The sequence below is a fragment of the Salvia hispanica genome, chromosome 1 (genome assembly GCF_023119035.1).
Source record: "Salvia hispanica cultivar TCC Black 2014 chromosome 1, UniMelb_Shisp_WGS_1.0, whole genome shotgun sequence".
NCBI lineage: Eukaryota > Viridiplantae > Streptophyta > Magnoliopsida > Lamiales > Lamiaceae > Salvia > Salvia hispanica.
Window position 1 is genome coordinate 12517455 of NC_062965.1, and position 70391 is coordinate 12587845.

General features: G+C 35.6%; 7 protein-coding genes, 1 long non-coding RNA gene and 2 pseudogenes across 12 annotated transcripts; 4 read left to right on the forward strand and 6 right to left on the reverse strand.

The window, feature by feature from the left end:
- LOC125187228 overlaps positions 1 to 365 on the reverse strand; it is an 831-nt pseudogene extending 466 nt beyond the window's left edge.
- A 1664-nt stretch (positions 366 to 2029) lies between these two features.
- Positions 2030 to 3097, reverse strand: LOC125187237 (annotated as a pseudogene).
- Positions 3098 to 12079: 8982 nt separating this feature from the next.
- Positions 12080 to 12950, forward strand: LOC125195983. The gene has a single exon (XM_048094341.1). It carries the CDS (start codon positions 12165 to 12167, stop codon positions 12852 to 12854), a length of 690 nt encoding a protein of 229 aa, XP_047950298.1. The 5' UTR covers positions 12080 to 12164; the 3' UTR covers positions 12855 to 12950.
- Positions 12951 to 16697: 3747 nt separating this feature from the next.
- LOC125187245 lies at positions 16698 to 17542 on the reverse strand. Its single transcript, XM_048083804.1, has 2 exons — positions 16841 to 17542; positions 16698 to 16757 (listed from the first exon to the last, which is right to left on the reverse strand). Exons 1-2 carry the CDS (start codon positions 17540 to 17542, stop codon positions 16698 to 16700), a joined length of 762 nt encoding a protein of 253 aa, XP_047939761.1.
- Positions 17543 to 21281: 3739 nt separating this feature from the next.
- Positions 21282 to 27719, forward strand: LOC125201473 (plastidic glucose transporter 4-like). Its single transcript, XM_048099601.1, has 14 exons — positions 21282 to 21442; positions 21642 to 21899; positions 22086 to 22200; positions 22367 to 22434; positions 23247 to 23379; positions 23472 to 23571; positions 23650 to 23762; positions 24705 to 24798; positions 24900 to 25053; positions 25256 to 25402; positions 25487 to 25560; positions 26233 to 26321; positions 26415 to 26529; positions 27372 to 27719. Exons 2-14 carry the CDS (start codon positions 21668 to 21670, stop codon positions 27552 to 27554), a joined length of 1617 nt encoding a protein of 538 aa, XP_047955558.1. The 5' UTR covers positions 21282 to 21442; positions 21642 to 21667; the 3' UTR covers positions 27555 to 27719.
- Positions 27720 to 28099: 380 nt separating this feature from the next.
- Positions 28100 to 30078, reverse strand: LOC125212837. Of its 3 annotated transcripts, none has more exons than XR_007174781.1 (5): positions 29946 to 30078; positions 29443 to 29503; positions 29183 to 29378; positions 28731 to 29007; positions 28100 to 28231 (listed from the first exon to the last, which is right to left on the reverse strand). XR_007174781.1 is itself a non-coding variant. In XM_048113111.1 (4 exons), the coding sequence occupies exons 1-4, from the start codon at positions 30069 to 30071 to the stop codon at positions 28965 to 28967; spliced, it is 426 nt and encodes a 141-aa protein (XP_047969068.1). In that variant the 5' UTR covers positions 30072 to 30078; the 3' UTR covers positions 28519 to 28964. The 3 variants fall into 3 exon arrangements, 1 of the variants encoding a protein (XP_047969068.1); XR_007174782.1 differs by having other exon boundaries at positions 28115 to 28231; positions 28864 to 29007; XM_048113111.1 differs by lacking the exon at positions 28100 to 28231 and having other exon boundaries at positions 28519 to 29007.
- A 19660-nt stretch (positions 30079 to 49738) lies between these two features.
- LOC125187276 lies at positions 49739 to 51008 on the forward strand. Its single transcript, XM_048083835.1, has 3 exons — positions 49739 to 49897; positions 49969 to 50086; positions 50806 to 51008. The coding sequence occupies exons 1-3, from the start codon at positions 49739 to 49741 to the stop codon at positions 50841 to 50843; spliced, it is 315 nt and encodes a 104-aa protein (XP_047939792.1). The 3' UTR covers positions 50844 to 51008.
- Positions 51009 to 57750: 6742 nt separating this feature from the next.
- On the reverse strand, positions 57751 to 58629 carry LOC125211113. 2 transcript variants are annotated; one of them, XM_048110821.1, is made up of 5 exons: positions 58572 to 58629; positions 58421 to 58504; positions 58146 to 58304; positions 57906 to 58055; positions 57751 to 57813 (listed from the first exon to the last, which is right to left on the reverse strand). In XM_048110821.1, the coding sequence occupies exons 1-5, from the start codon at positions 58611 to 58613 to the stop codon at positions 57808 to 57810; spliced, it is 441 nt and encodes a 146-aa protein (XP_047966778.1). In that variant the 5' UTR covers positions 58614 to 58629; the 3' UTR covers positions 57751 to 57807. The 2 variants fall into 2 exon arrangements, with proteins under 2 accessions (XP_047966778.1, XP_047966770.1); XM_048110813.1 differs by having other exon boundaries at positions 57751 to 57825.
- A 3562-nt stretch (positions 58630 to 62191) lies between these two features.
- On the reverse strand, positions 62192 to 62924 carry LOC125212166. The gene is made up of 4 exons (XR_007174624.1): positions 62695 to 62924; positions 62554 to 62610; positions 62404 to 62469; positions 62192 to 62252 (listed from the first exon to the last, which is right to left on the reverse strand). It is a non-coding gene; the product is annotated as an uncharacterized LOC125212166 (long non-coding RNA).
- A 3249-nt stretch (positions 62925 to 66173) lies between these two features.
- On the forward strand, positions 66174 to 68196 carry LOC125220352. 2 transcript variants are annotated; one of them, XR_007176345.1, is made up of 4 exons: positions 66174 to 66318; positions 66559 to 67359; positions 67550 to 67625; positions 67862 to 68196. XR_007176345.1 is itself a non-coding variant. In XM_048122544.1 (3 exons), the coding sequence occupies exon 2, from the start codon at positions 66613 to 66615 to the stop codon at positions 67351 to 67353; it is 741 nt and encodes a 246-aa protein (XP_047978501.1). In that variant the 5' UTR covers positions 66174 to 66318; positions 66559 to 66612; the 3' UTR covers positions 67354 to 67359; positions 67862 to 68196. The 2 variants fall into 2 exon arrangements, 1 of the variants encoding a protein (XP_047978501.1); XM_048122544.1 differs by lacking the exon at positions 67550 to 67625.
- Positions 68197 to 70391: the final 2195 nt, after the last annotated feature.

Consider the following 70391-nt stretch of genomic DNA (forward strand, 5'->3'; position numbering starts at 1 on the left):
TAAGACTCGAGCAACGCATTCAATTTCCCGACGTGGCCTTGCTCTTGTTCTTGTTCATCAGCTCTTCTTCCCCCCTCCGACCCCTTCTCTTTTAGAGAGGCCACGAGATCGGGATCGAACAGCGGCTCTAGGCTTCTCCTCCTCGACGACGCAAGGGACACCTGAATCAATTCGAGCTATCGGATTTTTTTTGATCGAAGCCCACAGCTTGGGAGAGGGCTTCTTCACGCTGTGATTGTTGTTAGCATTGTTCTCCTTCAAAATGGGTTTTTTGGGGCTATTTTAAATTGCCCAAATTTCCCCCGCCCCCCTTTCCCCCGCGGCCCCTTTTTTCCCCTTTCCCTCGGAGAACCCAGGAACTTCATAGGGCTCTTTGGGAATCCCAAAAAGCTTCGATTTGGGGCTTTTTTTGTTTGGGACCGACGGCTTTTCCTCCCCCAAACCCCCCCCAAAAACCCACGCGTTGATTATCTCCGCCGGCTTTTCCCCGGACCGGCGAGGGCGATGTTTTTCCTCGGCGCATTCTTTCTCCCCCCGCAACCGGAATTTAAACCCTTTTGCTTTGTCTAAGGAGGGGCGCCGTAGGTGGTTGAAGTGAGGGGCGACGTGGTGTGCGTAGTCGGCATTTCTGAGCGATTTTCTTTTCCCCCTGAATTTGTTTGCTTCCCCGCTTTGACGAGAGCAGCCCAAATTTTGGGGGGGAGTGATTTTTTCAGAATGTTGCTCTGTTTTTTTTTTTAAGACAGTAAAAAAAAACCGTTACTACACTGTCTGTTGGGCAACGGTCAAAAATTTTAAAAAAAAGGTGGTAATATTTTTGGGGGATGCCCTCGTATCTTTTTTTTTTGGGAAAAGGACCCCCCCAAATTTTTATTTGTGAGTAGGGTGGGGGCCGAGACAAATGGTAATGGTTAAAAAAAAATACAAATTTGGAATTTGGGAAAAAACATATTGTCCAAACTTGATTTTTTGAATTTTTTAAATGGTGTCAACAAAAAATAAAATCATACTACTACGATTTGATTATTTAACGAATATATTCATCAATAATTTGAATTTTTTCTATATTTGTTGTAGTTTTGTTTTAACTGACAGAATTAGAATGACAACTAACGTCTAACAAGGGAGAACATTACCTCTTTGAAACTAAGCTATGATTATAAATCCAGCATGGATATTATAAGTTTGATTTTTTTTACAAGGCCAAGTTTCTGTTTATTCTGGCTATTAATTGGGATCTACATGAGGCCCCTATCCCCCTTAGTTATTTTTATAAAGGCTATTTTAGAGCAAATGGTTAAACCCGTGGATGGACAGGGGGGAAATTCTGTAGCCTCCCCTTTTTGATGGTAAATAACTTGAAAAGGGGGAGAATTCGATGACGTTAAACTTTGAAAGATTAAAAAGGGTTTCAGCCAACCCCAAAGGGGGGAAATTTGCCCGAGCAAAAGGGTCCTTCCATTTGATGATTCTTATTGACATTCCCTTATTAGCTTTAACTTGTTAAAACTAAAGGAGGTTTCTCTTGATCTGCTCTTTGGGGTTGGATTTTTCTTCACACAATCATCTTAACCTTTTTTTTCCAAAACAATGGCTCAAAATATGATGGTCGGAAACCTCTCAATAGACAAATTCGGGTTTTTATCTTCTTACAAGTTAATAAAATGTGATTAGTTTCTATCATTTAGGCTTTTTTTACGGGTTGTAGTGTACTCTCAGATTAGGCTAAATAGAGCCTTAAATTCTTTTTTTACTTTTATAACGATAGTTGAATTTGTAAACACACTTATTAAAACAAATGCTGTATCCAGCTTTGGTTTTAATCATATACTATAAAATTTGAATATTACAATCTGGAAATGATTTCTAAAATTATAACCATTCGACAGAATTGGAACCAAAACAATTCAATTTTTGTTAGAATCTAAGCTCGAGGATCAATTGATCCTGCAGCCAAATAAATGAATTTGATTGCTATGGAGATATATGTATGGATAATGTTTTGCAACCCTTAATAGGCCAACTCTTCTTTATTTTCAACCCTGAAGAAATGAACACTGAAATTGTCAAATAAGGACAACACAAATCCAACAAGAAACTAAGCTATTTTCTGAGTTGAAGATTTCATAAAGCTTTGCATCATTTCTCAGTGGTCATCATATGTTTTGGCGAATATATTACAGCATGGTAACGTACCTCAGGACAAGATGACAAGTCCAAGATATATCGATGCAGAGAGAAACAGTAAGGATATCATTCCCCTACAAGAAGGGGGTTTCATCAATCATTAGTAAATTCTTTTAAAAGAGAAAAACATTGAGCTTCATAAGCATAAGAGATTTTAAGGCCTAATAAGTTGAAATTTTACATGTATACGTACTACCAGATTACTCCCAACCAACTCCCGTGCAGCAGGGGCAAAGCTCTGCAATTTCTCAGCGTCACTTGAGTGAACCCTTCGAGATATCAAATCCTTATATATCTGCATCATAAAACACGGTTATTTTATGTCCCACCAAGTGATGAGTTTAATTTACTGATAGCGACAAGTTGAGTTTCTACCGTAGATGGAAAACAGGCTATTCATAACACCTGCCATCAGAGAAGAATGTGTGAGAAACACGAGAAAAAACTATTGAAAGCCCGGGTTTAAGAGACAGCAAATATAATGGGTAAGCCTATACCAATGAAGAGAATAATGTAGTGAAGGATACGAACTTTGGTTGTTTCTTGAAGAACCCAGACGACAGCAAGAAAAACAATAAATCCTGGTAAATTAAACCACTTATTCAAGAAATTAATATCTTGAATTTGTAAAAATTTACAACATCTCAAGAACAAGAATGTTTCACTGGCTTACCAAACAAACCCCCTTAGAGTCCACTGTGCAACTTTTTGAATGAGTCAGTCAATCATAAATATCATAATAGTGTAGTATAATTGGGACGATTTCCTAAAAATTTACTTTTTGTGCAATGAAGAGCACAATAAAGAGGGAAAGAATAAGACAACCAGAGCGATTCTTGAGGAGGAGATTTGTGGGGGGCATGAACCATCCCCCAAAAACGATGATCCAAGGTCTGTAATGGGAAGCCATATAAATGATTAGATGGCTTTAATGATAAAAATTTAAACCCAAAAAAACAGAAACATAATATAGAAAAAAGGTCACACCCAGCCGGTAAATCCCAATATACACCACCAGTGTTTGAGTCATGCCATTGTTAGCATGAACTTGAATCCCCTCGACCTATAAAGAATGGGATATCAGATCCCTCGGACTCAACAAAGGGAATGCATTTAGGCGGTAGGAACACACAAAAGAGAAATATTAGTAACATATTTAAAGTCATTGCTTCCTAAGTCTATAAAAAAGCCCTTAAAAAAAATACTGCGTTTAAAGAAAGATTCTACCCCCCAAAAGTAAGTTTGCAAATGCGTGGTTGCTTCATGAAGAAACACAGTGATGAGCTTAAAATGTCCCAAAAAAGTCCTCCAGAACTGCCATCATCACCACAGGAAGATCAAACTGGAAAGTTATTTCACCAAAAAAGGCTTCTCAAAGGCGAAAAAAACGAGAAAGATCCGAATTCCCCAATTCACTAGCTATCATATAGCATAAAATTACAAAACACACAAAAAATTCCCCATGAAATGTTTAAGCTTAGAAACCCAGCATTCATTCAAGCAAAGATCTCTAAATGTGACCTAACTTCAACAAAAACTTCAACCTTTACAGCGTAATCGACACCGGATCAAGCCAAATACAGGTAAAAGAGAGCCAGTTGTGAATCCTACTTAATTCCCTTTTACTTTTTTTTTTTAATACAACCACAATAACAAAACTCAATACACGACAAAGCTTCAAATCAAAAAGATTTCACAATGAATTTAATAGTTTTGCAATAAACTAAATGCCTATGTTCGTTAGCTAATTAATAATTAAAGCTCTCCAATTTCAATAATACCCAAATCTAAACCCAACAACAATGGGGTTTAATAAAACCAGAGAAATAAATATACAGAAGACTTACAGCAAGAATAACAACGGGGAAAAAAGCCAAAGGAGCTGAAATCGGACTTGTTCATGTTGACAGCAATTCGTCAGCTCCCAGTTAGGCTTCATGCAGATTAGAGGGAAAAAAAAAAAGGGCCCTCGAATATCCCGACAAGGATCAAAAATCCAATTGCAGAAGAATAGAAGATAAGGAGAAATTTTCAAAAAAAAAAATTGAAAATAAGGAGTCTTGATATTTGAGAAATTTTGAAATCTTCGAACTGAAATCGTTATTTTGGGGAGTATTTAATTCAATTTCTGTCTGGACGAATCAAGGGGGACGTTTGTTGTTGTCGGTTGACTATTGACTCAATTTAGAAGGGAAAAAAAAACCTTAAACTCAATTATATGAACACTTTATCGGAGATTAAATGATTCGTTTTGTCATTTTCAAATGTTTATAATTAAATGCTTCATTTATTAGTGTCCGCTATAATAAGTGTAACTAAATCATTTTTCATATTTACAAAAAATTTATGTAAACTGAATTTCACATTCTATAAATTATTTATTTTTATTTACAAGTTTTTTTAAACCATGTTCTAAATGAATCATTTTGTCAAATGAAGTTTGTCTGTTACTTCGAAAGTGTATTTCATTTAAATCTTGATTTGTTCTAAAATTTTTTTAAAAAAATTGTCGTTTATAGTCATTTTGGGCCCAAATTTGAAAATTAGGGGAAAATTGGGAAAATTGGAGAAAATCAATAACAAAAATAGGTAAAATTTCAAAAATCCATTGTTCCCAAACCCTTTTGAAAATGAACCTTATTTTAAACTTTTGGGGGATTATCACATATATAAAATTTTGGGGAAAACATTTATTTTTTTAAAAAAAAAAATTTTGTGAATGGAAAGAGTATTATTTTGGATTATATTTAATTTTTTTTTTTTTTTATCTTAAATTCCTCCCTTTTTAGGGTTGTGGGGGAAATTGAAAGTTGTAACCCCGTGAATTTGATTATTTTAGTTACTACTACTATTCATTAGAACTTTGTAAGATTTGGAATAACTAAATAAGGGTCTTAATATATTTTTTCAAAAGGAGTAATATAGGAACTATAGTTTATCTCAAATTGACTCTTTCCTTTTTTTCAAATTTAAAGAATACCTTTTTTTTAATTTTGGGTTTTTTTCTCTATTTAAAGGGACTATTCTCCCCTTAAAAAAACTTTAATTATTTTTTTTATCTTTTTCCCCCTTTCTAATTTTTTATTAAAACTTATTTAACCCCCAAATTTTTTTTTTTGGGAAAAAGGGGGTAACATGGCAAAAAAAACAAATGACACCAAGTTAGAGGTATGAAGCTATTTTCTCTTAAAATTTCAAGCTTTATATGCAAAAAGGGTATTGGGCTTTAAGTAATACCCAAATTTTGTTCCACAAACCACTGGGCTGAGCCCAGTGATAAAAACTTGTTGAGCAGATTTGAGAAGTAGCAGTACAAGAATTTTTTTTTTTCTCTTTTTTGAACTGAATTAGGAGTAGTAAAACATTGAATATATTTATAATATTCACTTGCACACATAGGTATGCAATATAAAATGTTCAGCATGTTGGTGTTTTCCAATTATCACTTATCAACCAATTTTTTGTTGAATGTTATCATAATATGATAATAAATTTATTCACAATTTCGGAAAAGCTATTACAATAACTCGTATAATAAGATTACATAATGGGATTTAAATATTCTCTTTGGTTTTACATGCGCATATTAATAAACAAGTTCCGACAAGAAATAATACAAAACAAATGTGGGCCTCAAAATTTTAAAAAAAAGTTTTTTTTACTGTACTAGCTTTTTTCCATTAAATTATCTACAACTTTTATCGATTTTTAGATTATCTATTTATTTATTTGGAAATCTTGATACTTTTGCTTTTGCTTTTCCCCTAATTAATATTTATTGGGGAAATTTTTTAGCGTGGGGGTGGAGAGATTAAGGTATAAGATAACAAACGGTTTGTCTTTTAGTCACATTAATTAATATTTTGAAAACTTGAAAATGGTAATTGGTTCTTTTGGGAAAAAACGAATTAAATTCATATATCATTTTAGAGTAAAAGTCAAAATTAGTGGGGAACTATCCCATTTATTTTTTTGGCCCAAAACTTATCTTTTTGATTTTTTTCAACATAGGAATTTGATCATTTTGGCCTCTTGTTAATTTTTCCTTAAAAAAACTACCTTTTAAAATTTTAAATTCGATTTTGACCAAATTTTTTTTAATTTTTTTTTTTTAAATTTTAATTAAAAACTCTAACTATTATTAAAAACATTCTTTTAATTTTAATTAAAAATTAGATTAAAACTCAAATATCTTTTTTTCCAACCAAAATGCTTTAGATAATCATGTTGTGGTGTGGGGATAACCCCATAAACTCCTTCCTTTCCAAAAAAATGGATTTTGGGGTGCTGAGCCACAAGCAAAATGCGGAAGCTCTCTGCCTTGAGATGAAAACGCCCGATGGATGCGTGAACCAAACATCTCGGGCGTGCTGGAAATCGCACAAATTACTCAAATCTTCTAGGCCCGTTTCTCCCCAAGATGGCCTGCGCTCTTCCCGGGAGATCAATCTACGGCCTCCGCTGCGGCAATGACGTCAGAAGATGCTCTCCTTCTTGTCTTGGCTTGCCTTTGATCTGCTTAGCCTCACTTGAGAATACCATCCTTCGATTTGCGAGGATCAGGTAATCTTTAAGAATGGTATGCCCATTTTTGTTTTCTTAAGAAGATGCTAAATTTGTTAACTTTATTAATGGGGTTTAGTTGAGTATTTTGATTTAGTGTTTTATTAGTTTCTTATTTAATGCTGAGATTTGGGTTTTAGGGTATAATTTTGGCATTACGCCTAAATCGTGTTTGTGTTCTGACAATTTTCTCATAATTTCTAATTATAATTAAAAGAATATTTTTAATACAGTAATAGTTAGGGTTTTTAATTAAGGATTTAAAAAAGCGAAATTAAACTTAAATTTGGTCAAAATCGTTGAAATCCGTTGACGATTAGTTTTTTAGCAGGAGAAAAGTTATGAGAAGGACGAAAATGATCAAATTAACGCATATGTTGGATAAAAATCAAAGATAATGTTTATGACCAAGGTAAAATGGCCAAGTATATCGGAATGATTTTGTGGTGCTAATCATTATAACAAAAAATATCATACGGCGAATCAACTCTTAATCGTTAGTTTTCCTTCTCTTTTAAAATCGTAATGTGTATCTTGCTTAAATTTGCATGTATGGTAAATCCGTTTTGTCGTTTTGGAGAATACGTTTTTATAGTAGTGAAGTCGTTTCTTTTTTAGTAAATTCAATACATTCTTCCCACTTGCTTTCCTCTTACTTTCTTCTCTCTACTTTTTCCTCTCTCATACTTTATTATCATTTTATTTAATACATTACACATCTTTTTCTTAATTTTTTATAACTAGTAAATAAATTTGTCACAATTATTAAAACTAGTGTAACTTATCAAGTTAAAAACCGTCAAATCAATTGAACAACTACCAACAAGCAAACAAATTTACTCGTGTATTTATTGAACTATTAGTCAATAACCAAGGAAGTCTGTAAAACTTTGTTTTGTAAACATATACTGTTGGTCACGTAGGCCTACTAGTAGTGGGCATAGGGTTATAGAAAAGTAGGTTTGGGCCACTTTGCCAATGGGTCAACCAAAATAAGTGTTGTCTTAACCCTGAATCTGAACCCATTTAAGAAACTTTTATTGTCTCCATCGACCAAGGTAATTTCTTTTATAAAAACCATATTTGTGATATAGCTTGCTCTACCATCACCACTTATAAGATATTAATTACAATAATTTGAAGTGTGAGGACTTGGAAGATGAAACCATTATTTGAGTGGGTTAAAGCGCAAAAACGCGGGATATTATTGTCTGCGATTCTGCAGCTACGTGATGTCGGGCAGATGAGGGCCATAAAGCTGGCAGAATATCGCCTTTTACTGCAATAATACTACAATAATTACAAAGACGGAACCACTAGATGCATCATTTTTACAAAGGTCTTGGATGAACTAAACTTATGAGATTGAACTCAATATCTCTCGTTAAGGAAAGTCTTGCGGTGCCTCAACATTGTCACTTGGCATAGATCATGGCAAATACGTATCCTATTTTCGAAAAAAATGAGTATGAATTATATCAATGTGTACATATATGTAAGTCCAAATGCACAAATTAATACTATTATAAATGTAGTACTAGTACTATATATAATGGGACCAGGGGTGAACATATAAACAACAAATTAAGTTAGATTACTAAATAAAGCGCACAAAAGATTAAATAAATGAAGATGTGAAATATGTAGAGCAGTAGGAGTGGGCTATGTATGTACCACATACTATAATTGGTTATTTATGTTCTTGTTGGAAGAAGCACATGTGTGTCTTCATTATGTCCCAATTTCTGCTATAAACACAAAGCATCAATCCTCTTTACTCCCTACCCTAACACAACCACCATCATATACAACCTTCATATTCACTCCTTCATAGATCATACTCATCACAGTTGGAAGCTATAATTGCAGTAAATCCACAGTTATTATTTTTCAAAAATATTATCAGATGATATATTATCATGAAAGGACTTTACAATTTTAACACTTTTAGATATAAAAGCTATGATTATATATTTGTTTTTTTCATAGAAAGAACCGCCACTTTCGACAACATTTAGTTCATTTGTTTCTGTTTGTACTCCTCAAAAGAAGTCACCAAATATGTGGCAAATAATTGCTGTCAAGTCTTCAAACACATACTTGAAGGAAATGAATGAATCAAAGTAGCAGGACTGACAATTATCTCTTCTCATGAAAAATACATAAATAACCCTTCTAACTGAAAGTTGTTTGGTCCAAAAAATGTAAAAGTTTTTTCAACGATATTATATCAATATCTAGAAGAAATCGGATGATATATAAACATAAATGATGTTATCAGTGGAAAATGTAGTTCCTCTTTTTTTAAATATTTTATCTTAGAAACATATTTATTTTAAAATTTTTAATTTGCATTTTCTAACCGAAAAAATCACCTTTATTAGCTTATGGTCCTCCTCAACTTAAAAAACAATATAGAAATTAAAAGCATAACACAATAATGTACTGTAGTTATTTCATTAGCCGACATATCCTACAATCAGCTAGGCAGTTAGTTAGTTCTGCGTGTCTTCAAGATTTAAATTGTATTGTAAACTATTTCTCAATTTCTTCGTATTAGTTATTTTTCTTTGGAACCCTATAGTTGAATCATTTCCAATATATAGTAACTTTATTCTCTTTTTTTACTTTGCTCTCTTACTTTATTTTTTCTATTTTATTTATTTTCTATTTTTTTCCCTCTCTTACTTTTTTATCTATTTATTTAACACACTTAATATTCCTTTCTTAAAAGTTTCCGCCCAACTATATGGGAACGAATGAAGTAATTTACTTTATTTTTGATATACCTCTCTTCCGACTCTTATTACTTTGATACTCCCTCTATTTTTTAAAAATATCAACTCTTTCTATTTTAGTCCATTCTTTAAAAATAACAACTTTTAAATTTTCTTTCTTAGAAAATCTTACACCCCTATACATCAATTTATTTACCACTTATACCACTACAATTAACAACTTAAAGTGGACCACATGATCCACTAACATTAATTTCATTACTTTTTTCTCTTCCTCTTTACTTTACCAATTTTTCTCCCCTCTCTCTTACTTCTCAAATTATGTATTAAATTGTTGTTTCAAACCTCCTTATTTTTAAAAGCGGAGGAAGTAATATAGACCCAAAATTTCCTAAAAAATCATAAAATTGGTCAAATTTTGTTTAATCTTTTAAATTCGAAATCAGCCAATTATATATTACTATAACTTTGATAGTTTTCTTACTTAATTATCACTATTTGATTGATATATGAAAATTATTATCCGGACAAAATATTCGGTGACGTAATTGATGTCGTTTTAAAATCATTTGGCATCATGTCTTTAATTTTCACACATGTACATGTTATATCGATAAATTAAAAACGTAGTACAATGAAAGTTTTTGCCATGAGACAATGGAGAAAAATATCAAAGTTATGGTATATTTGATTATTTTTAAGACTATGAAATTGACCAAAATTTGACCAATATAAATTTTTTTGGCAATTTACCTTAATATAAAATACACAAAACATTTTTTTATTTTAATAAAAGACAAATTGAATATTTATATGCTCAAACAATGCACAAGTAAGGTTATTTTCAGATAATACATATTCACACGCTTGCAACACATCTGCGTAAAGATAAAAAAGTAAAAACAATTGAATTCGGATTTCGAAAATTCATTAACGAGAAGGGAAATGATAAGGAAGGTGCGGGAACACAATCGGGCATGGAATGGGGCCATTGGGATGACTGTGGAGTGACAATATAAAGATGATAGAAGTGAAGATGTGAGAGGTTGAAAAGACGAGGAGAGGGTTGGGGTGGCATCGATTTTATAGCATCGTCGATTATTCAAAACTTTTATTACTCCATCCAATCTACAAAATTGATATTTTTTGGGATGTCAAGATTAAATACACAATTGATAAAGTGTAAGAATGAAACGAAAAAGGCCAAAGGAAGTAGTACAAATGTCCAAACATATTCCCTAGTTTTTTCTACAATTCTAGTTTATTTTCCCAATTTGTAAATTCTTACCTATTTAGATATTTAATGGAATGTAGTTTTATACTCCATAATACTAATTATTACTCCTTATGTTCTACAGTAATAATTGGCTCATTTAATAAAAATAGATGTAGACTATTTTATGAAATATATCAAAATAAAAAGAATGTTTATTTTTATATAGTATGCATGATAGAAGGAGTATTATTTTTATTAAATGAATCGCTAGCCGACCATTGTGGATGCTCTAATGGAGACAAAACTTTTCGACCGGAGTTAAAAAAATTGTGTTAGGTGAGTTAAATAAAGAAATAATAAAGTGGAAGTTGAGAGATGAAGAGAGAGAAAAAGTCGAGAGAAGAAAGTAGAAGTGGAAAAATGTGTTGTAAAATTCTTACATATTTAGATATTTAATGGAGTATAGTTTTATATAATACTAATTATTACTCATTCCGTTCTACTGTAATTGGATCATTTTTATTTATTAATGGAGTAATAAATAGAAAGTGGAGAGAGTAATATAACGAGACTCGTTTAATAAAAGTAGATGTAGACTATTTTATGGAATATACCAAAATAAAAAGAATGTTTATTTTTATACGTATGATAGAAGGAGTATTATTTTTAATAAATGAATCATGCATCAACATTACACTACTTCCTCTCTACAAAGATTGTCCCATTTTTCCATTTCATTCCGTCCCATAAAGTTTGTCCCATTCACTTTTACTATTTTTAGTATGACTCATATTCCACTAATTATTTCCTCCTCATATTTTATTATAAAATTAATATATAAAAGTAGGAGTCACATTTCACTAACTTTTTCAACTCACTTTTCATTACATTTCTTAAAACCCGTGTCCGGTCAAAGTGAGACAATCTTTGTGGGACGGAGGAAGTATAAAATTAGAAATACACCTAAATAGGTGGATGTAGATTATTAATTTTTCTATTCTTTTCTTTTTAAACTGGATGTACTAATATTTTTAAAACTACTACCTCCGTCCCCAAAATTTGCTACACTTTGACCATGCTGGGTTTTAGAAATGTAATGGAAAGTAAGTTGAAAAAGTTGATGGGATGTGGGTCCTACTTTTAAAGTATTAGTTTTATAATAAAATGTTAAGTAGAATGGGGACAGATATAGTAACATTTAATTACGTGCGGAGTGATTATAAAAGCTGGATGTAATTATTTTTGTTGTATTGAATGAGGCATTTTTTATGATTTACTCCACCTATTTAAAAACCTTCCATAGTAACATTCCATGCATGAGTACTCCCATTTTTACAATTACTTCCATTTCAATTCTCTACAACTCACCTTTAAATCCTTCTCCTCCCAATTCCCATCATCATCATCGTCCAAACAAGCCTACCAACTGTTCGATGTTTTGACCTCTGCAACGACTAACAATGGCGGTCGAAATCTTCTTCCCCGACAGCCCCAGTGCCGAGCTGATCAGCCCTCGAATCTCATTCTCCCACGATCTCCGAAACGACGCCGTTCCAATCGAGCACTACGTCCCTTCGTCTTCCTCCTCCAGCATCGACTTCGACTTCTGCGTTTTCCGCGACGAATCGTCCTCCGCCGACGAGCTCTTCTCCGACGGCAAAATCCTCCCGATCGAAATCAAAAAGCGATCGCCACCGTCGATTCTCAGATCGGAGGCACCTCCGCTTCCCCCGCCGCCGCGGATGAATCCGACGATTTCCGGTTCGGAGAAGCAGAATCCGAGGCCGGCGACGTCGTTTTGGCGGTTCAAGCGGAGCGCGAGCTTGAACTGCGGCAGCGGCTACGCGAGGACGCTGTGCCCGCTGCCGCTTCTGTCGCGCAGCAACTCGACCGGGTCCACGGCTAGCGTGAAGCGGAGTAATCAGAAGCAGAATTTTCAGAAATGCGCGTTGCCAAACAGCGCCTTGAAGGAGTTTCCGTCAAGTAACTACCGTAAACCGCCGGCGAAGAAGGTCGGCTACTATTCGTACAATGGCGCCGTTAAAGTTAACCCCGTTTTGAACGTTCCGTCTGCGAATCTGTTTGGGTTGGGCTCTATATTTTCCGGTGGAAGGGATAAGGGCAAGAAGAAGGGATTCTTTTTAATTTAGATTTTAATAATTTTTCCATGCTTAGCACAAAAAAAAGCTATTAAAAAAATAAAATGTTTAATGAGGAAAATAAGATTTGCATATTTACAGGTGAAATTTGTCATAGAAATTGGCTGTTTTATTTTAATCTTCTTTTTCCTTCACATTATTGTCATTTTGTTTGTCATAGAGTTAAAACTAGGAGTTTATACACAGTTGGGTTCGGGCTATTGGATCTTAACGTATTTATTTCATGTTCGGATCTTAAGATTGAAATCCACAATTATAGTCATATGGACAATCACATAATAAAGAATTATAGTCATCTCCTTTAACAAAGTTAATCTGAGATTAATTACTTTTTCTATTAAATTAGGAGTATTTGAGCAAATTATTAAATACATATAATGTGTACACAATTATGTTTTTCATTCCAATCAAACAATTTATTTTTCATCGTGATTGAATCTTTACTTTGTACTATCTTGCTATCATTTAGAACAATACAATGACACCTTAGTGTAGTTGCAATGCCCTAATTAAATTCACAGTTGCGGCCAATCGAATTTAGTGGGTTTTTGCTTGATACTTGGAGATGTATTTGCATTCTTTGACAACCTATTTAGATAAACTTCATTCTTGTATACTACTAGGTTTTTGATTTGATATAGTATTTGTTAAACCACAACGTATAAGGGCATCCAACGCGGCTCGATTTGTTTCGGTCTCGTCTCGAGCGAGACGAGACATTCGTCGCGCGACGTGTCCGGAAGAGGCCGGCCTTGAGCTGGCGAGACGACGGCGCGGCCACATGGCGCGCGCTAAGCGATGGCGTGACGCCCACTCGCCGGCCCGCGAGTGGGCGTCGAAATTATGACGTCATAATTTTTTTTTTAAATCGAAAATTCAAAAAAAAAATTGTAAATTTTAATTTTGTATTTTGTATTTTTTGGGCGCATGAATAGTTAAGAGATGAGACGATTATGAGACGGATAAGAGACGGCGTTGCAGATGGCCTAATCAATTATCTAGAATATAGGTCCCACAAATATTATTAGTGTGGAATTAAATCTTATACAACAACATCATTTGATTGATAATGGTGATGGACTAGAAAGAGCAATTAAAAATGTCTTTGAGTGAGTTTACCAGTTTTGGTTGTCAGTTGTCATACACCAACCTATTTATGGCAAGCTTAATCAAAATTATTGAAGCTTAATAATGACCATCACCATGGATGGACTCTAGATCACAAACATTTAAAAGCTCTCACCTGCCAGCTAATTTTATGTATTCATATTTTCATTACCTCTCTTTGAAGTCTATATGCCGTTAAATTACATATATAGTAGTATATCATAATATCAAGCATGTAAGAAAATGTATGTATGTAACATAATTGATCATCATGGCAAATGCATATATACGACTCATTGCCAAAATTCTAGATTTATTTAGTAAGAGTAAAATGGTAGTAAGATACTCTCAAATTTTAAAATAGATAGGAAGTTTGTAGTATGATCTAGGAAAGAATTGTACATGCTAATCGCATTTATGTCACTACATGGTTTTATATATAGGGATACACGTAGTAATAAAATGCAAACTCTATAGTACAAACTCCAAACTATGATCGAATCGTTAGAAAATATCAACGATAACAAAATAATAGCAACAAAAAATGTCACACGGTTTCAACACAATGTCAATAGCATCAACCGTTGACACTGTGTTGACATTTTATTGCTATTATTTTATTATTTTGTTGACATTTTCTAACTGTCGATCATAGTTTGAAGTTTGTACAATATTTAGAGGTTGCATTTAATTACATCTCTAGGTGATACATATAACTTTGCGGAACTTTTATTTGGTTGGACAGAAAATAACGAAAGTTAAATTGTTATAGAAATCTAATACTATTAATGGGTATTAATGTAAAAATGACTAATATGAGTGTTCTTTTTTCATAACCTATAGCCTATAGTTACAAGTGAGGCCATTAAAATAAAAATCAGCAACAATTACATTATTGTATATGAAATGCGATGAAATGATATAGTAACATTGTTGAAGGAGAACTCAAGCTGGTGTAGCTTTGTATATTTTCTGTTTTGGTTTATTATTTGTTTTTTTTCAATTTTTTTTTTGTTATTAAATTGAGCATCTGTGTACTGTTCTGCACGCTGTTCGCATTCATCTCATTTGTAGTTGGCCCATGTATGTTTGTTTTTGGGCTCTGCATATTAGTGGACCGTTCCATATAAACTCTCACTTTTTTCTCTTACAGAAGCCCGCCCTTGGAAAATAATCATCATCTAATTATTAGAAATTTAGAACCCTCGATTTAAATTTGTAAAAGTCAACCTGACATGGTCGGGTTCTTATTGGATCCCAACCTATTAACTTTGTGTGTGTTCGTGTAATTATCGAAAATTGTCAAGCCTACCATTTGTTAGTAAGTTAGGAGTACTATATAATTTAGTTTACACAACGATAACGACCTATGCATAATGTTAAATGAATAAAATTTGACAGTACACTATAAAATACTCCATATGTCCCTTAATAGATGACACACTTGGATTATGCACTTGAGATTTTAAGAGATAATCCCTCCGTTCCACTGTAGTTGAGTCGTTTTTCCCTTTTGGAAAATTCCTTCATAGTTTAGACATTTCCTTATACAATAAATAACTCACTTTTCCTTTCCTACTACATTTTCTCTCTTACTTTGATCTCTCTACTTTATTCAATTTTCTATTTATTCTTTTGCTTTTTCATCTCTTGCTTCTCTCTCCCACTAAACATTAAACATCTTTTTCTCAATCTCCGTGCCAAATGGCGAACGGAGGGAGGAAAATAGTATAGTTATATTAATGTAAGAGATAACTTTTTTCAAAAAATGAAATGTGACATTTTTTGTGGGACAAATTAAAAAGTAAAGTGTGACATCTATTATGGGACGAATGGAGTATGACATTACACAATTAAAACTTGTCATAACATAATTAAAAATTTATCACAATCAAAATTTAGATAATAAAATTAAAGTTTAATACTCCCCGATAAAATAATAATTTTATTTTTTATCGGATAACCCTAACTCGACCCAACCCGAAGTCATCAAATTCTTATTGGTCACCTGAAAGGACCTAAAACCAATAAGGTCATCCGCATCCCTATCTCTTATTCATCCTTAACCATCTCATCCCTTAACTATTCATGGGCCCCATCGTGCTTTTGGATCATCTCTTAACTAAGAGACAACACCTCGCACCCCTCCATCTCTTAACCATCTCATCCCTTAACTATTAATTCAATTTCATTTTTTATTTTTATTTCCAACAAATTCAATTAATAAAAAACACTTTATTAAATAAAATAAAATTACAATTTAAAAACCTAAAAAATAAAAAAGACATAATTTAAAAGACTAGAAATTACAAATTACACACTTAATTTCAAATCACAAAAAAATGGAGGCAAAGAAGTAGAAGGAGTTCTCTAGTGACGATCATCTAACGGTTGCCAAATTTTGCCCAAATGTGCTCCATTAGATCCTCCGGAGTTGGGCGTGGGTAGAATCACGTGTCCTTGTCCGAATAGACAACCGCTCTTGAAAAGACGGATGCACCCCCCTTTAGGCGGACTACTTGCGGTCGAGCTTCCCGGGGTTTCGGGTCGAACCAATTTCCCGCCTCAGGTCCTTCGTCGGCGACAATCATGTTGTGCAAGATTATGCACGTATACATGATGTCGACCATATTATCCATAAACCACGTGCGAGCCGGGGCTTTGATAATGTTAAATCGAGCTTCGAGAACCCCGAACGCCTCTCCACATCCTTGCGAGCACCTCGTTCTACGCAAAAGAGTCTGTTTTCTTCGCGGGGGCTGTGAACGTCTTCACGAAGGTTGTCCACTTCGGATAGATGTTGTCGGCAAGATAGTACCCCATTTTATACCGGCGATTGTTAGCGATGAAGTTGATGGCCGGCGCTTTACCATTCGAACTTCGTCGAAGAGGTCGGAATTGTTGAGCACGTTGACGTCGTTGTTCGAGCCGGGGGCCCCAAATATGCATGCCAAATCCATAGCCGTAGTCGGCGACGACCTCGAGTATAACAGTGGGGTGGGTGCCTTTGAGGCCGATCGTGTATGACCCCCCCACGCCACGGGGCAATTCTTCCATTGCCAATGCAAGCAATCGACACTCCCGAGCATCCGGGAATCCGTGCACTTGTTCGTGAAGTTGGAGCGAACGACAATTTGCGGTGGTTGGCTTCTTGGAAATTCATCGGTGAAGGCTGCCGGACGCCTTTGCAGAAGTTCATCAAACAAAGTCTCCCATTGGATTCTCCGACGTGCGTGTATTCGTCGAACAAATCCCGTTGTCGTAGCAAGCCGACGGATCGCCGCAATACATTTTTTGAGCGTCGTGTGGCTAGGACGGCCAACAACGTTGAACCCCTTCTCCGAAGTACTCTTCCCGGCCGCCAATGTATTCGCGATATGCAAAAATAGACGCGTGACATACGGAAATAGCGACGTAAGAGATATCTCCCCATACCGGTTCCGATCGAAGTAATCACGTTCCAACCTTACGGCGACTTCCTCCCGGTTACGATGGATGTAAGTCCGGGTCGCCTTTGAGGAGGCGCGCGGCTTCCTCCTCCCTACGCGATCTTCTTCTACCAATTCTTCCATTATTCGACGCATTTGCTCAAATGGATCCATGAATGGATTAAATTTTGGGGGAAGAAAAAAATAAAGGAATGATTTATGAAGTGATTGGAAAGGAAAGAATGAGAGATGAGAGAAGAATAGATGCGTGTTTGTGTGTAAAAACGGATAATGAAGAGTATTTATGAATAAAAATAAATAAAAAATTAAAAATTTGACCGCTTTAACGGTCATATTGCCGTTTTAATTTTTAATTTTTTTCCTGAAAATCGATTTTTTTAAAAAAAATCAAATTATGACGTCATAATTACGACGCCCACTCGCGGGCCTCGCGAGTGGGCATCATGCTCGCCGCCCACGTGGAGGCGGCGTGGCGAGACAAGCTGAAGAATGGTCGAAGAGTAAAGCGAGATGTGTTTAAAATAAAATCTCCCGATCCACGAATCCACTAGACACCGGGTCTAGGAACTCGGAGAATCTTTGGTAACTGTCGTTGGGCACACAATCACTTCATTCGCCCTTCAAAACCCTCAACCCGCTATAGCTAAAAATATTAGTACATGGAAGCAGGGATCGAATCCCCGAGAGACGATGTGTAAGAAAACATGTTCAAAGACTGGAAGTTATTTTTGGCTCGCCACTGCAATTTTGGGGTTGAGCTTTAATTCCTAGGCTTGGGTATATGAAATATTCTACTCTACACTAGATCTAGGCAAGGACATGCATAATGGCTAAAAGTAATTGAAAAGAATACTTGGCTGGTAATGAAAAGCGAAAAGTAGTAAATGATTGTATCTTCGCCTCCGTAGAGACGGTGTTACACCACAACTAGATCCGAAAGTGCACTCCCCAAAATGTTTCCCCTCAGTATGTGTAGAGAAAAGTGGAAAAACTAAGCTAAGAGCCAAATGGAATGAGAGAGATATCTTCATGTTGATCGCATGCTCTTATTTATAGTGGATAGAGCTTCTAGACTGTTCCTGTGATTCCCATTTTGCCCTCCAATCGGATGCTTCTCAGTCTAGTAACTCCTTCTTCTGCTCACTTTTCCCGCCAGCTTCTTCCTCCAGGCAATCTTCGTCTTCTTCCTGGGGCTGGCGATTTCTCTACACACCTGGCTTATAAAACCTTGTTGGACCCAGAAAATTACAAAATTTATCCCTATAACCAATGCATGAAATTAGCCTTATCAACAGCTCGTCACGGGACCCTTCCGCGTGCGACGCGGGACGGGATGGCATTTGCAACGGCGTCTCGTCGCCGTCTCGTCTCTGCGGGACGAGTCCGAGCCGGCGACGAGCCGCGCTGCGGATGGCCTAAGACTTGACCCAAACTCATTCATTTCATGCAGATTCCTATTGGATTATTGCATTATATCAAAAATTGTCAGCCCTATAATAACTCCTATCCAAACTCAGATTAAGGAGCACTCCATGTGTGCATTCAGTAAATTGAAATCAGGCTTCACCGGCCCCTATCTTTGATAACACAGAAAATGGGGAATGGATCCCCTGCAGTGGGAAATTCCACAGCACCTCATGCTGTGCATGAAACGCAGGCATCAATTCATCAAACGACAGGTAATAAGTTGGTCAAATTGCATTTTATTCATTTACTACACTTTTATTGTTATTTAATATTAATTCTATAAATTCAATTATTAAATGACTTAAAAATGATGATTAATAAAACAGATATTAAAAATTCAATAATACTAGTATCACTAAATTGTGTATCAATCATGACAAAATAATCATATAAAAATATTAATTAACAATGTGTAAAAGTCAAATATGAAATCTAACGAAATTAAATGCAATTTGGCCAACTTATTACCTGTCGTTTGATGAATTGATGCCTGCGTTTCATGCACAGCATGAGGTGCTGTTGAATTCCCCACTGCAGGGGATCCATTCCCCAGAAAATGACCTTTTTGTAAGGGAAAAATTCTGGACAACTTAATAACGGGTTGTCATATGTTAATTAAAGGTTCAAATGAGTTCCTATTCCTATGAATAACATGATTTTAACTATATAACCTAACCATGTTATAAATAAATATATGTATAAATTATGATATATTTACACACACGCGCGCGCGCGTCATATTTTTGTATAAATGATATTGGCGTAGTAGAAATTAGATCATTTTCTTACCTACTTGAATAAGTTCAATTCTAATATTAGTATATTTAATAATTAACATAGTGTCCCATATATTGTTCATCATACAGCATAATACGACATGTATGTCGCACAAGTGGCAATAAAAATCTACTACAATAGAGAAATTGTTTGAAACACAGACCACAAGAAATAGAAACTCCCTTATTTGAATTGATGCAGCGGTCTCATTCACCGTAATCTTCTTTCATCCTGTAGTAATAAGAGTGTACATCACCAACGGGTCGTAGCACAGCTGGTAGCACGGAGCTGTGGTGACCATGAGGTCACGGTTCAAACCCCGCCATCTGTTGGGCGACTTTCGGCCTTAATCCACAAATCCGGTCGAGCAGGTCAAAGGCGGGTTCGGTATACTTGTGATAAAAAAAAAGTGTACCTTGTTGCAACTTAAAACTAATTGATATTAGTAGGCTCGTAGTCATGCTCCCCACGTCCCCAAAGAACATGCACTTTAGGTTCGACACGAGTTTTAATATAAAATTGATAAAGTAAGAGAGAGGTAGAAAGAAAAAATAATTAAAGTATTGTCAGTTGAGAATGAGTCTCACTTTATTAAAGAGAAAAGACTTTCTAAAATTATAAAGTGCATATTCTTGTGGGACGGACTAAAAAGGAAAGAGCGCATATTCTGTTGGGACGGAGGGAGTAATACTTAAATAGTTATATAAATGGTTTTATTTATTTTTTTGTAGTATTTATTATGAATCCCTTTTTACATAAATATGTCATATTTATTTTATATTCAATTGTCAATATCCTCCTTAACGTGAATTTTACAGGGATTGAGGTTTTTTTAATCAATATTGACTAATTCTATACTATAGTAATTTGTAGTTATTTTCATGTTTTGATATACATATATCGTTGTGTCAAATAGAATTTCAGTCCACCGGTCCATCAAATTTGAAGCCTATACATACTAGTATTAGATTTATCACTTTTTTGTTTCAATTCAAATATATTGATGGATCGGTTAAGTTTCAATTCATGAGTCGACGACCCACTATGATACCATGCTAGAAATTCACATGGTACTGCCTTAAAATTAATTAATAATAAGTGGAGTAGAATTTTAAATTTGTATTGATTTTGCAAAATACTCTATCTATTTCTAAATAAATAACCTAAATCATTTGGACATACGAATTAAGTAAGTTAAAAATTATATGTAAAGTATTGATATGAATCATACGATCCATTATAATTAATAAATCTTTTGTTTGCAAAAATTCCATTTTTACAGAATGTACCCACTTATAATTAGACAGTCTAGGAATGATGAAGTATAGAAATAGATAGCTTACAGGAATTACATAACCGTGCAAATATAAATATTTTATTTATATCAGCATAAGTGTAATGGATAGATATATAAATATGAAACTTTTGTAATTGAAATCATTTATACATGACTTATGTAATCACAATTTGTCTATTGTGATATAACTAGATACTGTACAGCCTTATCCATAACTTTATTCTATTTGGCTCATTGGTAAATCCGTGCTGGGAAGTTTGATGTGGCGCGGTTAAAATTCACAAAATCCAAACAAATCTATGATTGATTTTTTTACCAGTCTCAGCTTCCGGTTTCCTCAAAGCAGTAAGCTGCCAACTCATCCGTTACAATCCACGTACAAATTCGATTAACGCTTACACCGCAAACCGCCAAAACCACCACCATTCACCAATCATCTACCGGATTTTCTCCGCTTCCAGCCGCCGTCGCCACCGCTACCGGTAATAGCTCATCTATCTCACTGTTTTTGCCATAATTTGGATTACAGTGGTGATCTTATGCTGATTTGCGATTTAATTGATTTGAATCGCATTGCTTGTGCGTAATTAGCGCGCATAAATATCACTTTCTGCAGACTCTCATCGAACTGCATTTTATAAACACTTTTTATTTTCTGATTTGGACTTTTATGAATTTCAGCGTTGACGAGTCAGTTTAGTGTTATAATGGAAGCTTCCGTGTATACCGTCAACACAAAATCGTGCTTCAGCCTCCACAGCCGCGGGATTTTGACGAGATCGACGATTGGAGTAGGATGCAGTGTTCGCGCGACGAAGAGGAACAACGCTTTGAGGATTAGCTGCGGTGGTTCGACTTCAATGGGGAGAGCGGGAGGTAGTGTTCAGAGTTTGTTCGGTTCATCGGCCAAGGCTAGATTAGTCAGAGCTCAAGCTTCTGGTTCGTAATTTTTGGTTGATTTCATGTTTTTTAACACTTGCAAGGAGTAGAAATGTTGCTATTGTGTGAGATGCAGTTGGGGAATCTAACATTGTTGTAGATGCCTTAAACTAGGGAATGGAAATATGGATCAGTGATGCTACTTTGTTGGTTTATTAGTGTTTTCTTACACTAACAATCGTGCAGAAGGAGATATTGAGAATGTCGCCCCTGTGAAAATCCCGGTGAAATCGTCTGGTTCTGTGTTGCCGTATGTTGGTGTTGCTTGTCTTGGAGCATTTCTATTTGGATATCATCTAGGGTATGTTCTTTTGTTAGATGATTTTTTGAGTAAAAAAACTGGCTAAATTCGCCGTTCTTGCATTCGCAACACTTCCATGCTTGAGCGAGATACAATTTTGTATAGCGTTTGAGTTAGATTTTCGGAAGCTTATTTGTTTTGATCTATTGTAACATTTCTTCTTCAGAGTGGTTAATGGAGCTCTCGAGTACCTTGCTAAGGATCTCGGAATTGCAGAGAACACAGTGCTGCAAGGCAAGTTGTTGTTGAACTCTTCTTTTACTTATGAGGTCCATTTTGTAATTGATTAATAAAGGGTTAGAAAGATGATCAGAAGAAGGATAAAGGTGCAATCTAGGATTTAGCACACCTAATTTCTTTTCCTTTCTTCACCCATTCTTATTCCTCCTTTTCACTCCAATAATCCAATGAGGGATAATGTAATAATGAATTATTGGTGTGATAATATTATCCCTCATTGAAGTGAAATGGAGGAACAAGAAAGTGTGGAAATTTTCTTTTCGTTATTTTCCCATGAAAAATTTACAACCAAAGAGAATGCACCCTAAATGACTTAAGGGATAAGGAACTGAGAGCATATATCTAATTGATCAGAAGTGAGTGATCTCTAGAGTTTTGATTTATCTTCAGCTTAATAAATGTAGAAAGGATGTGTGTGCTTAATCCTGTAGCTCCAATCTGCAACCTTCTGTTACTGGCATCTGAAGTACCTTACATTGTCGATTCCTTTTGAAAAGTCATTTCGACTGTGCTGGAAAGATCTTCGCTGTGGCTGTCTAACCTATCAACCTTTTATGCATCCTACAGATTAGACCCGTAGATTGATGTATCTTAATAAGATTATACTGATAACACTAGCCTGATCAGCAGGGGTTGGTTCGCTGTTGATGCAGTATATGTTGTTTTTTGCTCAGGATATGTATGATTACCAAATACCTACTCACTCTCATTATACAGTTGCTATTCTTGTTTGGAGAGCTATTTTGGTGGGTATGGATTTTATGTTATTATATGAATCAACCATTGTGCCTTTTGTTTCTTTGTAGGCTGGATTGTTAGCACACTTCTTGCTGGTGCCACAGTTGGTTCGTTTACTGGAGGTTCATTGGCAGATAAGTTTGGGCGAACAAAGACTTTTATTTTGGATGCAGTTCCACTTGCTGTAGGAGCATTTCTTTGGTAAATACTTTTAAATGGAGGATACAATTTCTTCGATAATATTTTTAAGTGGGGGGTTGGAAAACAATGCTTGAAATTTCTTCTCATTGCAGTGCCACTGCCCAGAATATAGAGACAATGATAATAGGTCGGTTACTTGCTGGCATTGGGATTGGTGTTTCTTCTGCAATTGTGCCACTTTACATCTCTGAGGTACCGATTTCTCTTAATTCGCATGTCAATGTTTTATATTACTAGATTTTACATCCCTAACCCTCTTTCTCTTGCCAGATCTCACCAACTGAAATCCGAGGTACACTTGGATCTGTCAACCAGCTATTTATATGTATTGGGATTCTTGCAGCATTGGTGGCTGGTCTACCGTTGGCCGGGAATCCTCTGTGGTAAATAATTATCCTTCCCAAATTCATTCTTAACAGGAAATAGGAGTTCATACTTGACTGGAATAATTTGCGTAAATAGATAATTTGACTAAGGTTGTCTTCCAACTCCAAGATATAGCCAATATTTTTTTGCTTGTACAAATGGAGTCAAAAGTAGTCTGCAATTTTCCAATTGATCTAAATTGATTTCATTGACTTTCTTTCTTTAAGTTGTTTTATGGTTGCTTGCAGTTTAAAAAAACTCAAAGATGATAACAGTGAATACTTTTTATCATTTGGAGTATCACCACAGCATCATGAGCTTGTGGTCATTTATTTATTGTTCTCTTTATTTATCTGAAGCAACATGGTGGCTCTCATATTGCCAGCTATGCATGATGGGCTTCTCTAGAATGAAAGAGCATCAATTCCTGAAACTTTTGTTAGCAAGCGGATGGATTTTAGTATATGTACCTGGATAACATCAATCTAATCTAATTTTCTGTAGTGTCTCTTTATTCTTATCTGGTATAAGCTTCTTTACTTTGATAGAGGCAATTAGAATTCTCTACCCGTCTTGACTTTATCTAAAGGTGGGGTAGGATCCTATGTTTGTTTTCAGTACCATCTTGTTGTATTTGAATTCATATAGGATCCTATGCTTGTTTTCAGTACCCTCATGTGTATTTCAATTCATAGACACCCTGAGAATATATCTGGACATAAGCCCAACTAAAATAATTTCTGAAGTATAAGACCATTTACTGGTCTAGAATTTGGTGGTTTCAAAGGAATTTTGCCAGTCATAAGTTTCTTCATTTATGAATCTTATATTGTTATTCATAGGTGTAATATGATTTTTAATCTCTCATATATCTAACTTTGTTCACATGAAGAAGATTATCCTCGTACATTTTGACTGATTGTCTTATCTCTCTATCTCTCTCTCTACCCTTGTATTAGGTGGAGGTCAATGTTTGGTGTTGCGCTTATTCCATCTGTTTTACTCGCACTTGGAATGGCATTTTCTCCTGAAAGTCCACGATGGCTTTATCAGGTTTCATTGTGAACTTGATTGCAACCTCCATGCTTCTGTGGCTGCCTATTTGTTGTGATAGTTTGTAGATAGTGCTAAACAATCCCGTTTTGTGTTTGCAGCAAGGAAGAATTTCTGATGCCGAAGTATCTATTAGAAGGCTATATGGGAAAGAAAGAGTTTCTGAGGTTATGAGGGATTTGGCTGCAGCAGGACAGGGTTCCACAGAACCAGAAGCAGGCTGGTTTGATCTTTTCAGCAGCCGTTACTGGAAAAGTACATCTTTCCATTATTGATTGTTCCTTTTGACCTCATTTAAATTAATCAAATATGGTTCTGATTCATCAATATTGTTTATGGATATTGGTGGTCTCTTTTTTGTAGTCCCAATCACTGATTGCACTCTGAATTATAGAAACTTAAATAATGATCTCTTGGGTCGGCCGAAAACTAATACTCGTCACATGTTTCCATGTAGTTGTTAGTGTAGGTGCGGCTCTCTTCTTGTTCCAGCAGCTTGCTGGAATAAATGCCGTTGTTTATTATTCAACTTCAGTATTTCGCAGTGCTGGAATAACATCTGATGTTGCTGCCAGTGCTCTTGTTGGAGCTGCAAATGTATTTGGTTAGTCTTTATATTAAAATCTGTAAAAGGTTGGGTTGTTTAGGGCCGCAAGTAATTTTCCTTATTGGGTAAATCTTCTTCTAGGCACAACTGTTGCATCCTCGTTGATGGACAAGCAAGGACGCAAGAGCCTTCTTCTTACAAGCTTTGCTGGAATGGTATGTTTTAGTTTGTAGGATTCCGAATAATGAGCCTTTTCTGAGTATTCTTCAAGAATTACGACATAAGCTCTTTGGAACCACCCTGGGCCCATGGATTTGGGGGGGGGGGGGGATTAGGTACAACTTGCTTTTCTATTTGGCATGAGTTCTTGCTTTATCAAAATGGTTGACTCAAGTTGCTAGAAGATTCAATTGACTTTTCTTCTAACAACTTATGGTAACTGGTTCAATGGAACTGGAATGAAGCAAAGTAAGTGGCCAGTGTTACTGCTAGTGCTAGGTCATTGTAATGCTGTAGGCCAACTCCGATTGAGACCAAGATGTTGCCTTCCAGTAGTCCTTACTGCTTACTTGATATAGTTATTTCATGATGCTTGTGCTCTTTGATCTGTCCGATAATGACAACAAAAACTTGGAGCAATCTGAAAAATCTGTTGCTTTGCACCATATGGAAGTTATCGCTGGAAGTTGTATAGTATTTTGTAGGTTTCTTGTTAGATTCTGCCTCAACTTGAAACGTGAACATCCGAAACCCTATGCTGCATGAACTTGAATTATTTATTGAACTTTGCTTGTGCAAGTATTTTTTTTGAATACGTGCTCTCCACTGTCTTGCTTTAGTTATTTCCCTTGTTTTGAATGATTATTTTTATTGATTTTCTGTGAAAGGCTGCTTCGATGTTGTTGCTTTCTTTGAGTTTTACTTGGAAGGCCCTGGCACCATATTCAGGAACACTTGCTGTTCTTGGGACAGTTCTGTAAGTGATCTTTTCTGGCAGCTCATGTTTATTGTATTTGTTGTAGTGATAATGCTGTCTTGTAATCAACATGTCTCTTTTTTTGTCAAACAGCTACGTATTATCTTTCTCTCTCGGTGCTGGTCCTGTGCCTGCTCTCCTTCTTCCAGAGATCTTTTCATCTCGAATCAGAGCAAAAGCAGTGGCATTATCTCTGGGCATGCATTGGGTAAGAGATTATTTAAGGAAATGTTTTACTTTGTTCTTTTATTTTTCCATATGCTTCAGTTTCACATTGGAGCAGCCTCTGCCACCAATAAGTATGAATAAAAATTTTGGTTTAAAGAATAGGATTGTCGCGGTATTATAAGTAGAGTTTCATTGAATTTTGTGGGTGAGCATGTCGACTTGCTCTAGTGCACATGTACTCTTATTTAGATGTCTTATCTACTGTTTAGGTTTCAGGAACTACCACTTTGTTGAGATTAGTCATACAAAGATCCTATCAAAAAATTTGAAAATGAGAGGAAAGGGGAATTAAATGACCCAACTATATTTCCAACATTTTTTATTGATTAAGTTGTTTATTGGATGATCTAAACGTTAGATGCCTTGACATTTGCTTCTGCCGTTCTACATTGCATATGCTACTAAGAAGATGGGACCTAAAATAAGAATCATAACCCTGAGAACAGTTTAGGACAAAAGATAAAACATACAAGAACTTTAGAGAAAAAAAATTAATGGATATGCTGAACAAAGAAAGCATGAATTTGCTAGGTTTGGATGAAATGTTGTTTAATTAGACGACTCTGAGCTTAGCTAATTGGGACTAGTTGTATATGTGCCTCAATGTCTTCATGGAGACCGAGCCACATTAAGCACCTCATTATGTAGCCATTACCCATACAAAATACCAAGGCCAACTTAAATTAGTTGTATCATATGGCACGTTAAAAAATAAAAACACTGACTATTCTGTAATGGCACAAAGTCAGAGTTTTGAATAGTCTGTTACTTGGGGTTTATCTCCTGCTATATGTTAGGTAACCATATTTCCGACATTTACAGATATCAAATTTTGTGATTGGGCTCTACTTCTTGAGTGTTGTAACTAAGTTTGGAATCAGCACGGTGTACCTGGGATTCGCTTCTGTGTGTCTCCTTGCAGTTATGTACATATCTGGCAATGTCGTGGAGACAAAGGGGCGCTCCTTGGAGGAAATTGAACGCGCTTTAAGCCCCGCTGTTTGACACATTTTTCCTAGTATGTATTGTGTGTTAACTTTTTTTTTTTTATTGTAGTAACTTAAGTTGTTTTTATGCCAACTCCAGCTAGGACTATAGAGGAGTTTGACGTACATGGAATGGACAGAGTTGTTCACTTACATTTTGAATAATATAAGCTCCCTTTGGTAACATGGAAATGGAACTGGAATTGGAATTTGAATAATATAAGCTCCATTTGGTCACATGGAAATTGAAATTGAAATTGAAATTGGAATTGGAATTGGAATTGGAATTGGAATTGAAATTATATTTAAATAATTGGTAGTATGAAATTGAATTGAAATAAATTGTGCACACACTATATGCATACACTACACACACAATGCACTATGTATACATACAACACAACACTATATACTTCCTCCGTTCCATAGTAATAGGGGCGTTTTTCCATTTCCTCCGTTCCAAAGTAATAGTCATTTCCCTTTTTAGTAAAAATCAACACATTTTTACATACCTACTTTACTCTCTCTTACTTTTTTCTCTCTTCATCTCTACCTTTTTCATTTTCCACTTTATTCTCTCTTTACTTAACTCACCTAATACAATTTTTCTTAATCTCCGTGCCGAAAAGTTTTGCCTCTATTACTATGGAACGGAGGGAGTACATACTACCCGTGCAGGTATTCGACATTCATTACCTGCAAAAGTCGGGATGCAAGTCAGGAGCAGGTATCATATTTAAGAATTTTACGAGTATCATGTACACATGAGCCGATACTCATGTACCCGAATACCTATACAAAATTTCCTTAATTAAGGAACTTATCAGTTATCAGTGATAAATGATTAGGACTCAGGATTATACGATTTCTATAAAATAAGCTCTGTATATTCTTTTTGTAAAACTTGGTCTCCATTTATTGGCATAATGATATCTACATTTTAGACAAAAAAAACATTATCCAAATATGAGTATTTGCATACAGTACACACACAAATATGGTAAGATTATGGTGAATCCAAATCTTGTATAGGCCAAATGTGATTTATCACATCAAAAAATGGATACACGAACATGCAAATCTAATATATACACGAACATGGCATCACATGAGTAAAATTGTATGATTGACAATTGTAAGCATCCAAAATGTGGACCATTAAAATGCTGACAATGCCAAAAGGTATGCATCTCACCAAACATATGCGATTCACTTTGTAAAGCTTGATCTCCCTTTACCATTAGTTGAAGACTGGCAGCCATTGATAAAACACCACAAACACGAAAGAAGTAAATCACATACTCGTCTTTGGAGCTGAGGAAGATAACCTTGTATAATCGACACAATCTCTGCTGCATCCCCCTCTCTTAAAAACTCCACCAAATACCGGAAGTAAGATTGATTCGCATAAAAATTTGCGGTGGCAATTTCACATGTTGGACTTCCTCTCCCACCTCTCTTTCGTGTCCAGCCTGCACAATTTGTAAAAAGAGCATTTAAATATAACTGAATAATCTCAAAGGTTAATACACTTGTATCATCAACTGATGCAGGCATCTTTCATTTCCTAATTCAACCACTATCTTCCCCGATTGTTAAATTAGCATGATAACAGACAAGTAAATGTGAAAGCGAGTCTGAGAATACCCCCAAAACAACTTCTGGCGGGTTTTCACAGCTGCGTTTCTTGCTACATTGTCTACTTCAGACGATACATTCACCAGTCTGTTGTTTTCTGGTTTCAAATCAGCAGTGCCATTCATAGTAGGTTTACTTGTTTCTTGATTGGAGCTTTCCTGAATTTCAACCGGCTTCTTGTGGGTTTTCCCTTTCCCTTTAGCTCCTGCATATCTCCAACAATCAGAAACCGATCAATGAACGTCGAAGAAGCACAGAACAGTATATACCTTTGTCTTGCTTGTGTATTTTAGATTTGGCTTTGATTTGTAAACGCCTCCTGCGCAATTCCTAACAATCATAACAAGAAAAAAGAACCTGGAATCACTGCTTACCTTACAGAGTAACCACACATGAATATGAATTAAAAACAAAACAAAAAAAGGAGAGAAAACCAATGAACTCAATTCAATTTCAACACAGTTTCATCTCATGTTCATCAATTTAACCAGATATATCATTTTGGAGAAATATGTGAATGAAAATCAAGACATCGGTTACTCTATTCCCAACTGCATCTTTTCCATTGATAGAAATTAGATAATTGTAAATGCCTACTCATAATAAACAAATAAATATGAATGTTGCTACTTAATTATGAAGATGGAGTCTCCCAGGATCAATACACAAGTAAACACAACAATAAGGAGATTGCTGATCAAAACCTATTGTTTTGTAGGGTTTGCAGTTTAATACAAATTGAAGAGAGGGATTGAAAGAGTTGATGGGGAACCTGAAATTTGGAGAGCTGCGATTCAGTAATTCCAGATTTGGGCTTGAAATTGGGGCGTAAACACGCCGCTGAGGCTATAGCTGCTTCTCTCCTTTCGTCTGCTTCTTCTCGGCTCTCCCTTTCCATTTCTCTGACTCTGCAATTTTCGAACAGATAGAGGATGAAGAGAGATTGTTTATAAATGAGAGAAATTATTTAATTTTATGTGAATAAATAAATAGTATAGTACAAGTTATTTTTTTTATATAAATAAAATAAATATTTAAATTCTGTGTTCAATATAATAATTTGTCCTATTAATTTTGAAATGTAATTGTACTAAAATATCTGTATTCCCAATTAAAACGGAAAAGTGAAAATTTTAATGGTAAGAAGATGATTTAAGTTATTATCATGATTGAATTTTTAGTGTAGATTAATTACCTAAGTGGGTTCGATTTCCTAAATAAAATAATATATCAAAATACAATCTAGGATCGAGTTGTGAGATTATTTTAGTCACATAAGGTTTGCTATGACTAATTATCCATGATTATCCATTTAGAATTGAATGATGAGATTGAATCTCATGAACTAAATACACTAAAAGCCCCCGCCATAGATCCCCCGTCCAAGAATGACAAATTTATTTTGAAGGTAATTAATATTTATTTTTCCTATCAAGAATATCACATAGATAAAAGTAGTATAGCACCTGTTAAGTGCATGAATAATCTTGAGTTCTTTCAGATTATTTACTGCTGCGTGCCTCAGTTTTCCTCTTTCAATCATGGACTATCATTCCATACCTCCGTCATCTACAATACCAATGAAGAGACATGGGTATACTGAAATATCAATCAAAATTCAGAATAAATTTATCACAGAACGTGTATTGCTCGTCTAAATGGGATCTCTGACACAAGAAGTAGCACAATTATATTGGAATTTATACATATATTGTAGCTTTTGGTATTCTACTTAAATGACTTTTAGTGATCCATATAAATTAAATTAATAATAAATCACTCGTAATTATTTGGACCTTTCAAATAATTTTAGTAGATGAAATTTAAAGATTCAATAATAAAAAATAGTAACGCCAGCTTAAATAAAAATTATGATAACTTTATACATGCATATGAAGCGAGTATCATTTTAAATATTTATAAATTTGAGGCAAAATTTTAAATAGTTATTAGTTATAGACCTTTTGAATGAATTAAAAGAATGTAGAGTTTGATGTAACTGCCAATCATAATTATTTAGCATCTTATTGCTTTGCCATATTATAAAAACTGCAAACTAAAATTAATCCTACAGCCTACAGTTACAAATAATTATTGGTTCCACCATCAAATCAAAATAAAAATTAAAAAGTATTAATTGGAAAAAAAACGCATTAGTTGGAAAGAAACTCCTATTGTCATCACACAATTTAGTATTGAAAAGTGATGAAACATTTCATCGCTATAATTTAATTATAATAAATGACAATAACACTCCCTAAAAATCATTCATTTGAGAAGAATTCCAAACACTACCAAATCTACTATAAATATCAATCCCAAAATGTCATTCTCTAAAAAGGTGCGGATCTATAAATTCCTACAGAAAGCGTTGGGGTTTGTGGTCATGCACAGCTGTGAACGTATGCATGGAGCGTCAGATGGAGGTGCAGGGGTGCAGGGGAAGCTTATCATGGAGATGCAACACATGTGATCAAGATTTGAGCTAGAGTTAGTTGGTTAGCTTTTGTAACTAACTCGGTGTAGTTCTCATACACCCGAGACTTAGCTTAGTATATAGAGTCAGTTTTGTAGCTCTTGTTAGTTAGTCAGTTGTATTCTCTCCTTCAACTTTGTAGAATAAAAAATCATTGAATAAAGAAGAAGCTCTTCCCCCATTCTTCTCTCTCTCGCTTGCTCTCAAAATCAAGCAGTAGTTATAGATCTACAACAATTGGCGCCGTCCGGCGGAAATTCCGATCAATCCACATATTCAGATCATGGCTGCGCGGCTTGAAGCTGAGAAATTCACCCAAAAAAATGATTATGGTCTTTGGAAATTAAAGATGCGTGCGGTTCTTGTGCAGCAAGGTCTAGCTGAGATATTGAATCCGGTGGATGCAGATGAAAGCCCACAACGTTGTCGTTCTGTGTTTGGGAGATAAGGTGCTGAGGGAAATTCAATCGGAGACTACAGCTGCAGGCATTTTGAAAAGGCTTGATGAAGTCTATTTAGCAAAGTCCTTGGCCAATCGCCTCTACATGAAGAGGAGGCTTGTTGTATATATTAGAGTGGACTCTTATTTGGGCTATGTTATTTGTTAAGCCCGGATGTGATTAATTGGGCTGAGCCCAATTACTTACCCTCTCTCACCAGATGCTGCCACGACCCTCTCTCTCGGATGCTGCTTTCCAGCCGTTGGATGTAGGGTTGTGTGTGTTAATTGAGAGAAGGCTATGCGCCGTTCTCATTATTCACTCTAATCTCTCTCTCCTCTTTCGATTCAGTGCTTCTCTCTCTTCTCTCTTCTTCTACGATGATCTTCCGGCCATCTCTTGGTGATCTTCCATGGTTCTCTGATTGGTAGATCTGTTGTGAGTGCTGGTGTGAAGCAATCTCTTCGATTGCTTGTTGCTGGAGAGGAACTAGGTTTTGTGAGAACTCGGAGGTTGTGCGTGGAGATTTGTTCGGTGGAACTTGATCTGGTGTGAGGGGTTTCTCTGGTGGAGGTATTGGTGGTCTGAGGGTTAACTCTATCCAATCCATCTGTGCTCCCTTGGGTCTAGTTCTGGAAGAATAGATCAGTGTTGTTGTGGCGGGTTCTGAGCCAAGTTTATGTGATCTATTGTCTTTAGCTTTGTTCTTAGTTAGTTCTTGTGTTTAGATCCAAGAGGATCCTTCTTGTTGTTACTAACTTGTGTGTTGAGTGTGCAGGTTGAAGTAATCGCTAGGAAGCAGAGTTAATAGCTTCCAAGACCTTGTAATAGTTAGAACTAGATTCTTGTAATCTAAGTTTGTATTACTTGTGTAAAATCAGCCGCGTGGGTGAGAGTTTGGCTAGCTCTCTTGTACAAGAACAAAGAGGTCTCGGTAATTAGTGAATCTAGACTGATCTGATCCCTACAAGGCTTTATTCGTATAGTTTTGTTGAAGATAAATCAATTTCAGAGCAGTTGGAGGACTTCACCAAATCTATAGACGATCTTGAAGCTGTGGATGTAAAAATAAGCGACGAAGACAAGGCAATCTTGGTTCTTAATGCTCTCCCAAATTCCTACGATCAAATGAGCGATGCAATTTTATATGGAAGGGATAAGGCGATTACCTTGGCTGAGGTGCAAGCAGCTTTGATGGCTAAGGAGTTACAAAGGAGTGCAGCAAAGAAATCTGACCCTCTGCTTGAGTCTATGAACATCAAGAAGTTCAGCAAGAAAAATTTCAAAAAGAAGTTTGAAGATCCAAAAACTGAGGCCTCTACATTAAAAGAAACACGTTCATGCCATTATTGCAAGAAGCCAGGGCACCTTAAGAAAGAATGCTATGCTTGGAAAAGAAAGCAGACTGCAGAAGGGGGTTCACACACTAATGTCATCAGTGGTGAGGCAGATGAGGTCCATGAAGTGATGAATGTTGTGGATCAATGTCAAGGGGCTTCATGGATAATGGACTCCGAAAAATGTAAACACAATTGCAAAAATGAGAAATACTATGAGGCAAAGAGAGAATTGAGAGGTTGAAGAGAGAAATTCTTGGGATGAATGTAAGTGAGAATAGAGGGGGATATTTATAGATAAAAATGGAGGGAAATGAGATCCAATTTAAATTTAAAATCAACATTTTAAAAAAATAAAAATAAATAAAAAATAGTGTTTTGTGCAATTAATTTTGAGGAGTGCAACCATCATCACCCACCGCCAAGTCCAACCACTCAATTTCGAAGACTGCATGTTCATTAACCAAATGTTAATTATATTATTAGCATATAACGGTCTAATTATGGGATTGGGTTAACCATCAAATATGTGTCACCTCTAGAAAAAAGTTATTTAAACAATAATGTTGAACTATTAACATAATCAAACATTTTAGTAATATAAAAACTATATATATAAATTATGTATGCATTGATGTTGAACTATTTACATTGATGTTTCTAGACATAATTAACCATATATCCTCTTACTCCTTGTTATAGCATAATTCCAGTTATGTAATAATTATATGTTTTAATAAAATATTGAAAGTAACAATTTTATATAATAACTTTTGTCTAAATAATTTATGTTGTTCTCCAGTGAATCGTATGAAAATAAATATTGAAAGTAACAATCTTATGTTTCTCGCCTATTCATTGCTTATTCCCCACCCCCTCATCAATTTCGAGTACCTAAACCAAATGTTAATTATAGTATTATCATATTATGCTATGTCCATATTCATTAATCAATTTTGAAAATTGCATATGAGAATATTCATGCGTAAAAAACTGTGCTCATTTAATTTATAGTATTAATAAATCATGTGTGATTGCATTAACTAAAGTAATTGAATTTAATTAATCTTGATTAACTAAATCATGTTTCATTCTTAATTTTGGTCGAAATAAAATCAATATTACTTCATAAAGATTTGAGAATTTTGTGTGAATTTGTTAAAATGCTAATCCTAAGATTTGTCTAAGGAGTTTGATGGATTCTGTCAAGAGAGTGGCATCAAAAGGTATAAAACTGTGCCCGCAAATCCACAACAAAATGGGGTTGTTTAGTGCATGAATAGAACATTGCTTGAAAGAGTTAGATGTCTACTTTCCTCATTAGGTGCTACGAAGGACTTCTGGGCAGAGGCTGTCTCTACTGCTGCATGTCTAATAAACAAGTGTCCAGCCTCTGGAATAGGTGGATCAATACCTGATGAGAGGTGTTATGGAAGGAAGCCAGATTATGCAATCCTCAGACCCTTTAGCTGCAAAACATTTGCACACCAGAAGTAGGGAAAACTAAATGCAAGGGCTGTGCAGTATGTGATGATGGGGTATCAGAGGAGAGTTAAAGGATATAGGCTCTGGAGCATAGAGCCGAATAATCAGAAGATATTGATTAGTAGAGATGTTGTTTTTATTGAACACAAGATGCCTTTTCTTGAGAAAAAGGCTGACTCCATTTCAGATGCTAAGAATAGTGCAGATGATTATCACTTTGAGGTGGAGGGAAATACTCATACAACTGATACTGATGCTGAGGATGTTCAAAGTGAAATCCCTGATATCCAAGGAGCTGGTGATGTTCAAGATGCAGGAGATATTGGTGGTCTTGCAACATATCAGCTAGCTAGAGATAAGGTGAGGAGGCAGAATGTGAGGCCACCAGCAAGATACAAAGATACTGAAATGTTGTTCTTTGCTCTTCATGTTGCAGAGCAGATAGAGCTTGCCGAGCCCCAATCCTATGCAGAGGCTTGCTGAGTCCAAGCAATGGATCCAAGCAATGAAAGAGGAAATAAATTCTTTGATTAAGAATAAGACCTGGATTTTTGTGGATAAAGCTGAATTCAGGAAAGTAATTGGATGTAAGTGGGTGTTTAAGAAAAAGATTGAGTCTGCACAATCAGAGAATGTAAGATTCAAGGCAATGCTAGTTGCAAAAGGATTCAATCAAGAGGAAGAAATTGACTTCAATGAAGTATTCTCTGCAGTAGTTAAACATAATTCCATCAGAATCCTCTTGGCAATTGCTGCAAGGAAAGACTGGAAGCTAGAGCAACTTGATGTTAAAACTGCCTTCCTCAATGGAGACTTGGAGGAGATAATATACATGTCACAGCCACAAGGTTTTGAGGTTCGCTCAAAAAGAGCATCTATGGCCTTAAGCAGAGTAGTAGGCAGTGGTATTTGAAGTTTGGTGAAAGCTTGTCTAGGCTGTGATTCTGCAGATCTTTGTATGACATTTGTGTGTTCATCAAGAAGCAGAAAGGAAAGCAACCAGTTTACCTACTCCTCTATGTGGATGATATGGTGATATCTGGAAAAGATGTCACATAGATCAGAAAGGTGAAGGCTCAACTTAGGGCTGAATTTGACATGAAGGATCTTGGTGTGGCTAGAAGGATTCTTGGCATGGATATAATAAGGACAGGAAAAAAGGGGAGCTGTGGTTGTTTCAGACTGATTATATCCACAAGACCTTGAAGAAATTTAGAGCTGAGAACATGAGAAGTACTTCAACACCTCTGGCCATGCATTTTAAGTTGACAAAGCAACAAGTGGCTGAGACTGAAGCTGCGAAGAAGGAGATGGAGATGATCCCATATGCCAATGTAGTCGGAAGCTTGATGTATCTAATGTTTGTACTAGGCCTGAGATAGCTCATGCCATAAGCACTACCAACAGATATATGGTGGGATATGGCAGACAGCATTGGAGTGCTCTAAAGTGGACAATGAGGTACTTGAAAGGAGCTGATAAGTTTGGAATTTTGTTTACCAAAGAAGGTGGAGCAGAGAATGAGCCCTTGGTTGGTTTTTGTGATCCAGACTATGCATCTAATCTAGACACTAGAAGATCTCAGACTGGCTACATTTTTACCTTATTTGGCTCTGCTATATGTTGGAAGTTAGGACTGCAAAATGTGGTGGCTTTGTCTACAACAAAGGCCGAATATATGGCTCTCACTTCAGCAGTAAAGGAGAGCAAATGGCTGGTGGGATTAATCTCAGACTTTGGAATAAAGCAAGAAGGGGTTTCTGTCCATTGTGACAACAATGGGGCCATTTGTCTTTCTAGGCATCAAATGTTTCACGAACGCAGCAAACATATCGATGTGAGAGAACATGCATTTGTTTTTCTGTATGTGCTTGGAGGGTTGTCACAGCTACAGAGAGAGCAAGCCGTTGGGAGGCAAAGAGAGCGTTGATTGTTAGTATTAGTTTTTATGTATTTGAATGGGTTTTAAATGGATTGATGATAAGCCATTTTATTGTGATTGGCCATTTGGGTAACTACAGGTTGAGCCAGTTTTGGTTGTAATTATTTTTTATTTGTGTTTTTACAATTAATATTGCATTCGTGGATGTGTTGTGTTTTGTAGGTGTTATTCTATTTGTCACTTTCTTCTTCTATTTTCCAGTGAAATTATTTTATATTTTTGTTTTTAGGTACATTTCCAATATGTTTTATTCACCTAAAAATATTAAACCATTTCATTAACTAATTGCTGAATCAAAAATTTCTCTTATTGACAAATCTAATTTCAAGCATTTGAGGACCAAGATGACAATTTCGCTTTCGCTATAATATGATCAAGAAAATATAATTATATATGATTCTCTAATGAGAAGAACAATTTAAATGTATGGAAAAACATTTTTCTTTAAAATAGAATTATTCACTTTTTATATGCTATTATTATCTCAAAATTTAAATTAACTTCACTAATAAAATGTTTTTCTAAAACCATTATCGATTTTCCTAAAACAAAAATATAACATTAATGTTGTTACATATATATTTAATATTATTTTGAGTGGCGTTGATTGCTAATGTAGTTGCCGAATCATTTTTTAAGTAAATTTTAAATAATATTTTAATTATTATTTTTACTGTTGTTTTTCTTTCAAGGCTCTTAGTTTTATATATTTTCTAGAATTGCATTTTATTATTTGATATCCAACAACTTGAAATCACTGCAATTTTAATAAATAATACTCCATCCGTCTCACAATAATTGTCACTCTTTTCCATTTTGGTCCGTCCCATAATAATTGTCACACTTCATTTTTATCGTAAATGGTAAGTAGGACTCATATTCCACTAACTCATTTTACTCATATTTTATTATAAAACTAATACTCCCTCCGTCCCAATAAATATGAAACATTTGGTTTTCGGCACGAGATTTTATGCAGTGTTATTTTGTGAGTTAATGAAGAGAGAGTAAAGTAAGAGAAAGAGAAAAGTAGAGAGATTGATGCTTCCATTTTAGGAAATGTTTCATTTTTAGTGGGACAATCTAAAAAGGAAAACGTTGCATTTCTAATGGAACAGAAGGAATATAACAAAGAACTAGCACAAGTAGAAAAATAAAAATAAAATAAAATGGCGAATTATAAAGTGAGCAGAGGCAATCGAAAACAACCATGTTCACTTATCCATCCCTCGACTACCGGCGTCATTCTAAAGATGATGAAGATCGATTTGTTTTCTTTCATTTGTGTGTGAACGTGCACAGCCGGGTTGTAAAGACTTCGCTATTTTTAAATGAGCTTCAAGAACTACACTGAGTGTATATATATACTTTTAGGAGGACAAGCAAACAGAGATTGTATAAGGACTGTAATAGGAGGACAAGCATACAAAGATTAACAAAATGCTTCGGAAACTACACCAACACATTACCGCATTTTTGGTAGATAATGAGCAAATACAAATAAGAATTCCAGCTATTACACTCTAATACGAGTAAAATTCCAGTTATAAAAAAAGCAAATAAGTGATGCATACATCCTATAATATCCAAAATATAATGGGGTCTTCCACAATTTCCCTCTTCCTAACACTTTCCTTCTTCGCCGCCACCGCTGCCGGACAGAATTCTCCACTGGATTTCTTGATCGCCCACAACGGCACACGGGCGCAGGTTGGCGTTGGGCCCATGATCTGGTCGCCAACTACGCCCTGAGCCGCGCCGGCGACTGCAACCCGGTGAACTCCGGGTTGTCGGACATCTGCATCTATGCACACTTCTCTATCACCCAAGAATTCACCGGCGCGGCTCAGGGCGTAGTTGGCGACCAGATCATGGGCCCGACGCCAACCTGCGCCCGTATGCCGTTGTGGGCGATCAAGAAATCCAGTGGAGAATTATGTCCGGCAGCGGTGGCGGCGAAGAAGGAAAGTGTTAGGACTTAGGAAGATGGAAATTGTGGAAGACCCCATTATATTTTTCTGAGATGGATATAGGATATGAATCACTGATTAATTTGCTCTATTTATAACTGGAAGCTTACTTGCATTATCATTAACAAACCCATTTCATGCTGCACCCAAAAGCACGATCCGCCGCCTTCTCTACAAAATAAAAAAATAAAAAAAATAATACTCCCTCCGTCCACGAAAATTCGTCCCGGTTTGACCGGGCACGAGTTTTAAAAAATGTAATGGAAAGTGAATTGAAAAAGTTAGTGGGTTGTGGGTCCTACTTTTAAAATATTAGTTTTATAATAAAATGTGAGCATGAATGAGTAAGTAGAATACGTGGTCCACTACTAAAAATGGTAAAAGTGAAATGAGACAAATTTTGGGGGACAGACGGAAATGGAAAACTGGAACAAATTTTCGTGGACGAAGGGAGTAAAATAAAAGAAGTAGTTGCGTACTCATGACAACGATTTGTTAACTCGTAAATTAACAATTGATGTTCACCTGTGCACCCAACTCATCGTTTATTAAATCCCAACTAAAATTCAATTATTTACAAATTTCAACTAAAATTTAGTAATCTTCTAGTATTAGTTATAAAGAACATGCTTCTCACGATAAAAGTAATAATACTGCGACATGACATATTTGCATATTCTAAAATATTCAATTAAATCTTAGTGATAGTAAGATGTTGGTCAAATGTGCATAGACACTCATCTAAATATCAGCAACACATTAGGGATATTAGGAATGACCCTTCACTCCCTTAAAAGATCTCAGTTAAGGTAAGATGTTGGTCAAACGTGCCCAGACACTCATCTAATTACTTAATTCAATAGTATTAGGATATTAGCAATGTATTACGAATATTAGAAATGACCCTCCGCCCCCTTAAAAGGTCTCAATTAAGGTAAGATGTTGGTCAAACATGCTTAACTGAGAAAAATGAAGCTCGTGTGTATTCCAACCTGACATCCTAGACATTAATACATATACAATCAAATTGAGAAATATCACATCTCAATCCGTACCCTTTATTTAATCTCAATGGATGGAAGATAAAAGCCAAGGCCAAAAAGTATCGATCGGTGCCTAAATAAGATTGAATATTAATGATTGTACGTATACCTTAACTAGGTACTCCCTCCATCCCGCTTAAGATGCCACGTTTTCATTTTTAGTTTGTCTCAATTAAGATGACACATTTCATATTTTGGAAATATTTTCTCTCCAATTAATACATCCAACCACTTTTTCTCACTCCTATTAAAATATTCATCTTTCTTTCTTTCTCTATTTTAATACTTATACCCACATCTTCTCTCTCCAATTAAATACTTTAACCAATAACTCCTAAAATCTCGTGTCGGCTAAGGAATATGTCATCTTAGCCGGGACGGAGGGAGTAGCATTTAGTTAGCACTACAGTGTATTCACCATCACTCTCTTCTCATGCTCTTCACTTATACTCCCTTCGTCCCATTAAATATGCAACATTTGCTTTTCAGCACATAATTTTATGTTGTGTTGTTTTATGAGTTAATGAAGAGAGAGTAAAATAAGAGAGGTGAAAAAGTAGAGAGAATATTGTTTCCATTTTTAGAAACATTTCATTTTTAATGTGACAGACCAAAAAGGAAAACGTTTATTTCTAATGGGACAGAAGGAGTATTTGTATACTCATCATCACCCTTGCCTATATACTCAACATAAGTGCCCATGTTTATTTAAAAGATGATCATGTACAAAGCTACTATTCTCTTAATTGATTTAATACCTTCAAAATCATGATCTTCGTTTATATCCTCAACTTCCCTGCAGCAATGAATTAGAAAGAGGACCACTGTACTCAGTGACGGAACTACATGGAGACAAACCCCCGCGCCAGCGGGGGCTTGGCCAGCCCCAGACCCAGATTCCCCATTACATGGCCGTCCTCCGACCAGTCTCTAACAGAATTGGGAATCTCTTGTGGTCCTGCATGGACGATTAGCATTGCTGTCACTTTCTAGATCCTTCTTTCATCTTGTATAAATTTCTAATGTATTGTTGAACAAAGGTGCAATGAAATATCTCTTCTGATAATATTTGTCTCTTTCTCTGCTTCCATTTATGGAGTCTATCTCTAAAGCTTTCATGGTATCATTGTAGCAATTTCCTCAAAAATTGATGCGTACTCTGTTGAAGACACTCGTGCTCTACTGTTGAGTTTTGAATCAAGGCTAGAAGAATCTGCAATGCCTGCTGCAGGGAGCCTTGAGGGATCTCAACCATCCCTGAATCTTGCTCATACCTCTAATCAAAGGGACAAATCCATTTTTCAACAAAGTCAGCAGCATCCGGGAAGAAGTAGAAGTGATGGTGGCAGAGGTGGTTTCCGAGGTGGTAGAAGAGGTCATGGTGGAAGGAGTTACTACTCTAATCGCCTCTCTTGTCAACTTTGTCACAAGCCTGGCCATATGGCCGAGAAATGTTGGTACAAGTTCGACCAAAATTTCACCACACCTCAACAATCCCAGCCTCCAAGACACTATCATCAACCTACTGCTCCTTCTCATTCTAATTTCAACTCTAACCCAGCAGCTAATCTTGCTCAAGTTCGTGGCCCTCCCACCTATTCTCCTCCATCTTTTACCCCTCCATCTGATTTCAGTCTGGATTCTCAATCAGCCCCTTCATGGTAATGCTCGGTCAAGCAGCTCTTCCTTCACGCTTTTGTGACGATGCTTTTGTCACTGCTGTGTTTCTCATCAATAGGATACCCTCTAAGGTACTGCAATTTGTTTTTCCCTATCAGAAACTTTTTAATGTGAAAGCAGATTATCACATTCTAAAAGTCTTTGGATGTCTTTGTTACCCATTCCTTAGACCTTACAATAAGCACAAGCTACAATATAGATATGATGCTGCAACTTTTTTGGGATATAGCAGCTCACATAAAGGCTACAAAGCATTATTGCCTAGTGGAAAAGTTGTTGTTACAAGAGATATTGTCTTTGATGAGCTGCAATTCCCTCAGAGAACTCATTCATCTCCCCCCATCACTGATACACACTTTTTTTTCACTATCCTCTTTCCCCTTTAGTCACTCTTTTCTCCACACTCTACCTCTCCAGCTGCTAGCTTTCCACATCAAAATCCTCTCACACCTCAAACTTCAGCTCAAAATTCATCTAACGATCATAGACTCTCTTCTCAGAACTCACCTACTGATAATCCTCCCACTCAAATCCCACAACCTGATCTCATTCCTCCAAAAACTGCTGTAATCCCTGATCCTCCTACTGAGCATCATGATCACCATTCTGATCCACCCTCCACTTCTAGTGATTCCTCGTCAGCTCAAGCAGATCTTCTCCTCATCCAATGATTACTAGGGCAAAGGCTGGTGTCTTCAAGCCCAAGCTGCTGATTGCTGTCCTACCCTCATCTCTACTTCCAAAATCTGCCTATATTGCTTTACTCATACCCGTTTGGAAGCGAGCAATGTTAGATGAATTTCTAGCTTTGCTTAAAAATCATACATGGACTTTGACTGAGCTGCCACTTGGCAAAAATCTCATTGAATGTACATAGATTTTCAGAATCAAAAGGTTTTCTAATGGTATTATAGCTCGGCACAAGGCTCGATTGGTTGCTCAAGGGTTCTCCCAACAGCCGGGTTTTGACTACTTCGAGACATTCAGCCCCATCGTCAAGCCAAACACCATCAGAATTATCTTAAGCTTGGCCACTTCTGCCAACTGGAGCATCACACACCTTGATGTAAATAATGCTTTTCTTCATGGCGATCTTGAGCAAGAAATTTACATGAAGCAGCCTCCGGGTTTCGAACAAGGCTCTCCCAACCTTGTTTACAAATTAAACAAGTCACTCAATGGTTTGAAACAAGCTTCAAGAGCTTGGTTTTTCACAGTACACTCGGTTCTGATCTCTCTTGGCTTCTCACAATCTAAGGCATATGGCTCCTTCTTTCACAGGTCTTCAAATGGAAAAGTGATCTACCTTTTAATCTATGTTGATGATATATTAATCACTGGGAATTCTCCTTCATGCATACAAGATGTCATTGACAAAATGAGCTCTCATTTTTCTTTGAAGAATCTAGGCGAGGTGCAGACTTTCTTGGGAATTGAAGTGAGTAAAACTGATAAGGGGATTCACCTTAATCAGTCAACATATATAAAAGAGCTCTTGTCCAAACTCAAAATGCAAGATGCCAAAGGAATATCCACTCCCATGATTTCCTCTCCTCATCTCAGCAAGTCAGATGGCAATCCCATTCCCGATGGGAAACTCTATAGAAGCATAGTAGGCGCCCTGCAATATGTCACAATTTCTCGTCCTGAAATAAGTTATTCTGTCAACAAAGTGAGCCAATACATGGCCTCTCCTCTTGACACTCATGGGAAGGCTGTGAAATGCATTCTCCGCTATCTGGCTGGCACAATTGACTTCGGTCTTCACATTCGTCGCTCAAATAACATGGTTAGTGCCTTTTGTGACTCAGATTGGGCCTCAGATCTTGATGATAGGAAGTCAGTCACTGGATATTGCACTTTTCTTGGGTCTAATCTTATTTCTTGGTGCTCAAAGAAACAATATGTCATATCTCGCTCGAGCATTGAAGCTGAATATCGCAGCCTCGCTCACACTGCATCTGAGGTCACTTGGATCATGTCTCTGCTTTCTGAAATTAACATGCTGCCACCCAAGCCACCCACCATTTGGGTCGACAATTTGAGTGCTATTTCCTTGGCATCCAATCACGTCCTTCATGCACGCACCAAACACATCGAATTGGATGTGCATTTCGTCCGAGACAAGGTCCTAGCTAAGCAACTTGACCTACGTCATGTCCCTTCAATCGACCAAGTGGCGGACATACTCACAAAGCCTCTTAGTCTCCAATTCTTCGCTAGATTACGAAACAAACTCGGCATGTGTTCGCTATCTACGCTCGAATTGCGGGGGCGTAATAGAGTTAAGATTAAAGAAGAGAAAACAAATATGCAACGTGGCGACGTTGCATAGCCACTGTGATGAGATCCTAACAGAATTGGGAATCTCTTGTGGTCTTTCATGGACAATTAGCATTGATGTCACTTTCTAGATGCTTCTTTCATCTTGTATAAATTCCTAATGTATTGTTGAACAAAGGTGCAATGAAATATCTCTTCTGATAATATTTGTCTCTTTCTCTGGTTCCATTTATGGAGTCTATCTCTAAAGCTTTCAGTCTCCGCCCCAAGAGTCCCGCCGCCCGAGAGAAGTATGCAAAAAGAGGAATTACGGAAAGAAGAAAGAGGAACTGGAGTGCAAAAGATCCGTTGTTTTTTTGTTTTTTTTTTGTTTTTTATATATCTCTAGCATTGGAAGAAGGAAAAGACGTGTCAAATGGTATAAAAATTAGTGATAAATAACTATATTTACCCTATTTTGATACTCCATCTTATTGAGCAAAATGAAAGGAGCATTTAATTTATTTTATTCTCCCTAACATATGTATAGTCCAATACTCCATCGTATAAAATACTTTTATCATAATTTAATTCCACCCTTAATAATTAAAATCAAATCATCACAAACTACATAACTACTCCCAAATAAAGAAAAAAAGTTTAGTTCCAAACAGTCTTAAATTTACTAAGATAAAGAGTATTTGTGAAACTTATTAAAATATATTTGTCATGTGGATAAAGTATATAAAATTGATAGTGAAAAACTTTTTTTACTACAATTCGTCTAAGACAATTACTCCCTCCTTAGTAGATGGGTTTCATTTGAACACTCATTTTGGAAAAATATACTAATAAATAGTTAAAGTGGAGATAGAGTAAAGTAAGAGAGAGAATAATATAAAAAAGAGTATTCTCGATATTATTTTCTCTCTTATTTTACGTTTTCTCTATTTAATTACTCTATTTATTACTCTCTCCGTCCCATAATAGATGTCACACTTTCCTTTTTAGTTTGTCCCACAAAAGATATCACATTTATTCTTTTGGAAAAATTTCCCTCTCACATAAATTACAAAATTATATTTTCTCTCACCACTTATCACACAAATTAATATATCCTAAAATCTCGTGCAATCTCTCAAGTGTGACATCTACTATGGGACGGAGGGAGTATCATTTTTCCAAAATAAATGCTGAAAATGAAATGTCTCTACTGCAGAAGGACAGAAGGAGTAATTTAATACTTTTTAAAATTGTAATGTTGTTGTATATGAAATTAAATATTTTACTCTTGTTATAATTTTTAAATTTTTCACCCCCGGTTTATTTAAATTCCTAGTTCCGTCATTGACCGTACTATGTTAAAAATGAACAAGAAACATTAATTTAGTAGTAAACGGTCACATTTTTTTGTAAAATGAAACAAGAAAAAAGCTTCCGTTAGCATAGTGATCTGTATGTTATCCTTGTTCTAAACCTCGAATGCGTATACAAAACATGGTATCAGAGTTTACTAAAGAAATGTACTTTCATATAGTCAATGTAATATTGTAAAAAGGTTGTTATGGTGGTATTTAAATATAAAATTACACCATTGTATGTATTTATTCGGAAAAAAAATTAAAAAATAAAATATAATAGTAAATTATATATTATGATTAACTTAAAAGTAAAGAAAAATTTTAATTATAAAAATCAATACTAAAAAAAAAGATTTCTTTCAATTAATTCACGAACAAATAAACATAAGTAAACTATATTGTGTCGTTAAAAAGAAAAACGTGCTATGCACGATATCTTATTTCTTTAAATGATATAATATTAAATTATTATGCAGCAATAGAAAATTAAAAAATAATTTATTAAAATATTTATTTATAAATTATTTGTTTGTTGATATATTATAATAATGTTTCTCTATGCATTACAAAACAAATTAAACATCTTAGTTCCAAAAATATCATAAAATCTGTAAAAACTGAAGTAATATTACAGAATGTAGGACAATCAAACACTCAAGAATTGGCAGATAAATATTATATTTAAAAGTTGTATGTAATCATAAATTATAAATACAATATAAATATTTGAAGGTAGATATTAATTTCATTTAAATTCAAAATACTCTATAAATATAGTAAATCTACTATAATTAAATCCTTATAATCATATTGAGTTTATAAATAGAACAAATTTTCTAAAATTATTAACCTTTGTCACCATAATTATCATGCATTATATATTTATTTAAATATAATTTTTATAATCAAGATGTCTTATTTAATTTTTTTATACTTAAATAACATAAATATTGTCAACAATTTATTCTTTTCTAATTAAATTATGTAATATGAGTCATACATGTAAGTCATGAAATCAAGAAAAGCAAAATACTATTGTAACAATTAATTCACAAATTTTGTTATACTATAAATAAAAATTGTGTGAAAAAATTACTAAAGTTCATATACTATTGAACAAATATTTCATATCATATTGTGAACAAATATTTCATATCACATTGTGACTAAGATCATGAGTGAAAAACAAACTCAACTCACTACCATAAAAACTATACATAATTAGATATAGAATAAAATGAACTATTAGACCTATCATCAATACATTAATACTGTAACACCCCCAATCTCGGTCATCGATTGACCGAATCGAAAGTGTCACAATCCCGGTATCAAAAATATGCTGAGTAAAAAAATCATTTTTATAGACTAACTGATAACCAATTATATTCTGCACCATGCAATTTTATATATATAGGTATGAATATTTCAATGTTAGCAAAACATACAATGTAGCATATTTACAACACAGCATAATCCAAGGTATAAAATTTATCTTAGACATTCTACAGTCCATCAAAACAAGATAGGTACCCAAAATGAGATTTGATCAGTGACTAAGTAGGGCGTAGTGCTAACGGAGAGGCAATGACTGAGACATGACTCCAAAATATGACAACTTTAGGGGATGAGGATGAGGTGACGCCGGAGACGCTGGGTAGCCGGGTGGTGGTCCGACCAACACTGCAGACGGTGAGTGTGGGGCTTGGAGTGTGGTGTTTTATTTATTTTCTCCTTTTTGTGTGAGAGAGAGTAAGAGGTGAAGAGAGTGATTCTTTCCTCCCCTTTCTTCTTTAAAAGAAACTATAAAAAGGATTTATCATAGGTAATTCTAGAATAATTCACACTCCTCTCAATTTCTCTACTATTTTACCTTTTCATTTTCTTTTATTTCCTACAACAAAATATGTGTATACATTCATTTTACTATTAATATCTAGTCGTTACTAACTATTAAGTTAACCTCTTAATACAATAGACGTTGATATAAATTCCCTTGTTTAGTCTTAAAGTTAATTCCAACACTTTATTCCTATGCTTGTTTAATCAAATAATTAAATTAGATTAACACTTTTATTCTAAACCGACAACCATCATACTTTCAATATAATTTATTTTTAATCCAATTTATATAATAATTCCAATTCTTAATTATCCTCATATTTTGAACTTCAGCAATCTATCAAGTATGCCTATTAATTATTTTACATTTTCAATATAAATCTTTATTTTCCAAAAACCTAAATCAAGGATTATATAATCAGAATAGTAATTTCATCTAGGGTCATTTATAGGGCGTTACAACTGACAAACACGGATTTTGCATATTTTTAAGGGCTAGATTTGACGCCTTTTAAATGTCAATCATTCATATTATATTCTTAAATTGCATATGTTATACATTTGGTATTTTTATGTGTTTGTTGGTAAATAATAGAAATAGATAGAAAAAGGTGCAAAAAGGTACAACAGCCTCTGTTCGAGCCCATTCTGCCAGCATGTTTGAAGTCCAATCAGTGCTTACTACATACCATTCTCTTCGTCTTCGAAAGAGCTTTGCGTGGATACGTAGAACGTCTCAATCGGAGTTCTATAGAGAAAGTTATGACTACTCTACGAACATTGCGCAGTGCAGTCAAAGCTAGCGAAAATTAGGCGGAAAATCAAGGAAGGAGGAAATTATTGCCCAAATATCTCCCATTAATTGGGGAATCAAAATTATTATATTTTCTATTACTTGGAGGAGAATTTTTTTACCATGTCTAAGCCTTTTTTCCCACCTATAAATACCCCTTAATCTAATTCACATTCTTGATCTCAGAGCCTCCAATCCCTTCTCCCCCTCTACACATACCTCCATTCTATTTTTCCACACATCAATTCATCCATCTTCCATTGGAGCGGAGCTCTACAGATCCAGGTAAGAGAAGACTGAAGATTGAAGATTCAATCTTCGATTTTATCGATTTCTTTCATGTCTAGCACTTTTATTGTTTTTACTACTTGTCTATGAGTAGTTAGACATCATTTGTAGATTTTTTGGTGAAAACTATTATGAACATGTTTTGATTTATTGAATTGAACTTTTTCCTATCTCTTGTGATTGTTTTGCTTGTTCTTGTGCTTTTATTGTTCTTTTGTCTGGCCAACTTTAGAACTATGTCCGTTTAACTAGATTAATCGAGAGATAGCTAGTTTTACGTGGTAAAAGGAACGAGTACAACACATAGGTTTATCTGCACTCGAGAGAGGGACCCTTTGTGAGGGCTTGAGTAGAACTTAAGGAGTTTCAATCTAATCTATTGGAAGGAGACTTTGATAGTTAGAGTCTAATCTGCTGGGTAGGTGCACTCGAGAGAGGACTTATCCTAGAATCGCGACTTTCATAATAATCCTAAGACACATAAAGGTAAAGGTCCTATAAGATTAATCATCACTAGGTCGTAGTGGTTGGATTCTAAAACTCTACATTCCTTAGCCTGCTTTGTATTATTTTGTTTTCTTTTATTTGTTCATATTTTTGCCTAGTTTACAAATCCAAAACCCAAAAACTCCGTATGTCTAGATAGTATAACGCTTAGTATATGATAGCCAGTTGCAATCTTATTCCCAGTGCTCGATATCCCGGTACTGACCTTTAGCTATACTAGATCTACCCCGTAAACTTGCAAGTATTTTTAGTGCTAATAAATAGTGCATCAACAACTCTACCCTCCTTAAAAAAAATTTCTTCCTCGAAGTTTCTAGCTGAATGAAAAGATAACGCTAAATAATTTAAACGTACCTAAAATCATGTCGATGTTAATGTACGAACTCGTATAACAAAAGTTTCAGGTTGGTGCTTAGACTTCTGTTCTCGCAGTTGATCCAAAAACTATTATTTGACCTCCTCCGATTTCTGAATTTTACCGGTTTCACGACCTTTCTTAACATTGGTACCGGCTTTTTCAGAAACAACAACAGAAGGACAATATCATTTGCATAGATAAATATTATCTCAATATATTTCATACTTTCATTTGTATATAAGTTCGAAAGTTCACCTTAGGTCCTTGCAACTTTGATACAAAAATACCTCCTCCTTATGGTATTACTTCCTTGCGAATGCCTTAAGAAAATTAATAACAACTATTTAGCTTCAAGATAAGTAAAAGTAGATGTCATACACCTAGGATCATATCTCATCCCATTCCTTAAAAGACATCAACTTAAACCATTCAACTAGGAGAATTAATTCTTTTGCAAGGAATACATTAATCGAGAGATTACATGACTAATATAACCATAAATTACTTTACTCCAATTATGCTAGAGCACATATTAATCTAAGGCACGTAATCTCCAAAACTACACTTCAACATAGCTTACTAGTTAAATAATTCAAATCTCAAGAATTAATTATACTCATCAAATAAGTTGGACTAGACCAACTCTAATATTTAAAGAAAGACTTGGGCTCTACTAATTTGATTTAAAAAGGATCCATTCCATGTAGTAGAGAGTAAATAAAAGAGGCCCAAACTTAATTAATTTAAAGTCCAATCTTTTAGTCCAACAAGGAAATAAAAGATGAACCCTACTCACTTCAACTCTCTCTCCCTTGCTGCGCCTCCTTCCCTCCCCCAACGTCTCTCTCTCTCAACTCCCTCTCGCCACTGCCGGAAAACGGCTGCCACCACCGGTTACGCCGACACTGCTCCGGTCACCACCGTTGCCATTGCTCAGAAGGTAAGTTTATCTCATTTTGAATTTTGTAAAATAAGCTTCTAAAATTTGAATCTTTGCATATCAATTTCCAGAAATTAGAAGGAATGGAAAACACATTAAAGAGGACGGAGAAATGTCATCCTTTTGCCGGATTTTGCCATCACCGCCGCCGCCGCCGCCGATTTACCGGAGAGCAGAATTCCAGCCAAGGCATGTTTTTCTTATTTCCTTAGTTAAATTCCTATTTGGGTGGCTTCATATATTTGTGACTTAAGAGGCTACGATTTTTCCTATTTATGCATAAAAGTTGAGATTTTGAAGAAGTACTAAGCATGCTTGTATTTTGAGTTTTGGGACAGAGATATGTACTAAATGATGGCATGCTTTAAAGAAAGAATTTTGGTAGGGAACTTACTTAGATAATGAGAAAACTTGGTGAGTGAACAAAATGCAACTCTCCTCTACTTGCTAGCTAAGCTCTTGAAGCACCTTCCTCTAAATTTGAATGTGTGGAAACATGGATTTTTGTGGGTGGAAAAGATACATTTATGCGATGAAGCTGATGAGAGATTGTGATGGGAAAAAGGTTGAGAGGGATGTTCTATTTATAGTGAATTTCTTACCGTGTGATCTTGAATGTGGCGACAAGAAACATAACTCTTCTCCTCAAATTCATCATGATGTTGGAGACTTTCTGATTCTAATTAACTTACTATGCTAATTAACTCACTGTTGGAGCATGCATGGGGAAGGGTTTATTCTTGCAAGATTTTGAAAGATGGTAACGCGTGTGTGCTTCGGTGTCACCATCAATAGAATGATGTCAAAGTTGTTCTTTCATGGACTATTTCCTCTTTGACTAAATAAGGAAGTAGAGTGTAGAAGTACTTTGTCTTCTAGTATCACAAACTCATCTTCTTTGACTGCAGGACATGGTTTGGGAGAGAAAGTGGGCATTCAAGAATAAGGAATGGCTATCCGAGAAGCTGCTATTGTATAGTACTAAATATTAGAGAGTTGAAAATTATATTCACATGTATCGCTACTGTATTACTCATGTTAAAGAACATTATCTCATATATGTACATGAACACTTAATATTCTTCTACTATACTTGCACTTGCATAAATCATTCCTCGACTTCTTGTATTTATCATTCTAGCAAGCTTCCTTTCTCACATCTTAGTAATTAATTTTTCTCAACATAGATAATAATGTAAAGCAAGCAAACATAGTAGTTTAAAGTACTACTCCACTTTATGGTATCATTCACTTTCTATATGAAACTATTATTAGCATTAAAATAAATGTGGGCTGTTACAAACCGTGAGAATTTACCTGAATCGAAACCGTCGATTTTTGAACCGTGGTTCGGTTCAGGTCCAAAAATTTTCGAACCGAAACCATGCTGGAACCGTCGAGAATCGACGGTTCCAAACCGAAATCGCGAAAAACCGCCGAAAACCGTGAAATCAAGCCGGAACCGCAAAAATCGCAAAAAAACCGATGGTTCGGAACCGTGAAAAACGTAAAAAACCGCCGAAAAACCGCCGATTCGGAACTGAAACTTAAACCGGAACCGCGAAACACCCTCGCGGTTCGGTTCCGGTTCAACAATTTCTAAAATCGGAACCGGCGATTCCGAACCGTAACCGCCGGTTCCTAAACCGTGGGCACCTCTAATCACAGAGGGATCTTGAGATCATTGTATGGATTTTGATTCTCTTTCTTGACTGCACTCCTGAGTGCAAGAAGGTGCAGAATAGTTACTTCCATGAAAACCCTTAAACTTCTTATCAGATCTCGATACTTCTTTATAAAATTCTATAGTTCTCTTCTGCTGACAATTTTTTTCAGCTTCTATGTTGGTTGTCATTCGTTCTGCCGACTGAGCTAAATTTGATACCTTAGTTAGATCAGATGTTTCAACTCACAAAAGGTGCTTTTTGATGGTTGATGAGGTTTGTTTCATGCATGATTTTATAGGTGTTTATTACACTAATTGGGTTGATAAATGTGAAAAAGTGGTGAATTTAAGTGTGTAGGAGCAAAAAAGGTGTTGAAGCAGCAGAATGCAGTACAACGTGATCAACTCGGAAATGGAGCAAAAAATGGCCAAATATGAGGACAAATTGATCAGTTGGAGACAAGCTGATCAAGAGAGCCAAGATGGGGGTGACAATACTAGGCAACCATGCTAAGTTGATCAAGCTGGATCAAGCAGATGGTGCAAGCTGATCAAGTGGGCAAAGGTGAATTGACAATACCAGGTGGCCAACAAGTTGATCAAATGAAGACATGAGCTGATCAAGTCACCACATGAAGCATGAGCTGATCAAGCCAACACATGAAGACATGAGTTGATCATGTTGGAACCGGCAGCGGAAGCGGGCGCATAAATTAATCACATAATAATCAGATCTATTTAGCAGATTATTTAGACAAAAGCTATTCGCGTAATTATCACATGTATCATGCTCATAACTTGAATCAATCATGCTTTAAGAATATTGAAACCTAAAACATGCTTTTCTACGGAGCAGAAAAATACCTAATTAATTCTCCAAAGAATTGAAGATGGCTAGCTTCTTCTCCACGTGATGCTTTGAGTACTAAACCACAAATCTTCTCTCTGGTTCCCGAACTGTATCCCAATATCGGTGTGGGCTGATCTTACTAGAATACTAGGACTTAAATAAAGAAGACAGAAGAAATCCTTTTTGGAATAGGAGAGGAATTCGAAAATTCCTACAGCTTGTGACTGAAATTTGAAATTTTCGAAAATTTTAGCAAATAAAATTGTGTTATTTCTGTCTCCTTTATTCTCCTATTTATATTAAGTTCCTTTTGGGCCCAGACAGGGATCTATGGAAGGTTTTGGATATGGGCTCATCCAATTTACTTTTTACTAATTAAATTGAACCCACAATTTAATATAAGTTATAATTGGAATATTACGAGCAGCCACTAAAGAAGTAATATTGAACTCTCCCCATCCAAATCCGAAATTACAAGTAATTCGGGTTTCCGTTTAACTTTCATTTCCCGTGCTTAAGATTAAAATGTCCATTAATTAATTAATGTCTGCTATTGACTTAATTAATTAACTTCTTATTAATTCCAAGAGTGGACTTTGCATGAAACGCTTATTTATTATTCATAGAGTAATCACACTCCAACTAGCTAGGTTCCGAATAATAAAACCTCGTTTCGCGCTCCTCTTGAGGACATTATCAAACGAGACTCAGCTCGCGCACGATTCAATATAATAGCAATCCTAGCACCGCTAGATATCGATCACCACTACCCAATATATCGGGATAATTGGGTTACGAAAAACCCGCACCATTTTATAAGTCAAAGCAGTGCATAATCAATACCGTATGCTCAATGCTAACCTACATTGATTAAGAAATAAATATTTATCAAGACCTCGCCTTTCGGTAGATAGCCTAAGGCAAGTCTTGCTGTTAGATCCGTTTAGTGCTATACCACACCAATGTCATCTTATTTCAGTAAGGCTTAGAAATATGCGGACTGACATTGCAACCTTTCTCGATGGATAGTCAAATTCCATCTAGGTTGTGAAATTCATCTTTTTCTTTGTTTAGAACTGACCGTGTTACCTTAAAGTGGACGACGCCCACAACCGGTCTACTAAAACAAAGACTTAGACTTTGTTAAGTTAACTTATACATTTAAACATGCATTAACATCCATTAAATGTAAAACATAACAACATTATGACAAAAATAATCTGTTTTATTTATTGGAAAATAAAATAAGAGTTTTGCAACATTCAATCACTTGAAACGTGATTTCTAGTATACAAACTCTAACAGATCAGGCCACCACATGAGGACATATCTGTTGGGTCAACCTAAATTACTACAAGGATAAAATGGTCAAATCAGACGAGAAGTACCTTAGGGTTGACGATTGAAGCCGCTCTATAAATGGAAGTTTTCCACAATAAAGTAGGGTTGAACACTACGGTAGTTTAGGTAGGAAGCTCTCTTAGCTTAGTTTAGCTTAACTTTGTAGCCCCGATGGAGGAATTGACGACTCTGACGTCGGGATCACTTTTAATTTCATGTTTTCAAGACTCTAGTGTAAATTTACATGGCGTTGGTCATTTCGACGGTGGAATTGACGCCTCCACCTTAGAAGCTCTTTCACCTCCTCGCTTTGTAGTTAGATTTAAAGAGTTCGGCAAGGTAATTGACGACTCCGGCGTTGGACCTCGCTTATTTCCAATTTTACGAAGCTTTTGTTTATTTTCATGTTGATAATGCTATTTACTTATAATTGTTGGATGCTTTTCGCAATTGGTAGTTTAGCTCTGTAGTTTCGATGGAGGAATTGACGACTCCGACATTGGGATTACATTTAATTTCATGTTTTCCATACTTTAGTGTAGGTTTACAGTGTGTTGGTTGATTCGACGATGGAATTGACGCCTCCATCTTAGAAGCTCTTTCACACCTCGCTTTCTAGTTAGATTTAACGGATTCAGCAGAGGAATTGACAACTCCGATGTTGGATCTTTGCTTTCTTTACCGCTTTAGAGATGCTATAGTTAGATCCGAGTTTCAACGGAAGAATTGACGACTCCGCCGTTGGATCCTGGTTAAATTCCAGTTTTATGTAGCTTTAGTTATTTTCATGTTTTCAATGTTTTAGTGCAGGTTTACAGTGTGTTGGTTGTTACGATGGTGGAATTAACGCCCCCATTTTAGAAGCTCTTTCACACCTCGCTTTCTAGATAGATTTAATGGTTTCGGCAGAGGAATTGACAGCTCCGATATTGGATCCTTGCTTTCTTTACCGCTTTGATTTACTTTCATGTTGATGATTGACTTACTTTCATGTAGCTTAGCTCTGTAGTCTCGGCGAAGGAATTGACAACTCCGACGCCGAGATTATATTTCATTCCATGCTCCCTTAGTTAGATTTAGTTTAAGCTCTTAACTCTGTTTTCATGTTTAAAGTTCAAGTTTCTCACCCTAGTGTTTAGGTCCCATGCTCCAGTGCTCAAGGCGTGGTGGCTAACACCAAACCCGTGTTGTAGAAACAATCTCGAGTAGGTCCATGGTCTATGTGGTTCGACCCCTCTCTTGCCAATATAATTGTGCTACTTCATGTGTCAGAGATCCCATTTAGACGAGCAATACACATTCTCTGATAAATTTTTTTTGAATTTTGATTGATATTTCAGCATACCCATGTCTCTTCATTGGTATTGTAGATGACGGAGGTGTGGAATGATAGTCCACGATTGAAAGAGGAAAACTGTAGCACGCAGCAACAACTAATCTGAAAGAACTCACGCTTATTCATGCACTTAACAGGTGCTATAATATTCATGCGCTTATTTATCTATGTGACATTCTTGATAGGAAAAATAAATATTAATTACCTTCAAAATAAATCTGTTATTCTTGGACGAGGATCTACGACGGGGGCTCTTACTACTTTTCGTATGCGATGAAAAAATCCGATCAATGAGCCATAATATTATTTAGTGTCGTCCGGGAGAGGAAATCGCCGGCGGTCGGGGTTTGCATCGACGGCGGTCGGGGCTTGCATCAACGGCAAACAAAGTATACATAGTAGTAATGTTTGTTTATTCGAGTGCTACAAAAACTTTGCTAATGAAGGAAAGAGTTGAAGAGGAAGAGAGAAATAAATGGGAGGAAGAAAACAGCGACACAATTTTTTTTTTCTTTTAATTCTAGAATGCAAGTGTATTAATATTATTGAATTATAAAATTTATTGTTCGAGGAATATATATGGTTCATGCACGTGAAATATTTTCATTTTAAACCCCAATATGAAATGAGTTTTAACTTTTAAATAACTAAAAATGCGGTCCCTTATATAGGATTTTGATCAAACAAAAATGGCCTTAAATAAAGAAATACAGACGGTTTATTGTCCATAGGATTAGGCGTGATCATCTTAAGATTAGATTATTTAATGGCTAGATTTATTTGTCAGATTATATTAATTTAATCATTTATATTCATAAAAGGTCACTTTGGTTAATCCATGTTTTCGTTGGTTATGGAAGTTCCTATAATGTTGCATATTCCTCTCTCCACTCACTGATCATCAGCGTGAGTTACAATCAATAATTTCTCTTCTTCATATCTTCTATGAAGATTCATACGATCTTAAATTCATTTTACCTTCTACTTAGTTTCCAGTTTTGTCTTCTTCTTCTTCACAGCCTTTGAGTTTGCATTCCACAATGTCGAAAACTACATATTTCCGTTTATAACATTCAGTCGCTGCATCATTCTGTTACACTTATAGAGCACTTGTTTCCAGATTCAATCGTTATGGAAATGGAATCTGAAACGCCATCTAATTCACATCTAGATAATCAATCATCCCCCGATGACATTCTTGACAATACAAGTTATGATTTTAATTTTGTGACTGTAATTTTAATAATGATTCAACCATGAATTCTTTATCATTTTGTTTTAGTAATGTTACAATCATTACTTATTTATCTGTTTATTATGCCATTATCTCGTATGACTTCAATCCGCACTTAGTATGACACAACGATTGGGTTGTTTTTATCTTTGAGTCTTCATCGGTAGTAGTAATGATACAAGTATTACTTAGTAAAGGGGCAACTATGACATGTTTTTGTATGACTCAAATATGCACTTAGCATGACATGTTATTTACTGTAACAAGTTTTAGCAGTACTTTGTACTGCATGTATTATTTTAGGACAATCAACCAGCCACTGACTGTCTTTGTTTTTATTATTACAGATTTAAATACACCAGAATGCCCTATAGAGCTTAAACCTTTTGTTGGTCGTAGCTTCCCTCCTTTGGACAACGCCATTGAGTTTTACGAGAACTATGGTCGATGTGTCGGTTTTGACACAAGGAAGAACGGTTCAAAGAAGGTTGATGATCTTACCATATGGTTTTGCATGGTGTGTCACATAGAAGGTGAGCAGAAATTTAGCGATGAACATCCCAAACGACGACGTAAATCCAAAAAATGTGGATGTAATGCTCGGGTTGCATTCAAATTCGATTCTGACCGTGGTTATGTCATTCAACACTTGAACGAAGAACACAACCACCCCATGGTTTTGGTTCAACACCAGAAGTTCATGAGATTAAATCGTCAACTTGATCTAGTTCATCAAAAATTTATTACGGATTGTGCTGGTGCTAATATCGGTCCTTCTCTCACTTTCAAGTTGTTGACTGAATTGATGGCGGATATGAGTCCGTTGGGTGTACTGTGTTGGACATCCGTAACTACACACGGGACATCAGAAGATACGCTGAAGGATATGACGCCCAAATGATAATAGACGAGATGAAGAAGAAGAAGAAGGAAAGTTGTGACGCCTTCACGTACGAGTATGAGGTTGATTCTCGTAGTCGACTGATGCATTTATTCTGGTGCGATCCTATTGCTAAGAAGAATTTCATGCAATTTGGTGACATTGTCTCGTTTGACACTACCTACTCAACGAATAGGTAAATGTTGTCCCCTTAAAATTGTTGCCTATTTCTGTTATGATATGATTCCAGTTTTGAATTTGTATCGTGGATGCTACAACAACATGCCATATCTATGTCTTCCCATCTGAAGTGTGGTATTTCGCTGACCTCTTTGTCAATGTTTGTGGCAAATTCATTTAGTTTGTCTGCATCATTAGTTTTTCCATTTGCTTCCACAACCGTGTACAGCTGCACAAGTTATAGCAGCAGAGTTAGGTAATAACTTTAAATCATTAAAAACATGTCATGATAACTAGATATTCGTGTCCATATAGGTGGGTTAGGTTAACTCACAACAAGGTAGGTTGTGAAAAATAGCCTTTTGGGTGAAGTGGCCGACTTCAAATCTTCCATTTGGTTAAGTACCGAGCAGTAGGCACTAATTATTCCTGTAGAGACTTCTTGATGTGGCAATAACGAACAGAATTTCAAAAGCGTGACTTCAACAACTCAATCAATGTATAAAATAACAACAAATTACTTGTTCGTTGTCATAGATGACCAAATCTTTGCCTACTTTTGGTTCTGACTTATTAGAGAAAGGCGTGACAAAATCCTCATCAACTTCGTCACATTCCATGTACGCTTCCACTGCAGTCTTTACAATTGCTTCAACAGCGAGTTCCTTATCCTACATGTTAATTTTATCAAAATGTTACAAAAGACGTGCATACAACATTGTAGTATTTCTTTAATAATGGAACTAAGGATAGACACATACCTTAGTTTCATCAATGCTACTAAGATTATTATCCAAATTTGTAATTAATTTTGTTCCTGATGCTTCCAAGAAAAATTCGTCTGCAACATCATTACCACCGCCTTCCATGTAGTCAGCCACGGCTGATTTTATAATCTCATCCACATTGACAACTCCTTCCTATTTATATGACAGTTCAGAATAAGCTACGAAATAATCTTTGACTAACGTCAATCTGTACGAGCCTTTGGGTCATAATAGATGCATACAACGATGTTTACCAACGCTTAATGTACCTTTTCTGAACCGGTCGGATGTGATGCACTGCCACCACTGTGTGATGATGTATCATTTTTTGGGTTGCGCTCCTGATACTCACTCTGAAACAGTTATAGATAATAAGTACTATACACTACCTCAACAAACCTTTCAGTACATATCATTTACCTTCGATGCACATAGACGTGCTGCTCCGGAACCAACACTCATAACAGATTTTCCTGTGTCCGAGCATTCATTTCTTCCTATAGCCGTGAAACTACTGATCTGCGGAACAGACTAAATACAACAGTAATATTAAAGAATGTTTAAGTATGACATTGATCTGCAAAAATAATTTCTATATATAATACGATAAAGTCATTGCAGAATCCTGTTTAGATCATTAATAATCAATAAACATATAGAATTATTCCTTGAAGATATACCTTGTTCACTCCAATATTTGGTGTACCAAAACAACTCTGTAAGTCATTTATGTTAGTTCTGTTTCTATCTTTCATGGAGATTCTTCTGACAACACCACCCTGCGATTCACTATGTTTTTGTAACAGAATACTTTGAAACAGTATCATGCATCAGACTAAAAGAGCATTTGTATCACATATATCAGATAAGCTTGTCATGGGTACAAAAAATTACTACGCCCGAAGGATACACTAACAATATCCAAAAACATCATATCAGCTCTTTGGGTCATACTAAACGCATATCTGAGTCATAGCAATATATAAGCATATGTGTGATACTAAACGCATATCTGAGTCATAGAAACACATGTAAAAAGTGGGTCATAACAAGCGGTTCCTTAGTTGCACATCATCATTGTACCATTACAAATTACATGCTACTGAGACACCAGTGTTCAAATAGTTAGTACAGACAATTGGTTTTCCACAAAAAATTACATTTGTGTTCGGGTTAGTCTTCAACTTACATTATCTGCTACAAAAGAAGGATGGAGTTCAAACGGTAGCCCTTCGTCTGTAAGCTTTGTCAGCTGTGCTGTAATTTTGAACATGCGTTGCACAACCTCTACAAGCTATGGTGCATTCAGCTTGTCCTTTGCCAAAGAGGTCTTCATGGACGCAACCGTTTTCTCCTCATCTCCCTCCACCTCAGCAATTATCCCCATCATATTGCTGGCAGTCGATGCAGCAAGCTTCATCGCTTCAAAGTTATGGATTATATCACTTAAATCATGCATACTTCTCACCAAATTTTCCAGTCCCCGTACTGCATCGTCACTTACTTCTGCGAACGCCTCCATCGCGGTTTCCAACTGCTCCTTTGGCTCCGGCTCTTCTGCTTCAAAGACAACTAGCATTGATGGTCGAGGCAGCTTTTCAGGGTCACCTCTTTCTACCACACTTCCGCTCCCGATAGTATCACTGGACTCAAGCTCCATCTTCTCTCGTTGCCTGAGCTTTTCGCTTGTCCAGCCATAAACGGTCGGGAAAACGCGTGACACCAACAATTTTTTGTGGAAAACACGATCCACATAAAAGGCCTGCAATTGAAGTGTAAGATTTAACAAGTTATAACTCATGCTTCAAGAATTTAAATTATATACATAATGCAGATTTGGTAAATGGAATGTTATTTGGAAACTGTATATAAACATAGTGTAATAAAGATCATACCACCAAGAATGCAATTGGTCCTGTGAAGGGGGCGTTGTTGGTTATCCTCCAGTTCTTTGTTGCAACTGCCAGTGTCTCAAGTACATAAACACACCAGTTTTATTCTTTCACAACTGACATGTCTCTGAATAAATAGTCTATATGAGTTCTGCACTTGTCATCCCCACATGGATTTATTAGCACTGTGTCTAAGATAAGTACGAAGATTTTTCGAAACCATTCACCTCCAGACTTATACTTCAAAACCTGTTTTATAAGGTCTTCTGGAAGAATACGACCAGAGTTTTTTTCTATTCTTCGAGCAACCTCCTCAAAGAATGGTTTCTTTTTCTGCCTTTCGACGCGGTTGATCAACGTCCCCCCCATAGGAAGCCCCAAAGTCATGTAGACATCTTCAGGGTAAATAGGCAGTCGTCCGGTGTCCAGCTGTATTGTGCAGTCTATTTCGCGGAAACCTCTGACCAGGTCATAAGCCATTTTGCCAGGGACCTCAGCGATGCAAAAATGCTTCAACTCTCCAAATCCCATCTCTACCACTTCATTCATCTGCTCTTCGTTTAGAGCTTGTAAAAGCTCTATGATTTTCCGCGGGCTGGCTTTGAACTTAAACGTTCCGTGCCTTATATTCTCTTCACCTGTCTCTGCTGTTCCAACAACCTCCTCGACCTTTTCCTTCCCTTTGCTATCCTTCTTCTTCCCAGGTGCATGTTTGTGTATCTCTTCTGGTTGTATCTTGTCTTTATTGTCTACACCTGGACAGTTTGTTTCCATCACAGATTCACGAAGGCGCTTTGAGCCTGCAAACATAAAACCAAATCAGGTAATATTACTTTTAGTTAATAATATTAGTTGTCTTATACTTGAGTAATACCTTTAGACATATCAGGTGATTCAGTTACATCGCCAGTCGCATTGGAGGTATCTGCCTTATCTCTTGTTGTTGTCTCCAATTGCATAATTTTGAGGCTCTCCTTAGCCCTGGCTCTTTTCCTGATGATCAGTTCGTTTGCCTTGTTTAAGGACAGACCAGTCATGCCTACACCTACACAGTTATAGGCAAAATTAATTATTTCTCCAGTGACATAATACTTTCACAAAGTATTCATTATAGTTGTAACTACAGCCATGATTATATAAAACTTCAAAATATAGTAAATTAGACACAGGTGATTACAAGTTGTGCATTACTCCTTGAAGTGCAATATTTATACCCTTAGAAGTGGTTGTATGGGGCATCCTGTTGCTCTGAATTAATTATGTCATGATTCGAATAAATGATTATTATGACCCAGATTAACCATACGATTAATGACTTCAATATCTGTTTATTATGACCCAGAAACAATCAAGATGATTGTGTTATTACCCCAGTTACATTCAACTGGGAAACAAATGAGCTAAACATTTGAGTGTATTTTTTTAGGGTCACTGTCACATGTCCTAAACAAGTATGCCATTATTCTTAGATGGAATAAGCATTACAATTTTCTAAAATGTAAATGAATAACCTTTTTGCACCCTTCATTGCGTTTTCTGCCACTTCTTTCCCATTTGCAGAGGTGTCTACTCCCCCTATTAGTGCATCTGTGCAATGGAACGATGTTAATACTTATAGGTAACCGTCATAAATCAACATTTGTGTAATAAAGACATCACAAAAATCATAGTAAGTTATTATTTGTGTTAAAACTAAGTACCTTTTTCCAGAATTGGAAACATGATCAGTTGTTTCTTTCTCTTTTTCCACTTCTGGACTGATTTTCTTATGTGGTGTTGTATCAGAAACATCAATAAATTAGTACAACATATATATCCTAGCAAGTATGACATTATTCTTAGATAATAAACTTACTGGACCCTCATCAATTTCTTGGATCATAGTAGAGTAAGCTTTATAGTTCTCAAAAGATTCAACTAAGTAATACATTTTACACACTTATATAACCACATCACAGGCACCAAAGATGACTCTTTTTTTTCCCACAATAATGGGTAGTACATACACAACAGAGTGAAGAATATATGACATTTTCCAACTTAATCCCAGTGTCATTACAAAACAATTGTGAAGTAGAGATATAATCACAATCATAGCAAGTTATTACTAGTTGAATAATGTAAGCACTTTTTTCAGAAATTGGAAAATCCCCAGCCGTCTCTTTCCCTTTGTCCCCTTCTGGAATGATTTTGTTATGGGGTCCCGTATCTGAAACATCAATAAATTAGCGTATAACATTACTACAAACAAAGCAAAAAAATATGCCTTTATTCCATACCTGGTTTCCCATATTTGTCATACCAATTCATTAGTTATTAAAAATCAGAGCTACATAATGTAAAAAATCAGTAACTTTAACCTTGTTTTGTGTCGTGGCTACTAGGCCTCACTTCAGTTGAGGGTTTTGTGGAAGTTTGACCTTTTGCTTATGAAACAAAAACCACAATTATATACCAAAATCGAAACAAAACTACATGCATCCAAATCCCAGAAAGTGAAATCGACTTACCTTTCGGTGCTTTTGGGATTCGAGGTTTCTTATTATTCACGTCCTTTCTTTGATACACTACGTGTCGAACAACAAATTGAAGTGAAATTTTGGCCTGATTTTGTCAAATTGAAGTCAAGAGTTGAACAAATTATTACTAACCTTTTCCGTCATGACTAACAGATCTAGTGTCCACCATTGTTGAATTAGGTTTTTCGTTTCCCTTCTTCGCCAATTTTCTGGACTAGGAATAGGGTTTTTGTAGAAGAAACGAATGTCTGGAAGGAGGCGACGTTTTTGTGGAGGAGACGACGATTTTTATGGGCCGAGAGGATTTTTTGTTGAAGGATTGTTTGTTGATTTGGTGGTAGAAGAAGAAGATTTGTGGGAAATTGAAGGGATTTGGTTGAAAGAGAGTGAGATTGAATGGCGCGGGAATCCAAGCACCAACTTAACGTGTGCAGTAATTACTCCCAAATCCCAATTAATCAGCGCCTAGAAAACGGAACGACGGTTCCTAATATTTTCGATTCCTAAATTACCCCTCACATGGCACAGATTGGTCTTATTATGACCCATACAAAACAAGGAGTCACTAACGATCTTAGCCATTAATCACCAGATCCGACGGTTTAGATATGGTCTATATTTCTATACTTAAGGACTGATTTTGATAGATGAAGACCCCCTTATATAAGTTATAAATATAAAAATGGTATGCTTTTAAATAACTATAGTTCTTTTCTACATATTTTTGGTATAAAATATATAATTTCTCCAACAATAGTTTCATATTGCATACTCTATAGTCTATATGCATATGTACAATATAATTATTTTCAAACTGACTCAACTTTATTTTACCCAAATAATACTCACAAGTGTACGGGGTTATCGTAGCAAACAACAAGCAAGAGTATATCGTATCCACAGAAATAATTTAGTGTAAACCTAAGTACCACGGACAAATTTCAACTCTTATCCAGACGATCGAGAATTTTGGTGTTAAACTAACAACTACTAAAAGCATATAAAATCAGAGATTAAAATAAACACTTAAACAAGAAAACAATTAAGCAAGTTGTAGAAAATGATAGAAAAATATGCAGAATTCAAGGATCCGATGCACAACTCATAGCCTAACCCAATTGAAACCGATTTACCATTTAAAGTCTCCAGAATTTTTGAATCAAACACAAATATAGATTAAACCCCCTCCCGAGGTGAGAAATCCGTAGATTAGGTGTAATAATTGAAGTCCCCTTCTAATTCTTAGACCTAACTCCTAATAGTTCAATTAGATTAAAGATCTCACTCAAAACCTCAACTAACTCAACTACTGAAAGCATATAAATTCAGAGATTAAAATAAACACTTAAGCGAGAAAACGAATTAAGCAAGTTGTAGAAAATGATAGAAAAATATGCAGAATTCAAGGATCCGATGCACAACTCATAGCCTAACCCAATTGAAACCGATTTACCATTTAAAGTCTCCAGAATTGTTGAATCAATCACAAATATAGATTAAACCCCCTCCCGAGGTGAGAAATCCGTAGATTAGGTGTAATAATTGAAGTCCCCTTCTAATTCTTAGACCTAACTCCTAATAGTTCGATTAGATTAAAGATCCCACTCAAAACCTCAACTCTCCCGAGTTTTATTGAATTAAGGTGTGAATAATTCTTCTTTCAAGGTTAAATATTTCATCTCCCGATTATTCTAAGAAACCCTACACTCCCAATTGGTGATCAAGCAATTGTTAGGAAAAAACACAAGAATAATTCAAACAATTGCAAGAGCAAGATAAAAACGAAGTCAATTGGATTAAAACTATAAATCAATGCATCTTCACCAAGAATTCTACATAAAAGATGTTTAGCTACTCATGTTCATGGTAGAAAACAAATAGAAACAAGGAAAAACAGTGGAAATCATGATGCGAATCGCAATTGGCGGAGGAATTGAAGCTTGAATCTTCAATCTTCTTCCAAGAGTTCTTCACAAAAAGAGAGCGTGTGTTTTGTCGCTTGTCGAGAATGAATAGAATTGACCTAATTCTTCCTTCTTATTTTTTTCTTCAAAAAATTGCGTTTCAGCTCTAAAAAACGCCAAACTGACGGACCCGGCCGGGTGGAATTAATCCACTGGAAATTCACCCGGCCGGGTGGGACTTCTTTGGTACTCTCTGGAATCTCGCAGGCATAATTACGCCACCCGGCCGGGTGGAATTATAGGGTAATAATTCACCCGGCCGCGTGAGATTTTCTGGACAGCGCAGTGTTCGTATAACAGCCATAACTTCTTCTACCGAACTCCGATTGAGGCGTGCGAGATACCCACGCGAAGCTCTTTCGAAGACGAAGAGATTGGTATGCATTAGGGGCTGATTGGACTTCAAAATCTCCAGTAAATATTGTCTCAAACCAAGGCTGCTGCACATCCACATATTTTGTACCTTTTTCTACACATTCTTAACAAAATGGTCAACATACCAACATAATAGAGAAGTAGATATAAACACGCCTAATAATAGACGAAATATGCTCAAATTCATACAAAACCACCCTCTAAAACCATGTAAAATCCAAGTATGTCACAAACTTTATATAATTTTGTTCTACATTTATGCACATTTATATTATATAATAAAGTTATTCTTATCTAAAATATTTGCACAACTTTGTTTTAATAAAATCAAATACTTTTACTTTTTTCTAGTATTTTCACTATTGACCTCGCATTATACTAACTCATTCCAAATTACTACATTTTATATAAATTATATAAAAGTAGGATCCACGTTCAATTAACTTTTTTCACCTATTTTTTACTATATTTCAATTAGTGGGAAACGAAGGGAGTAATATTTTTCGTATTTCAATTAAATATTTCATAATTTTATATAAATAGAATGGACCGTGCATAGCACTGGAGTGAGACTATTATTATAAGAATAAACTCGGACTCATAATTGAATTGAATTTATTTGTTATAATTAGCATGTTATCATATTAATTCATACGTATACAATAAAAATGTAATCACAATAATATATTCTTGTTATGTAATTTTATTGAATGGTAATTTTATTGTATAAATGATAATATTGATAGATGTGCGTAACTAAAGTACAACTTTTAACATAAAATACCAACAAATAACCTATATCTATTTTAAATAAGAAAACGTGAGATTGCATATTCCAAAGAAAAATGTTATAATCAAAACATTATTTTCTGGAGATTTATTACTATTAAAATAAATTAGAAGAATAGTTAAATAAAAAGTCCGATTTTGATACTCTATTTAGTTGTGTATCAGGTGTGAAAAATTAAATACTACATTTATCATTATACTTTCAATTCTACTCATTTCCTTATTAAAAATAGACAATATTTGAAACGACCCGAATTTTAATGCACAATTAGTAAAATATTAAAAGAAAGATAAAAAAAGTGATTGAAATATTATTAATGTAGATTGAGATTCATGAGAAAAAGTTTTCTTAAATATAATTTAATCTATTTTTAAGGAAAATTTCAAAATGATAAACGTGATTTATTTTTAAAAGACATAGGAAAGTAGTTAAAAAAATTTAAATAGTGAAGTTTAGAAAATAAATTGTGGGCAGCGTAATGGGCCTGAAATTTTGAAAAGAGAAAAGAGATTGCTCCAGTAAAAAGAAAAAGCCCTAGTAAATTCGCCGGGCTTCCTTCTCTGAACAAATTGCTGTGCAGCGCCGCCTCATTCACGCCTGAATCGCCAACGCTGGACTTCTCCGATTGTGAGTTGTTAATATGGCTAGTCGCTTTTTTTGTTTTGTTTTGAAGTTATGAGGTGTTATTCGCAATTTTTGAACGCACACTGTTGCAATTTCATTAGTAATTCTATGAAATGTTATAGATCTAGTTGCATATGCTAGTAGCGATTTCTGAAGAATCTGAACACACTGCTGCGTTTGTGCTTAATACCTTTTGATATGGCGATAATTTGATGAACATTTGTGCATTCATCTTTGGAATAGGTCTAATTGTATTCGCTGATTAAGCGAAAACGAGGTTTGTTATTGGATTGAAAGATGCTGAGCTCTACTGTTGTCAAGAAATTGAAGCCTTTGGCCTCATCCTTGGATCATTCTCTAAGCTACCAGCTCCTTCAGAGATGCTCTGTCAGTGGCACTGCGAAGGGGAAGGGTAAGATCAAGACCGGGCAGCCGTTGAAGCGATCGAAGGTCACTACGAAGAAGGGGACACCGCCCGATCCATCTAAGAAAGAAGGGCCGAGGAAGAAGAGCAATTTTGATGAAATGGTTGAGCAATGTTTGACTGCCACTGCACCACGGAGGTTCTTGAAGCCCAAAGAGAAGGAGAGGGAAGCCGAGCGAGAGATGATGGGGCTCGTAAGTAAGGCGAACGAGCAGGCGAAAGAGAAGCTAAAGAAACAAACCGATGAATTTGTTTCACCTTGGGCCATAGGAACTTCGGGTTTGGATTATATTAGTTTAGGGTTAGTTGATGCTGATAAGATCCCGAAGTACGATCTGAGTGTTGAGGATGGACGAAGGCTTGCGAAGGAGTATAGTAGGACCTTGATGAGGCAGCATAGAGCAAGGCGGGCGGCAGAGACGCTGCTGTTGCAGTGTAAGAAAGAAGCAATTGAGGCATTGCCTGAGCATCTGAGAGCAGCTGCTTTAGTCCCGGATTTGACTCCTTTTCCAGCGAATAGATTTATGGCAACACTGACCCCACCAATTGAAGGCTATAGTGAGAAGATCAACGAGGCAGCACGGAAGAGTGTTGAAGGGAAGAAGCGTAGATGATAAGAGGTTAGAATCGTATTTCATGATTCTTTCATATTCTAATGCTTATCATGTTTGAAGTATTTGGAATACTTCTGGAGCATAAGGTTAATAGACTAACTAAGATTCATCTATTACAACATTTGTCATGTTTCGGTAGTCCCTCTTAGGAAGTGTTTATTTTAGTTGATAACTTACAAAGATAACAATAACGTAGGCTAGTCGACCTCAAAGTTTGATGGAATGAATAATTTTGAGCTTGTGATTGTCCGATTCTTCAAATTCGCAATCAGGTATTTCCATTTATTCTATCATCCATACTATACTCCCTCTTAAGTGTTTTTAAATAAGTGTATAAATTTGGACTTTTAACTGCTAAAAGACATTTAGAATAGCTTAATACCTGCTGCTAGTAAGTCCTATTCGTTTTTCTGGTCAAATTTTAGGTAATCAAGCAATCATTATATGTATCTAACTGCATTACTGATAATATTATTATAGTTTGCTGAACAATTTCTATTTTCACCAGGTGAAGCTTCAATGCCAGTTTGCAGCTTCAGTTTGTGGTGGTCTTGGGCTTATGATATGATGACTAAATTGTTGCAGCATATGCAGCTTTGGTTAGTTAAGTCACATTTTGGTTGGTTGATAGTTGTTGCTTGCTGCAAATAAGAATCTAGCAGTAGTCATGTTAGCAATCTCCAATGGCTCTTTTGACTAGTATTTCAAATCATTGTGGATCCTTTATTTCATTCTTGGATCTTGGTTTGCTTGCATGGGAATTCTTGGTTGTTTTGTTGTATGTAGGGGATGAGTAATCGTACAAATGAAGGAATGGGAAGAAAACACCTCCTTTTGCTTTCATGGTTTTCTCAAATTATTAAATAAAATGCTGCTCCAATCTATACTGGCCTACGACCAGTTAAGTTACCTTGTCCTATGATCTGATTTAATCAAGTTTCAGTATGTCGTTGTATTCATGTTATATCTTGCCAGATGAAAATTAATAACTTGATGTTGTATGTTCGAGAATATTTCATTTAGGTAGTAGTACTAAATAGAGAAACAATGTCCATTTTTTGAAAACTTGGTGTTATGTGGAGGAAAAAGCAATTGACTTTCCGGTAAATTTCTTCTGTATGACCAACACCTTTGAGACCTATTGCTTGCCTATTGTCGGAACTGGAGTGAAGCTGCATCAATGGAATACAGTTCTGAAATTAGGCCGTCTTTGTCATCTTTGACGAAATGATATGAAATGGGTTCGAGAAGTGAACTAACCAACTGTTGCCTGGCTCGAGTGCCCCGTGGTATGAGTGTTTAACTCTCCTGCCATCACTAGAATACCCTTCATTTCGTCCCAACACAACCACAATTTTTCTTCAACGTGATAATTGAGGGCGAAGGAACATACACCTCCAAACGGGCAATGCCTCGAGCTCCTTGACTCGCCAGTGAAATCCATCTCGAGGTGCATCCATGACATTCTGAGATTTACCAGTTGCAACATTCATCCATAAGTGATTAAAACGTCAACGCCCAACTCCGAAATGATTTAATTGAAGAAATCATAGTGCACTTTGATCTCCTCGAACCTTGATGAAGTATTAACATATTCTCACTTGCATAATTATTTAAGTTACGGTTATGGAATTTTTTTTAGTTAAATGTACTATATTTTTAAATTTTGATGATTTTTTATTTTAATATTTTTTTTTCAACTTCTTTAATGAAATCATTAGGTGTAGTTAATTATTATACAAACTATAATAATATGAAATAGTTTAATGACAGGAAATGAGAGAGGGTTTATTTTCAAACGTAGAAAGCGGACATTTTGAGTGTGACAAATTGAAAGGAAAAGGTGAAGGAGTCCCGTTTTTTTTCACTTTAGTCTGTCCGCAAATAGAAGCCCCGATTCATTTTTACTATAGATAGTACTCCCTCCGTTCAATAGTAATGGAGGCGAAACTTTTCGGCACAGAGATTAAGAAAAATTGTGTTAGGTGAGTTAAGTAAATGGAGAATAATGTGGAAAATGGAAAAAGTAGAGAGAGGAAGAGAGAAAAAAGTAGGTGTGAAAAAATGTGTTGGACTTTTACTAAAAATGGAAATGACTCAATTACTATGAAACGTACCAAAAATGGCAAAATGACTCTATTACTATAGAATGGGAGGATAGAGTCCCACATTTCATTAATTTATTCTATTTGCTAACTTTTTTTTACCCATTCTTTTTAACATTTCAAATCGTATTGAAAAAAAATGAGATTTCTAATAGCAGTCATGGGTAAGTGGAGTACATAGTAATGTGGCGGTCGGCGGGAGTATAAGAAATATCGGTTAGTGGAGTACAGTACATAGTAATGCAAGTGCACATAGAATTGTTGATGCCATGTCACGTCAGTGTCAAGAATATTAGCTAATGCATGACTGTATCCCATTCATGGTCCAACTCAAGCACAATCTAAGATTTTATTAGGAGCAACAAATAAACCTAATATTTTCTTCCAAAAAAAAACAAATAAATCTAATACTCCCTTCGTTTCATAGTAAAAGAAATATTTTTTTACATGGATATTAAAAAAAATTATGTTAGGTGGATTAAGTAAATGAAGAATAAAGTGAAAAATGAAAAGAATAAAGAGACGGAGAGATAAAAAAGTAAGAGAGAAAAATATGAGTGAAAAAATGTGTTATACTTTTACTAAAAAGGAAAATGACTTTATTAACATGAAATGTATCAAAATGTCAAAATGACTATATTACTATTGAATGGATGGAGTATTGATTAGAGAAAATTAATTCAAAACTAACCAAAAATTAAAATACAAATTTTAATGTAAAAGTGAACAAATTCATATGTAAATAGATATAAAAGTGAACAAATTGTTGAAATATTATTAGTAAAAATTAAAATATTAAATTTACCTCATTAAAGAAACTGTTATGAGACACCACGTCACCAAGTTAGGATTACTTCTGCGCGAATGAGTGTTGATGGGTTTAGCACCCCAGTCCTACATTACCATTTTTCATTTTATTTGGTTTCTTTTCAT

What these genes read in the sequence shown, in the direction of transcription:
- LOC125220352 (XM_048122544.1), top strand. Translation starts at nt 66,613, where the DNA reads ATGCTGAGCTCTACTGTTGTCAAGAAATTGAAGCCTTTGGCCTCATCC.
- LOC125195983 (XM_048094341.1), top strand. Translation starts at nt 12,165, where the DNA reads ATGGCGGTCGAAATCTTCTTCCCCGACAGCCCCAGTGCCGAGCTGATC.
- LOC125187276 (XM_048083835.1), top strand. Translation starts at nt 49,739, where the DNA reads ATGAACCCTACTCACTTCAACTCTCTCTCCCTTGCTGCGCCTCCTTCC. An exon ending in CCGTTGCCATTGCTCAGAAG is followed by an intron (nt 49,898 to 49,968) that starts GTAAGTTTATCT and finishes ATCAATTTCCAG; the next exon opens with AAATTAGAAGGAATGGAAAA. An exon ending in AGAGCAGAATTCCAGCCAAG is followed by an intron (nt 50,087 to 50,805) that starts GCATGTTTTTCT and finishes CTTTGACTGCAG; the next exon opens with GACATGGTTTGGGAGAGAAA.
- LOC125212837 (XM_048113111.1), bottom strand. Translation starts at nt 30,071, where the DNA reads ATGGAAAGGGAGAGCCGAGAAGAAGCAGACGAAAGGAGAGAAGCAGCT. An exon ending in CGCAGCTCTCCAAATTTCAG is followed by an intron (nt 29,504 to 29,945) that starts GTTCCCCATCAA and finishes TATGATTGTTAG; the next exon opens with GAATTGCGCAGGAGGCGTTT. An exon ending in CGCCAGAAGTTGTTTTGGGG is followed by an intron (nt 29,008 to 29,182) that starts GTATTCTCAGAC and finishes CAAATTGTGCAG; the next exon opens with GCTGGACACGAAAGAGAGGT.
- LOC125187245 (XM_048083804.1), bottom strand. Translation starts at nt 17,542, where the DNA reads ATGGAAGAATTGGTAGAAGAAGATCGCGTAGGGAGGAGGAAGCCGCGC. An exon ending in TCTTCGACGAAGTTCGAATG is followed by an intron (nt 16,758 to 16,840) that starts GTAAAGCGCCGG and finishes ATCTATCCGAAG; the next exon opens with TGGACAACCTTCGTGAAGAC.
- LOC125201473 (XM_048099601.1), top strand. Translation starts at nt 21,668, where the DNA reads ATGGAAGCTTCCGTGTATACCGTCAACACAAAATCGTGCTTCAGCCTC. An exon ending in TGGAGCTGCAAATGTATTTG is followed by an intron (nt 25,403 to 25,486) that starts GTTAGTCTTTAT and finishes ATCTTCTTCTAG; the next exon opens with GCACAACTGTTGCATCCTCG. An exon ending in TATCTCTGGGCATGCATTGG is followed by an intron (nt 26,530 to 27,371) that starts GTAAGAGATTAT and finishes CGACATTTACAG; the next exon opens with ATATCAAATTTTGTGATTGG.
- LOC125211113 (XM_048110813.1), bottom strand. Translation starts at nt 58,613, where the DNA reads ATGAGTGTTGGTTCCGGAGCAGCACGTCTATGTGCATCGAAG. An exon ending in CACGTCTATGTGCATCGAAG is followed by an intron (nt 58,505 to 58,571) that starts GTAAATGATATG and finishes TAACTGTTTCAG; the next exon opens with AGTGAGTATCAGGAGCGCAA. An exon ending in ATCCGACCGGTTCAGAAAAG is followed by an intron (nt 58,305 to 58,420) that starts GTACATTAAGCG and finishes TCATATAAATAG; the next exon opens with GAAGGAGTTGTCAATGTGGA.